Below are 72089 nucleotides of genomic sequence, written 5' to 3' on the forward strand. Positions count from 1 at the left end.
GCAACTAACAAAAGATAAGTCGGGAATAGACCAATTTGCAGAAAAGGTCAGAGAAATTGCTTACGCGTTAATAAGCATTGACATTGATAAAAAACAATTCTATGAAAAAATGGCTTTAAATGTGTTTTAGATCAATTAGATCCTTTGATATCTCTCAGTGTTCGTGTTAGGGGAGCAGAACAACTAGAGGCTGCCATAGCCATAGCTAAACAAGAGGAACTAAAACTAAAATCAGGAAATTGTCAGAGAATAGGATGAGGCAGATGATGCCTCCTAGGCCAAATGTAAGCCCAAATAATTATTACAGGTATCCAGTGCCTCCGGCAAATTATCAGGCGCAACGTGGCATACCACCACAGGTCGGTCAGAAATATATTCGGCCTCAGGGTGCTGCTCAACCGCGCTTTGCGCAGCAAAACTCAAACATCCCTCCGAACATTAAACCGGCGCAGCATAGGTTAAATTTCCAATCAAATGAACCAGAAACTGAAACAATAGAATTTGAGCCGGAATCTCAATTATTTTATCCACAGGAAAAAAAGAAGAAAATTAGTATACGTAAACATAAATAACAACATACGTTTGCCTTACATATATATTAGCGAATTAGGTGGTAGGTTTTTATTAGACACAGGCGCATCACAATCACTTATTGCCCCGGACGTAATAGAAAACCTAGCAATAAAACCAGACATTAGACAAGAGACTCATTACATTAAGACTCCGCATGGTGTGACAAAACACGATAACGTAGCATATATCAAGTTGCCACAGTTATTTAACTGCGACCATACTCATAAATTTCTCATGTTCAATTTTGATAACGACTTTAAAGGCTTAATAGGTGTAGACTTACTCGGGTTATTAGGTTCTCAAATAGATATGAAGAATATAATGCTGAGAACCGAGTTATTCCCATACAGGATGACATTAAAACTTATGTTATGATTCATCCGAACTGTGAACAAGTAGTTAGCTTATCATGCAATTATAGCGAAGGTGAGTATGAGTTATTGCAACAACAAAGTGAAATAGGTTTAGTTTTTCCAGAAGCTCTAGTTACAGTTAAACATGGTTGCTTATTTACTACGGTAATTAATACAACGGAAAACAAAATTAAATTAAAGAAAAGTTACCCCGTGAAACTTAAACTAATTTCAAATTTAGAACAAGATAGATCGGAACAAAATATAACTAATGTAAATTCAATGCGTTCCACTAGATACATCAATTGCTCAAAGAAAATTTAAATCGACTTCGAACTGAACACATGAAAAACGAGAAATCCAAAAACTTTGTTACAATTATCGAGTTTTATTTTACTGCGAAAATATCCCTTTGACTTTTACACATGATATCAAACATAAACTTAGACTTACAGACAATACCCCAATTTTCGTCAGAAGTTACAGACAAGCCCCTCAACAAAAATTAGAAATACAAAAGCAAGTTAACGAACTTTTAAATCAAAATATCATAAAAGAAAGTATTTCCCCGTCGGCGTGCCCCGTGCATATAGTGCCAAAGAAAGAAGATGCTTCAGGTGAAAAAAAAAGGAGGTTAGTAATAGACTAAAGACGCCTTAACGAGAAAACAATAGAAGACAAATACCGATTGCCTAATATTAACGATATCTTAGACAAATTAGGACGTGCACATTACTTTACAACGTTAGATTTAGCATCGGGTTATCATCAAGTCGAAATGGATTCAGCAGATGTAGAGAAAACAGCGTTCAGTACGGAAAGAGGTCATTACAATTTTTTAAGTTTGCCGTTTGGTATAAAAAACGTACCTAGCACTTTCCAAAGGTTAATGGATTCGGTTCTTCCAGGACTAGATAACGTACTTACATACTTAGATGATGTAATTATATACTCTACTTCATTAGAACAGCACCTAGATACATGTAGGCAAGTTTTCGAGAGATTTAGAGTTCATAATTTAAACATACAGTTGAATAAGTCGGAATTTTTGCAGAAACAAGTCAAATTTTTAGGTCATACTCTTACGATGAAGGTCTTAAACCTAATTCAGATAAAATAGCAGCTGTACAAAAATTTCCACTACCTAAAACGCAGAAGGAAATCAAAGCCTTCCTTTGGCTTCCTTTGGATTGGTAGGGTACTACAGGAAATTTATTAAAGATTTCGCTAAACTCACAAAGCCAATGACGAAATGTCTGAAAAAAAACGCTAAGGTAGAAGCATCCGCAAAATTTGTAGATTGTTTTGAAAAATGCAAGCAAATCCTAACAAATGCACCAATTTTACAATATCCGGATTTTGAAAAAGTATTTATTCTGACAACTGATGCATCGGATGTAGCCATCGGTTCAGTGTTATCACAAGGGAAGGTAGGTGACGATAAACCAGTAGCATTCGCCTCGCGTACACTTTCAGACACGGAACAAAGGTATTCAACGATAGAAAAGGAACTATTGAGTATAGTATGGTCAATAAAATATTTTCGTCCTTATTTATATGGTAGAAAATTTATTATTTACACTGACCACCGTCCTCTCACATGGATCATGTCACTTAAAGATCCTAATTCAAAATTAACGAGATGGCGTTTGAAGCTAGCGGAATACGACTTTGAGGTAGTGTATAAGAAAGGCAAAATAAATACAAATGCAGACGCTCCGTCCCGTGTTCAGATTGTTTACCATAATGAGGTTGAGAAAGGAGTACTGCACGATAGTGAAATTGTAGATTTAATTTTAGAAAGGGAACAAGAACTTGAAAATACGACTAATGTCCAGCCAAGACCATCACAAGTTTTAGATACAAATTGGGAAAACATAGATATCGAATCACTATTAGATACATCGGTTATTCCAACAGATAATTCGCTAGAGACAATATTATAGAAGACCTATTTAGTCCGAGTCAAACCCCGACTCCACAAGAAAATGACGAAACAATTTATAAAATTCCTGAAATACCTGACGCAATAGATAGGCAATTAAAACAATTTTTAATAAAAAGATCATCAGGAAATGAATATAGGGTAGAGGATAGATCTAAAGGAAAAATAGTGATAAAAGATGTATTTATACCAATAAATGATACGGAACCACAAATAATTAAATTTCTTAAAGAACATACAATTGCAGATCGTACATTTCATTATTACTTTCATGACGAAGTACTGTACCCAGTTTTTAGTAAAGTATATAAAACAATATTTGGAAATCGTGGCCCAAAACTAGTGTGTTGTAAATCTAGAGTTACATTCGTAGAAAATAGAAATGATCAAGTACATTTAATTAAAAAATATCATGAAGGCAAAGCTATCCATAGAGGTATACAAGAAACTTACAAACAACTACATCGGAACTATCATTGGCCAAACATGTTATTATCGGTGCAAAAATTTATAAACCAACTAGTGGTGCGCGCGGCTTCGCCCGCATTTTAAAGATATAATATGACATACATAAAACAGAAAATTCGTACATTATTGGAATGACAGTGGTGCCATCTGTCGAAAATTGGTCTTACCAACTCCCAAACCTTCGTGGGCGCTTGGAAAACAACTTTGCAAAAGATCATCACTTGATCAAATGCATAGTTTCCGATTCTATAAAATGTATATGGACAAATATTCATTTTCATATAAATAGATAGATGATCGATTAACATGGATAAGTAAAGTAACTGTAAGTAAATTATAAAGTCAAAATTCGATCTTCTGGGTTGAAAGATCGATTCACTGAATCGATCCGTTACTGGAGATCGATTAAAATAATCGACTTTTTGGTCCAAAAGATCGATTCTCCGATTAATCGATCTTAGATCGCCATCCCTATTTCCCGTGGGATTTCCGGGATAAAAACTATCCTATGTCCATTCTCGGGTCTCAGGCTATCTTTGTACGAAATTTCATTAAAATCGGTTCAGTGGTTTAGGCGTGAAGAAAAAACAACCAGACAGGCAGACATACAGACAGAGTTACTAAGTTAAGATTAAAACTACTTCGCAACAATCCGCTACAAATATGTATGATGGTATATATTTTAAACCATGCAGTATGTACCACCCTCCCTCCCTTAAAGGATGCCTGCAGATGCAAAAATTAAAAATATACACCACCATACATACCACCACCAACACGTGTTTCGCTCCAAAACGGAGCATCATCAGGGTAAGTTGACTCTACGACGGTTAATCGCTAAGTGACGCTGTCAACCTTATGCATGCCTTTTATAATGGTATCCAACCCTCCCCTCCACAATGAAATGTAAACAACTGATGACAGTTGTGTGATAATAACAGTGGCGTAGCTATCGTAGGGCCCGGTGGTGCAGTGCACCAGGGCCCCGGTCCTCGGGGGTCCCTTTGCCCATAAACCTAAGCTTTGAAAAAAGCGGGTCAGCGAACTCGCCAGCTCCTGAAGCTAGGAAACCTCGACCCTGCTCACAAGATTTTTTTTTTTAATTTAATGATTTTAGGTGAACATAACATCGACAATAAGAGAACTCCCGATTTAAGACTTTCAACACATTCGCCGAACTTTCTCGATAAGCATGTGCTGTTTAATATTGTTATTTAGTAATTTAACAGAGTTTAACTGAGTAGTGAGTACGCCACTACGCACATATTGCATCAGCGATAAGCTCACGTGCTTGACGGTCGTGAGATCAATTCGAAAATTTGGCCCGTAAACTATTTATTGAAGTTTTTATTCGCTCTACTAATATCTGCTCTCATTTATATTATTCATTGAGATATTTTCAACTTTCTGGGATGCACTACAATAGTTGACGCTACGATAGGTGTGTCTCTGTTGTAATTCTCAATTCTCTACTACCAGCCTTATTTAATCGAGTATTACCGACATTCCTATTATTTCTATTCCGTACAATCATACATCTAGCATTATGGCACTATATGTTGCTAAAACTCATTATCGCTAAAAAAAAATTCCGATGATGAAACATGTGTACAAATGATACAGGCTGCAGCACAACAGCAACGGTATAATATATACTATTATACCATCTACTATCTCACAACTTGATCGAAAACGAAAAATAGAGAATGTTTTTGTAAACTCAAGTTTAAATTGACGAATGAAGACCTACGCTGTTCTGTCATTCTGTGGTTTTTTTTTTGTTGAACTTGCTGCATAATCATTACTACTTGACTCTACATTGACAAGCGCTGTACGAGTAGGACAATTTCGGTAAGTATTCCGGATTTCTAAATTCGCGATAGTTGTAAATTGGGAATTATGTAAAGAAAAAAGGAGCGAAGATGAGCTTCAAAGCGGAAACAACGCCAGGAAAGAGAAGCAAGTAAAAAAAATTGCCCAAGTTAGACGGCTTTTTTACGAAAGCACTTCCTGCTACAGTTCCTTCAGTGAATGTGTCAGTGAATAACGCGACTCGAGAAGATCAGGAATATCAGGATTCAACAACTCTCAGTCTCATCAATGCCACTGCTGAAAATGACGATGTCGACGCTTCCGTGCAACCTACAGTAGAAGAATCAGCTATTTCTACATCTTCGGAAGTTCTTGAAATTTCAAATGACTTGGGAAAGTTGCTAAACAAGAAATTGAACGATACCGAAAAACGGCTGATTCTTGACAAGGGACCATTGAAACCTCCGGGACCTTTTCCGAAGGACCCTCTCCAAGACAACAGGAGCTTTTCAGAAACGTATTACGTTTCCACGTCAAAATACGGTTCAGTTGATCGTTTTTGGATATGTTATTCAAAAATGCTGGATGCTGCCTACTGCCAACCCTGTTGGTTATTTGCTTCGCAAATAAATGCATGGTGCACGGGCATTCGGGACTGGAGGCATTTATCAGATCGAGTTAAACAACATGGTTTCTCGAAAGCACACACGGAGGCGTGTGCTGTATATGAAGCGTGGAAAAAATGTGCTACCATTGACAAAGAACTTGAAGATGACATTCGAAAAGAAGCATAATTTTGGAGACAAGTTCTCCGTAGATTGTTCGACATAATAATCACTCTTGCAAAGAGTTCTTTGGCTTTGAGAGGACATCGAGAGGATCTGAGTGAGAAAGGAAACCACGGAAATTTTCTCTCAATTGTCGAACTCGTTGCTAGATATGATCACATCTTGCGTCAAGTTTTGGATATGCCTAAAGGTAAAAAATAATTTCGTTCACTGACTGAGTTTATAATTTATGTTATCATAACCCAATGTTTTCTAATGTCCCTTATGTTTTTAGGATCAACAAGGTACCTGAGCGCAACGATTCAAAATGAAATGATCGAGTGTTTGGGCACCAAACTTGAAAATCATCTATTGGATCAGATTAGGACGTCACCGTTTTTCACCATCATTATGGATACCACGCAGGACATAACGAAAGTGGATCAACTAAGTATCGTCGTAAGATATGCAGCAATATCCAGATCGGAAAATGGACAAGCAATCGATATTGAGGTAAGAGAGGTGTTTCTCGGTTTCCACGCAGTCACTAAACACAGCGCTGCGGATTTGGTAAATCAAGTAACCACGCTGTTCTCCGAAAAAAGTCTTGATTTTAAAAAGTGTGTCGGGCAAGGTTATGATGGGGCCAGTGTAATGAGTGGTGCGTATAATGGCGTACAAAAACGAATCAAAGATATTCAGCCAAACGCAGAGTACGTACATTGCGCCAGTCATAATTTAAATTTGGTTATAAACGACGCCGTTCGAGGTTCTATCGAAATTCAGAAGTTTTTCGCAATAATGCAAGACTTGTTTAACTTCTTCGGAAACAGCATCAAGCGCTGGGACCTCTTATCGAAATTCACCGGCGAATCAGAAATAACTCTGAAAAAATTGAATCCGACAAGATGGTCCAGCAGGATTAACTCAATAACTGCAGTCAAACTTCGTTTTTTCGATATCATTAAAGCATTGTCCGAAATAACGCTGAAGAGTTCAAGTAAAGACGAACGTAGTGAAGCAGAGGTTATAAAATCAAAAATGCTGAATTTTGAGTTTGTATTCCTTTGCGAATTCATGCATAGCGTGTTAAACAGAATTAATTATGTTTCCAAAATCTTGCAAAAACGTGATATCGTTTTGGACGAGGCGAGTAAAGCTTTGGAGGAAACAACAGATAAACTAAAAAAGTACAGAAATGATTTCGAGTCATTTAATTCCAAGGCCACCGAAACCGCGAAAAAATACGATATCGATCCGACTTTTTCAGAAAAGCGACGAAGAAAAACGAAAAAGCATTTCGATGAATTGGCTTCTGATCACCGATTCCAAAACCAGGAAGAAATTTTCAGAGTAACTATTTTCAATTGTGTACTCGACATAATAATCAATCAGTTAGATGCGCGTTTTTCCGGTATGAGTGCACTTTGCAAAACGTTCGACTTTTTGATCCCAAAAAATTTGCTTAACATGAACGAAGCGATTTTACTAACGAAATGTGATCAGTTCCAGATGAAATATTCCGATATTATTGGACCCAATTTTTCTCTCCAATTTGTTAATTTATACCATCTGGTCCTTCCTCAATTGACGGAGACGTGGTCCATTCGCGAGCTTTGCAAAGAAATGATAACGAAATTTGCCGTGCTTGAATGTGACCTTACGGAAGCAATGCTACTGTTTCATACAATTCCCGTTACTTCCGCGGCAGCAGAAAGATCATTCAGTAACTGAAGATCATAAAAAAATATTTAAGAAACAGCAGTGGACAAGATCGCCTCCGAAATTTAGCGTTAATTGCGATAGAAAATAAGGCGGCATCAAACTTGGATTTGAGTGAAGTTATAGATGAATTCGCAAAAATTAAAGCGCGCAAGAGGTTGTGAACTGGACCGCAAAGTCTGTTGAAAATCGTTTTTTTTTCTTCATTGATTCCATTTGTGTAATAAATATTTTATACTGTCATGTGCGTCGTTGCTCATTAATTCCTATTTTCTTTTATCAAACACAGCGATTTTACCCGTTAGAGATGACGTATGGATTTGGCCTACTAATGATAAGTTCAATCCACTGTATCCTGTATCCCATTATTATTCCTATCTATAATTTTGAAGGGCAATAAAAGTTCAAGCTACGTGAAAAAGGGGATGGGGGCCCGATTCCTTCTCTATGCACCGGGGCCCTTGCCCACTTAGCTACGCCACTGGATAATAAGGTTATAGATTAATTATTCGCATTAAATCTGCGAATAATCATCTGTTTACTGATTGTTGGTAAAAATATTAAGTAAAGGAGAGCTGGATACATTGATTTGTTCATTCAGCAGTGTAATCCTACTGTTGTTATTGTGCTTAATAATCTCCCGTTGTTCTAATATATTAAGTCTACAGCCCTTGTCACCCGTGTGTAAAATTTCATACGTATGGTTACTTGGCACATTATGGCCCGCGTCTATTAGATGTTTAGCGAAATTTGACTTGTCTGCGTGACAACTTGTATACGCGGCTAGATGTTCGCGATAACGAATATTAAAATTTCTCCCAGTTTAACCGACGTAAACGCCATTGCAATCAGAACAAACAATTTTGTAGAAGCCTGATTGTTCATGTCTACCTCTTTTTTCAAACAATAACAACAACAACACATCAACAATCAGGCGATTATCAGTTTATTGCGCTCTTCTCTCGTAGATTTGTCATAGAAACGTACATTATTATTTTCGATCAAGAATACCTATAGATGTCGGGTCAGCGAACAAACATCGTCTATCAAAATAAGAGCTCACCTTTCACTGACTTTATACTGTCAAGTTTTTATTGATACTTTAAAAGCAGACATGAAAGCCAATTTGATTAAGGTAGCGATAGAAAAATGTGAAGAAAATGGGGTTCAGATTCGTTCTATAACTTTTGATCGTTGTAAAAATAATATTGCCACCATGAAAAACTTAGGCTATGAGATAGATAATACAGAAAATATTACAATAAACTTTCCACATCCTTGCTCAGATTATAATGTTGTGTTTCTAGATGCCTGTCATATGATAAAATTAATGAGAAACAGAGTTGAATCAAAAAAAGTATTGCACACTGTAAATATGGTCGTGCGAAATGAAATATATACTTGTCTTCTATAATCACTGTTTATTTTAACAAACTGCTTACAAATACACTGTTTATTTGAGTTATTACAGCTAATATATTTCACAAACAATGCTATCGAATCTGCCATCGAAGGAAGAAGAAAAGTCATAAACCCGGATGTCACTAATAAGACGCTTGACAAGTGTTGCCAATATAATTGTATTATACTAACACACCTCCTTACATTTCTCCCGTCGCAATTACAAAAGGCACAACTAACATTTTGCAAATGTTGAGAAAATCGAGATTAACATATTCTTTGAATTTTGTTAAAAAAACACGTTTAAAGTGTTTTTTTTTTCTGAATTGTGTAAAAGTTAAAAGTTGCGTTTATTAAGTATGCATACAACGAAAGTTATATAATATTTTCAATTTTAATGGATATACTTAATAATTAGCATATCTACTTTTAACTTAAAATAAAAATTAACATTAAAAGATCAATATTACTTTTAAGAGGCACATATAACAAAATATGCCTTTTAATTGTAAAAATTTGGGTAAAAATTTAAAATGTTACGATGAAAAGGCACTTAATCGATTGTGCCTTTTCACTTTAAGTAATTAGAATAAATACACATAGTAAATATTAGAATTAGTACGTAATATTTATATTTTATACTTTTTGATGTGTATTTTATTATGTCCCCGCAGTGGTATTGTATAATGTTATAAATTCGGCTCGAAGACCAAAAATGATAAACATACATCCGGCACGATGGCCAAAATGTTAGATTCGGCTCCGAGGCCGAAAATATTAAGATTTCCGCGGCCGTTAGAACAAATAAGGAACCGAATGTTCCTCTCTTCGATGGACAAGATGATTGTGTCCCGAAGAAGGTTAAGTGGACTGTATATACGAAAATAAGATGCAAAGTGCTATAGGGTCACGCACTCACCTGCTGCTGATGGGCGCAGCCCAAAGAGCAACACGGAGGGGAGTAGCCATACGTACGCGTTCCCCTCTGTCAAAGTACAAGTCCAAATGGTCCTATGCGTACAATAAAACTAGTTGCAACTACACCGTTCACTAGACTAAATCTAGTTGCGTGAGTGAATCGACGACATCGTAAAAAATGCCGAATTGTTCTGTTTTTTGTTGCAAAAAGAGATCTGCCACTTCAAATTTACAAAAAGATGGCGTTACCTTTGGTACCATATGTAAGTAATTTTTAATCACATTATTGCTATTTACTTATTTTAAACTAAAAATCTACAATATTATCAATCGTCTTGTTTCGGATTTATTTACCAACTAAGTCCGTGCGTCCTCATACAAAACGCGGATCGGTCGAGCGACAGATCCGAGTGTTTTTCCTAGAATTCGCTGTCACCGAGCGTCTGTGCCTTTTCACACGTACCGGTTGCCGGGTGGCCGGCGCCGGTTACCCGGTGGTGAAGTGTATGGGCATGGTACATAGCTTTCACATGTACCGGCGTAATTTATCCGGCAGGCGGTTGCCGGGTGCGCGCCGGAACCACCACTGTGCGTCCGGTCGCCGGGCATCGGTTAGCCGGCGGCCGAACTGACAGTGGTGTATGGAACACAGTGTTGCCAACTCTACGTCTTTTTACGTAGATCTACGTATTTTAAGCCTTCCACGCAAACCTACGAACTTTAGTCCCAGAATCTACGTATTTTCTATCAAAATTATTCAATTGCAAAATAACATATCCCGTTGTTAGACTGAATGGGCATTATTTTTGTTACTTTCGTAAAAAAAAGTTAATAAACGTTCCGTTTTATACTAGCGCATACTCGCCTCGCCTCGCCACTCAACTTATTATTACGCCATTCATTTTAAAAACAGTGTCAGTCATCAGTCAATTCAAAAGAACTGAGACTCATGTGACTGTGTAAAACGAAACGTCTTGGCGTCTTGTCTGCGGTGTCTGCCGTAAATAAAACGGTAAAAGTGAATCTTAACCTAAAAATATTTCGAACTAAGATATCGAAGGTGTTTTTTAGTTTAATTTCAATATTTTTCAGCTTCCTGCTCAATTTAACTGAATTAAGACTGTGTAAAACTTGGCGTCTTGCTGTAAATAAAACGGTAAAAGTAAATCTTAACCTAAAAATATTTCGAACTAAGATATCGAAGGTGTTGTTTAGTTTAATTTCAATATTTTTCAGCTTCCTGCTCAATTTAATTGAATTCTGTTATGGAAAGAAGCAGTGACAGTGAGGAAGAGCGCAATGTTACTCCCACTAAAAAAAGAAAGCTGCATTATGAACAAAAATATTCACACTTGTGGGAAAAGGACCAAAAGTATTCAGGTTGGATTAAAAAAAGCAACAAAGGAGATTACTATTTTTATTGTAATTCATGTAAGTGTGACTTGAGATGTGGTGGAGGTAAAAGAGTTTTGGAGAAGCATGCAGAATCTTTTAAACATAAGAATAATGTTAAAGGTTGGTGTGGTCTACTGGTGTGTTTTTTTATGTTTTAAATTATTTACTTACTTTTCCAATAAAGTGTAAGAAAGAACTAGGTTCTAAGTTCAGAATAATGTTAATATTCCTTTACTTTATTATTGTCATTAGTGAATGTAAGTTTATTTAATTATCAGATGTGAAGGATTATGGTTTCAGTTTCAGTATTCAGGATATTTTTTTCTACAGCTAGAGCCAGCCTGCATGATAAAAATAAGCGCAGTCCTGTTAATGCGTTTATTTTTACTTTCAGGTGCAATACTTCAACCTACTATTATTTCAATGTTGCCTGAGTCTGCATCAAAGTCATTCACAGATAAAATTAAGTCTGGAGAAATAAAGATGGCATGTTTCCTAGCAGAGCACAATCTACCATTTAGTTTAGCAGACAGTCTAAAGGATCTTGTACAATCAATTGCCCAAGATTCAAAGCTTGCATCAGAATTAACTTTTGGAAGAACAAAGGCACATGCTATTGTTACAAATGTTACTGGTAAAGTAGCTGAAAACAAATTAATTGAAATGTTACAAAAAAATAAGTTTTCACTGATAGTTCATGAGAGCACAGACAGATCATCAACTAAACATTTGGCACTTATTGTAAGGACTGCAGTTGATTTTCATGTTGAAGATAGTTTTCTATGTCTAATACCAGTTGTTGACGGTACAGCTACAGTCTTACATAATGCATGTACAAAATATTTTGAAGAAAAGAATATTCCATTCAAAGAAAATATGATTGGATTTGCAGCTGACGGAACTAATTCCATGTTTGGACAACATCATTCTTTGTCTACATTGTTTGCAAAAGATATTCCGAATCTGTTTCTAATGAAATGCATATGTCACTCTTTTCACCTTTGTGCCTCATATGCTTGCAAAAAGTTACCACGAGGTGTGGAGGACTTTGCTCGTGATGTTTACAACTATATACAAAATAGTCCAAAACGCATTGGAGACTACAAAGAGTTTCAATGTTTTGTAAATGTTAAACCATTCAAACTATTACACCCTGCCCAAACAAGGTGGCTGTCCTTGTTACAAGTTGTAAAAAAGGCTTCTAGAACAACTACCAGCATTGAAATTATATTTTCAAAGTGCTGTGTTAACTGACAGATTGCTTGCAGCTCAGTCAATCCTTGATAAATGTATGGAACCAACCACAGAAATATATTTAGAATTTTTAAATTTTGTGTTGCCATACTTCAATGATTTGAACAAAGAAATGCAATCTGAAAGCCCAAAACTCTACTTGCTATATGAAAAAATTTTTATAACCTACAAGACCATAATGGAATGTTTTTTAAAACCAGAATATTTGGAATTAACTGAACAGGAAAAAACAAGCATTCATGTCCATGACAAAGTTGCAGCATTGGAAACAAAAATATTGAATATTGATTTTGAAAAAATTGAAAACCATTTACCCCTGGAAGACATCTACTTAGGAGGCAATGTTACTGCTTTAATTTCAATGAACAAAAACAATATGCATCCAGATCAAATAAGACAGTTAAGACAAAAATGTCTTGAGTTTTACATTGAAAGTCTTATTCAAATAAAAAATTGCTTCCCTTTTGAAGATGAGCACAGACAAAGGTTGAAAAATTTAAGGTTTTTAAACCCTGACACATTGCTGGACTCAAATTTAAGACGTTCTGTACCGTCTATAGCTCATTTAGGGCAAATGTTTCCAGGTAATAATCATTAACTTCAAATATTTTATTTAAAAGTTGAGTCTGTGTCTTATTTAGTTTTCAATTAATAATTTATTTTCAGGATTATGTCCAACAAATTTGACAGAATTAGACCGGGAATGGAGAACGCTAAGAAATACTAATCTTCCATTTCAAGAGGATCAGCTAATCAAAGCAGATGAGTTTTGGCGTCATATTTCAAAAATAAGAAAAGGCGACTCGTCTCAAATGTTTCCTTTACTGGCCCAATTTGCGCAAAATTTATTAGTATTGCCACATAGCAGTGCAAATGTCGAGCGTCTGTTTTCTGCGATCAATTTGATGAAAACTAGCATAAGAAACAGACTTTCCACAGAAACGCTAACAGGCTTACTTTTCACGAAAAGTGGCTTAAAAATAAACCGCGAGCCTTCGCAGGAACACATTAAACATTTTAATAAATATATGTATAAATTTAATTTGTCTGAAAATGATAATAAAAATTGAATAATTTAAATAAATCGATGACCCTGAAAGTAGCGAACTTTTTTAAATTATCTGTAAGTGGTGGTTTCACATGTAGAATGTAGATATTGTAAAAACTAACCGGCTACTGGAATATTTATTTATTTATTATTATTTTTGTTCACGGAGATATCTCTCTAACCAGTTTTATCTATCTGCTGTCTGTCTGCAACTTTTAGGGTCTTATGAATTGTCGTTTTATTCACTTTTACCTACCCTACTGTCTTAATTTCAATCAAAAAAAAAAGTACGTAGATCTACGTATTTCTCATATGGAAATTTTACTATTTCTACGTAATTTTCTAATCTGGCCTACGCCTTTTTCAAAATCCAAGTTGGCAACACTGATGGAACACGCAACTAGCTTTCAGACGCGCCGGCCGGTCAGTCGCCCAGGTACAGTCTGCGAGAGCACGCGCGTGCGTAGTTCTGTCGCACGCTCGACGACGCTCGTAAATTACATTGCATACCTTCTTCTAAACTATAAAATGGAGATAGATATCGAACTGTTGATAACATTGGTGGAAGCGAAGCCAGTTTTATGGGACAAAACTTGCGCTGAGTACAAGGACAAAAATGAAACAAAAAAAGCTTGGCGGGAAGTTTGCGCAATACTTAAGCCCGACTTCGAAGAAATTACTGACGGTGAAAAAAACTCATTTGGTAAGTTTGCAAATCATTTAATATTACACAACTGATAGTAATTACACTTTTTTATATTTTAGATAACTGCCAACTGACTTGTCCAGGTTCGGTCATAAAATAGTCCGCTAAAATATTTCTAACATTATTTGCTGCTAACCCTCCACGTCTTACTTGTTCTCCACTTAAATCTTCTAATCCAAATATGGTCATTGTATCCTCTGGTTGATATCCATCTCTGACACGGACAAAATTGTGCAGGATTACACAAGCCTTTACAATATCAACTGCGAAGTCGGGTTCCAAATTAATGGCACGATGTAATATTCTCCACTTATTAGTGAGAATTCCAAATGTGCACTCCACATACCTCCGAGCTCTGCATAAACGATAATTATAAATTCGTTGTTTCATGGTTAAATTCGACCCACCATATGGCCGAAGCAGATGTTTGTGTATAGCGAATGCTTCGTCACCAACAAAGAAATAAGGCATATTAGGGCTCGTTGTTCCCGTGAGACAATTTTCCTTCGGTAGCTCGAGCTCACTATTTAAAATTGATGACCACAATGAACATTTCTTGAAAATGTGAGAGTCACAGTCTTTTCCGTAGCTACCAATATCAACATATGTAAAGCAGTACTCCGAATCTGCTACAGCCATTAATACTACTGAAGCATAGCCTTTATAATTGTGGTACATCGACCCTAGAGGATTGATAATTCGAATGTGCTTCCCGTCAACTGCACCTAAGCAGTGTGGAAAGTTGGCCCTTTGTTCAAATTTTAACGATTCCCACATTTCTTTTCCAGGTATAAGCATACATTCAAATTTCATAATAGACCACATAGCTTGGCACACTTCTTTTACTATAACGCTTATAGTTGAGATGCCAAGTCTGTACTCGAAGCTCATATCTGTAAAAGTATGACCACTTGCTAGGTATCTGAAACAATATAGGTAATTAAAATTATTTTAATTATTTTTATTATTACAGGTAAAGAAGTGATAAAACGTTGGGGAAACGTTCGTGATTCATTTAAAAAGTCTTGTAAAAAACAAAAGGACGTTACCAAATCAGGTGCTGGTGCTTCAAAAGTAAAAAAATATGTTTTCAATGATCAGCTACAATTTCTCAACAAAGTTTTTAAGGAACGTCCCACTACTGATAGTTTGACACAGGAAACAGAAGATCCTCAAACAATGGAAGGAAATACACCAGAGATTGATAAGAAAAAAGAACAATTGGAAAAAATTAAAAAACCTAATAAAGAACTAGGATCTCGAAAACGGCACGCAAAGATGGATCCAATAGAATTGAAAATGTTGAAAAAAATGGAAGAAGAACCAGATAGACATTTGTGTTTTTTCAAAGGAATAATTCCATCCCTAAACACTTTTACGGACGATGAAGTTATACAATTCCAGTTGGGAGTAATGGAATTAATAACGAAAATTAAAAAGCAGAGATGCTCGGTACAGTACCACAGAATAAACCACCCTGATACGACTCATTCGCAAACAATACATCAAACATTTCGCCCCCAGTTGCCTGTTTCATTTCAAAATATACCTCCACAATCTCAGTTTTCACACCAAACTTTTGTTCCACCATCAACACTACCGTACCAAACTGTACCACTAAATGTACCATCACCAATACAATCAACTGTACCATCACCACAATTGCCTCCTACTTCTCCAACGACTTCTACTGCCCAGTTTTATCGTGTTTACGGCGAAGAATTATCAAATACTCCATCTCCATATTCAATAAATTCTTCTACAATGGATTCCATTGATTTTGCGGATGAAAATATGTTGTAACAATTTAATTATTTTTTCAATAAACATAAAAAATTAATTGATTTTTATTTTACTTACCGAATTGTAACAGCTAGCATCTCGACAGGCTGAATGCAGTTTCTCATTTTTGTATCCTGACGTTGCAAAGAGTTTTTCAAACGGTTATGTAATTCATCAAAAGAAGTTATAGACATTCTAAAGTACTTGAAAAACCTGTCTTCATGTGCTCGTAGATCTGGGAATAATGTATAGAATGCACCTAATGCTTCTCTTTTCATATTAATTGGATGAACCCAATAATTTCTTGATTTTTCTTTCCGGCGTAGATATTTTCGTCTTCGATATAAAAGCCACATTGCAATTATTTGTTCACGGTCCATCTTTGAAACTATAGAACGAGACTGTACTCTTGTCGGCTCTCTAGCCGATACTGCTGGCATCAACCGGCACATGTGAAAGCTTATTTGACACCGGGTATCCGGCGCCGGCTGCCCGGCAACCGGTACGTGTGAAAAGGCACTTAGTGTTGCTGCCGGTTTGTTTGTAGATAGTTATCGATGAAAATGTCAAATCAGAGAAATTTGAGATTAGGTTTTCTGATTTAAATAAAAATTACTGAGTGTGAACGTCAACTATAATGTGTTTTTATTTATTTTTGCAGGTTTCCTTAAGATCCAAATTTAAGAGATATATGGAAGACATTTTCTAATAACAGACCAACCTGGATTCCCACAAGAAATAGTGTCATTTGCTCAAATCATTTTAAGACCTCTGACTTTCAAGTGTTGGCGAACAATAGAAGGAGATTAATCGATGGCGCCAAACCAACTGTAACGCAGAACTGTATTTGTTCCGTAAGTTTGTTTTGTTTTTTTTTTTATTCATGGGCAAGGTAAACAAACGTACATTCCACATGATGTTACCTCGTTGACTTTAGTCATAGTGATGAAATGAAGCGTAAATTTTTAAACTTGTAAAATTAAAGATATTTAATGTAATTTTCCAGAATCATCAACAATCATTCAATATACCAGATGAGAGACTATCATCTTATGATTCCATTAATGACACTCGCACTATTCCTAATTCGTTGACATCACCGTGTAGATCATTAACTCCTCAAAATGTGAGTTGTTTTTAAATCGTTTATTGTAGAATCGCATATTGATAAAATAGTCATTTCTTCTATTTTACTGTTGAGGTTAAGTAAATTATGTAAAAATATGATAAGAGATAATTATTTATTTCTTTTCAGGCTCAGTCAAAGGATACATCTGAAAAATCTGCTTCGATTCCTACTACTGCACTTACACCAAGAAAAAGAAAAATGCAGCAACAATTAGATAATCAGAAAAAAAAATAAAAGACTACAAGCTAAAAAAAAGTTGCTGGGCTAGCAGAAATTCTTCAGAGTCTGGATGAAAAAGCTTTGATAGATAAAGAGGAAAGGATGGTCCTGGAAAAAATTGGCATTGAAGAAGCAGAGCTTATAAAGCGTCAACTAAAGAAGAGTAAAAGTGGGAAGCTCTCACGAGCTAAGTATTCACCAGAACTGAAATGTTTTGCTCTAACTCTCAACTTTTATTCCCCCAAAGCTTACAAATATGTTCGTAAAACGTTTGGGACGTGTTTACCTGCTCCACGTACTTTAACAAAATGGTATAGTAATATTGATGGACGGCCCGGTTTTACCAAAGAAGCCTTGGCGGCTTTAAAATATAAAGCCGATGCCAATCCACATAGTAAAATTTACTGTACTTTGGTTTTCGATGAAATGAAAATAAAGACAGAATCACATGACAATCCAAGTGGTGACAGACGATTCGGGTATATTGATTATGGTTTCGATTTAATAACTGATAATACAGATGAAGCTACAGATGTCCTAGTATTTCTATTAGTAGGCATTAATACTCCATGGAAAGTCCCAATCGGATATTTTTTAGTGAAAGGTACAAGTGCTAAGTTAAAAGCTCAGCTTGTAACTAAAGCTTTTGAATTAGTACATGAAACTGGAATAGAAATAAAAGCGTTAACGTGTGACGGCGCGAAGGCAAATTTAGCGATGGCTACGAAACTGGGTTGCTGCTTACTTGCAAATAAATTGCAAACTACCATATTAGATCCTACAACGGGGCAACGAGTTTACTTTTTTTTAGATGCAAGTCACATGTTAAAATTAATTCGAAACACTTTTTGTGACTACAAATGTTTTTACGATGATAATGAAAATAAAATTCAATGGTTATTTGTGGAAGCATTACATAAAATACAGAAAGAAGAATTATTTTACATGGCTAACAAGTTAAAAGCAAATCACATTTATTATAAAACCAAGATAATGAATGTTCGCCTTGCAGCACAATTGTTCAGCGCAAGTGTTGCTGATGCACTTTTGTTTTGTGAAAAAGAATTAGATTTGTCGGAATTTAATGGATCAACTGCAACTACGAAATTTATTTCACTGATAAACGACGTTTTTGATATATTGGATTCCCGGTCACGTCAAATTGGTTATAAAAGAGCATTAAACTATGAAAACTTTGAGAAAGCTTTTCGAAAAATGGATGAAGCTCAAAAGCTTTTGTTGAGCTTATCAGCCTATGTAAAAAACGCAACGGGGAGTCACATAAAATTAAATTAGTAGATTCTCCTCGATACACGGGTTTCTTGGGATTTTTGATCTGCATTGAGAGTACCAAATCTATCTTTCAAGATTTAATACAAAACCAACAAAATGGCCTCAAATATATGCCACTACATAGGATAAGCCAAGATCACATCGAACTATTTTTTTCCATAGTAAGGAGTCATGGTGGTTATCGCGATAATCCCTCAAGCTCCCAGTTTGAAGCAATTTATAAAAAAAATCTTGTTAATACAGAATTAACACAAACGGGAAACGGAACGAACTGCATTCCATTGGAAAAAATTACGATACTGAATTGCACATCTGCATTAGAAAAAATTAATGCTTCAACCGTACGACAATACAATAGCAATGACGCCACTGAGGAAGTCAATTTTAACAATTTTACTGACGATTTGATTGATGAGATTGAAGCTCTGACTTTTTTATCCCCTTTTGCGGAAAAAGTTGTGGAGTATATAGCGGGATATGTTATTTTCTCAACAAAAAAAAAAAATCAAATGCAATACGTGCATCAAAGGTTTGCTTGGGCCAATTGATGAAAAAAGTTTAATTCAACAGAAAAGCAAAGGAAAGTTACTGTATGCCTCAAAAGAGGTAATACTTTTATGCCGGATTTGTGAGAAAGAAATAAGAAGACATTTAAGTGACGACAATAAACCTACACGATCTTGTACCACACATCGCACGCTTAGTATTACAGTGACTTAACTCAAAATTTACCTAAAATGAGTTAAATGCACTGGCATGTCTATACCAACGCCATCTATGAAATGACTCTAAGAAACTCTTTATTAAGTAGTGTTTTCCCGCTCTTACAACATTGTTGTCTCTTTCATATTCGTGAGACTTAGGACGTTGATTGGTATAATACAGACTCATTCAGTGTTCGTTCGACCGTTACAGTAAGAACAGTTTTTGTGTTAAGTGAAAAAGAGACCTATTAGTGTTTAAGACCTTTTTATACTGAAATGAAGGTAAGTTTAATGCACATTTTTTGTATTATTTTGACACTTTACGCAATGAGGCTTTTTAATACTAAAACTTCGTAATATTTAACCGGCCTTTTAAGTGTTAGGTCTATTTAAAACTAAAAAAAGGTAACAGTTCATGAACACATTAATGTTTATGTCAGCTTAATAGTAAAAATGTTGTCAATATTATTTATACAACGGTCATAGTTTAATGTTAAGTCTGTTTAATACTAATACTGATAACCTGCTCATGATCACATTAAGTAATGGGTCTGTGCATTATTAAAAATAATGCATATTTTTGCACTCAAAATTTACAATGTGGTCGTATTTAGTAATATGTCTTATTAAAATTAAAATAGTAGAGAAAAACTCTTTTACTTTTGGACTTATTTTCATCCTTTAATTTTAGAATAGCTTCTTCGCGATCAAGAAAGATTCTTAATTTAATTAATAATGAAGATAATGGCGGTTCTCCTCATGAAGAACACAACCAGGTAAAGACGTAATCATTAAATTGAAGGTACTTTATCTGTAGTTTCCTGGCGTTTTTACTTACTTGTTACTTTTTGTTTGCAGGCTAGTACTATATATGATGAACTGGAACAACCTCACGAATTAATTTCAGCTCAAAGTATTGATGTTCAGGTAACTATATTATCATAACATAGGTATTTTTGCATTTATTTTATTATTGACTGTAATTTTAATGCATTTATTTTTGTGTTTACCTACTTGCAGATGTTACATAGTGTTAGAAATAAACTAGAAAATTGTCAATATTTAGATGCACTAGAGTATTTTAAAGATACTGAAAACAATGATGATAGTCCTCTTCTAAAACCGGATGACCAGGTATTGTAATCATTAAATTGAAAGTATTTAATCTGCAGTTTCCTGTTAATTATATTATAATGTTGTTAGATTATTAGGCATCTCTATTTGCTTGGTCTTAAACTTAATGATAATGGTCTTTTATGTTATGTTTTAGGTAAAGATTTCGCTTGAAGTTGAAAAAGGACCAGAAAATGCTAAAGATCGCGTAAGAATACCTAAAAATTATTGCATTTCGCCCATCAATCCTGAAGAAAGTGATGCAGATTTAAGTGATGGTGATCCAACTTTTATTGTACAAGAAGATAAAAGGGTTAATAATATGGTATTTTCACCAAGCCGCCGTTCTAGTTCTAGTAGTAGTAGCTCTTCTTCAACTTCTAGGTCAAGTTCTTCGTCATCTGATAGTTCTAGTGATGAATCTGTGTTAGAAAATAATGATAATAATAAAGAAAATGCAACACCTGATTCATCAAGAACTCCTCAACAAGAACAGGAATCGACTTCAGCAGCGGTAACGGTTTCTGATGGAATGGTTATTGTAGTAAGAGGTAGGAAGCGTACTAGACAACCGGAAAATTGGAAACAGATTAAAGCTAAAAAGTTAAGAAATTTGGGAAAAACTTATATTAATAGTAAAAATGCAATAATTGCAGCACGTCATCTTAAACCACCATGTAACGATAAGTGCAGATTGCAGTGTCCTACTAAAATTGATTCTGTACAAAGGCAAAGTATTTTTGATACATATAGGGAAATTGGAAACATACATAATCAACGATCTTTTATTTTGTCATGCTTAACCAATATTACACCTAAATATAAATATACTAATGCTTTGGCTCCTAGACGTTGTAACAAAGCTTTTAATTTTATTGTTGATGGTAGGCCAATTCGAGTTTGTAAAACTTTTTTTCTTAATACCTTGGATATTTCTGATCGTATGATTCGTACAATTAAAAGTAAGACCGATGAACATGGGATTTTGAAGGCTGATTTTAGAGGTATGACTGCTAGCCATGTCTCTGATGAAGCATTAATTTCTGACATCAAAGAATTTATCAATTCTATTCCAAGAACAGACTCTCACTACACACGTGAAACATCGGCCCGTGAATTCATAGATGGTGGTAAAACAATAGTCGAACTCTTTAAAGATTTTGAAGACATACAAAAACAAAAAAAATAAACCTGCTGGTAGATATTGCACATTTTATAAAGTTTTCACAACAAACTTTAATATTTCATTCTTTCGTCCACGTAAAGATCTGTGTGATCTATGTTTACAATTCCAAAATTCATCAGCTCAAGAAAAACTTGTAATTAAGGAAAAATATGATATGCATTTAACAGAAAAGACCCTCAGCCGACAAGAAAAATACAATGATCGATGTAAAATTGACGAAAATAACAAAGTAATTCTATTTGATCTTGAAGCAGTTCTTCAAACACCTAGAGCCCCTAGAGGGGACACCTCTGCTTTTTATTATAAAAGTAAACTCAATAGCTATAACTTCACTATTGCTTCTTTGAACAAAAAAGTAGAAGGTAAAATTCAGGATTCGTACAACAACGTGCAGTGTTATTTTTGGAACGAAACAGACGCTAAAAGAGGGGCCAATGAAATAGGATCCTGCTTATTAAATTATTTTGAAAAAGTTTGTTGTGAATCCAGAGCTACTACAGAAGAAGGTATTGATCTAATATTGTATTCGGATAATTGTGGAGGACAAAATAAAAACAAATTCATAGTTACGGTATATCTATATGCAGTGACACATTTAAATATAAATTCAATTACTCATAAATATTTAATCAAAGGCCATACACAAAATGAAGCCGACAATATACATAGCTTAATAGAGAAAGAAATTAAAAAGAATTTAAGATCAGGACCAATATATTCTCCACATCAATACATTTCTATAATAAAATATTCACGAAAATCAGGTTGCAAATTTGTAGTTAATGAATGTACTTTTAGTGATTTTTATGATTTTAAAAATTTACAAGAAGGTTGGGGATATAATTTTAATAAAACCAAAGATGGAAATAATGTTGTATGGAATGATATAAAAATGATTAAAGTAACAAAGAATAACCCATTTTCTTTTTTTATTAAACAATCATACAACCAGCAGGATTTTTCTGAAGTATGTGTTCGAAATAGACGAACTAAATGTTACCTTTAGAGCAATTAACATTAGTTAAGGCTTATACAGGCAAACAAATGCTTAGCGAAAACAAAAAAAAGATTTGCGCGAGTTAATTGCAAAACAATTAATACCAAATTTTTATTCTGATTTTTATAATTCTATACTATAATTAGATGTTAAATAATGGTGTTTGATGGCTAGTGGGGTACCTTTACAAACTAATTATGTATAGTTAAGATAGAGGTGCTACTTTTAGATACTTTTTGCTACTTGTTTACTAAGATTATGATAAGAACACAATGACTGATTAATAATTTCTTTAGAAGTTCTATTTTTTGTTGTCATTCATATTTTATACTAGTTACTTTGATAAACCTCTAGTTCCCATACTTTAGAAATTTTCTTTATTTTTGAGTTCCTCTTAATTATTAAATATTATACTAAGTATGCTATGATTAAGATTGGTTGAGGTGCAAATTTTGTAACCTGTCTTGTACCTGTCTATTAATATTTCATAAGAAATACGGCTCATTGATAATTTCATTAAGAAGTTTATTTTTATTTTGTTATTTTATACTTTCATAAACTTTTAGTTACCATAAAACTTTCTCTATGATAACTATAGGTTCATGATACCTTATTGTTTCATTTTTAATTTGTTTTAATAAATGTGTTATTACTTAATTAAGAATATTGTGAGACTGTGTGAGAAAAAATACAATAGAACATTATTGTACCCGCCTAGTTTGTTTAGATTATTACAAATTTTGTTCCTAAATGTTGATTTTACTTTTCATTAAAAAGACTTAACTCAAAAATATATTTTTTATTTCATTATAAATGGACATAAATCTGAAATGTACAGCCTAATAGTATTGTGTTTATAGTATTAGAGTGACTTAGAATCATTAAAAAAAGACCGAACTCAAAAACATCATAATCATTTTAGTGGTAAATAGACGTAAACCTAAGATGTACATACAGTCTAGTCGTATATATTTTTACTATTAGAAAGACTAAAAATAAAATAGGTCTATGTACTTTTTGGACAACTCATCATTACTTAATATTAAAAAGACCTAAAACTACAAAACTAAATTTAACAACCTGTAATATTCAAAATATATAACATATAAAGAAAAAAATTACTTCACCTAAAACTTTGATGCTTAAACTATCACAAAAATTAAACTTAAATCGTACAATTAAGATAATGTGACATTTATAGCAAATTAAACAGTGAAAGTCGTAATTGCAAACAGTTTTATGCGATTTGCCAAAAAAGTGGTTTTTTGAATTAAGTCACTGTAATACTAAGCGTGCGACATGAAGTTGTGACACGTTCCTTAAAACAATTTATTGGCAAAGACTTGTTTCCCTCAATCAGTTACCATTCACACGAAAACGATTTTACAAATCATAACTTGGAATTAGCAAGACTAATAATGCAAAAATATGCTGATACAAGAATTTCTTTCTTAATGAAAAAAACAAACCCCCAAAAATGTATTCGTCATATTTATAGAAAATTAATCCATTTTAAAAACCAGTGATAGTTCCGTATCAGTATCTTATCACTGATTATTAACAAGGATTAGTTTTAAAATATAAATAATAACGGGCACTACATGGTCCCGATGTAGACTTTTTAGCGTCCGGATCCTGGTTCTGGTGGTCCAGGACTATTGTTGCCAATAAGCCTGACATAGTGGTGATAGATCGATCGGAGCGTCACGCTATAATTGTTGATATAACGGTCCCGCATGACGAGAACCTCGTGAAAGCAGAAAAAGATAAACAGTTCAAGTATCTTGATCTGGCTCGCGAGGTTGTTGACATGTGGGACGTGAATACAGCAGTTGTTGTGCCGATAGTCGTGTCCGCCAATGGCTTAATTGCCAAGAGCCTCGACCAACACCTGAGGAGGCGCTCGCTAGGCAGCTGGATCAAGCGCCTGATTCAGAAGGCAGTACTTCTGGACACGGCGCGTATTGTTAGGAGGTTCCTCTCTCAAGAACCCTGACCACCGGTAGCCCGGACCCTGTTCCCGATGCTGGTGGACTGCTATTTTTTAGATTTTTAAATGTTTTTTTTATGTTTTTGTAAAAATATTTAAAAATGTATAAAATAAGTGTAAAAATGAATAAAGGATAAAAAATAATAATATCTCACCTTCTTGCTAAATGTTAAGCTTATATGTTATTTGATTATTGTAGTACATAATAAATAAAGTCAATAATAATATCTGCCTTTTTTTTTAGCCTAGTGAAATCATCAAATGTGTCCTCTCACCCAGGGCAGGGGCAAGAGGAACTGTCAGACTTGTACTGACTAAAATCCAGGGTGTCCTTCAATAGCCCTTTACGTTCCGAGGTCACGGTATCTCGTTAATCCCGCGACCTCGGCAGGCTTTGGCCCTCTTAGGGGGGCCCCGCCAGTTTGCTGACAGCTCTTTGAGGGACATCCGTTGCCGTGGGCGTCTACCACTGCGGCTGGGTTGCGAGGTTGAGGCTCTTGTCCTCTCCCTCGCGCCTCCCGCCTCCTCCTTCGCTAGCATCACTGCTTCGCAGAAGGAGGCGACCGCTTCCCATTCCGTCTCGCCCCGCAGCATGGCCTCGACCAATGCCGGGCGTGAGAGATCGCCGCCTGTTGCCTGCGTGAGGACACGGCGGTGCTCTGCCCAAGCGGGGCAGACCTGCACCATATGCTCCGCCATGTCCTCCGGACGATCCTCGAAGTATAATATCTGCCTTTGAATAACTTTTTAAAGCTAATTTCCCTAACCGAGTTCTTGAATTTTATCGATAATGCGTATCGACAGTTGTTACAACTATGGGTGTAAGGACTTGTTAGTGTAGTTGCGTCATATTATTATACTATTATGACACGGATTGTTTAAATGTTTGTGTGAAATTGTTAGTGTATTTTTTAATTGTCATAGTGTGAGTTTCGTAGTGACATAGAATGTTTTAGTGTGAGAATTTGAGAATGTGTGATTTCCCCCCGCAAAAAATGACAGACAGTTTTGTATCGTTAAAAAACGCAATGGCTACTCCCCTCCGGTCCGCCGGTGGCCTGTTTTGCTCTATGGCGCAGCCTCTTGTACTAGGTATAAGGCACCTTCAACTCAACCTAAGCTCGAGCTAGCTAGTCTTACCTCGGAATGGTCTACCGGTTACCTCTACCTTCTTCCTCTTCTCACGTGGCGTCGATCTACGAATAGTGGCTTCTACTTCGGAGTATAACTAAAACGACAAATATGCGCGAGCGCGACCGACGACTCCGAAGCTTCTCGAACAAGTTAATCCCGGTGGTGGCATACACCACCGCGAACGACACGACGACAACGCTTATGCTTTTAATCCTACAGATTAAAATTAATACCAACGACAGATAATTAATCCGTAGAACCATAGACAAAACTGAACTTATAATATATAATATGCTGATAATGTATAATCGTTAAAAATAAATAATAGGGGTAAATAGCAAGGGCATAACTGCCAGTTGTGACTTTTCTTTCTAAATTAATTACTTAAGTGTTGGTAGAAAAAAATAAGCACAATTGCCACATAAGCCGGTTATGCCTGTTCAATTAAATATATTAAAAATGAAAAGGCGAAATAAGTCATATCTCACTATATGCCCTTTTATTGTAATAAAACTTAAAAAATAGTGCAGTTGTGCCCTTTAAGCTTATGCTATCTGCGTAAATTTTGTAGCTAAAAATCCACAAAACTTCCGAATATAAATATAACTCAATTTACCAAAAAATGTAAGTTGTTCCTTTTTTTGGCAACACGGCAGTATATTTGAAACATGACATGACTGTTTAAATATCCGTTATTTATTTTGCATTATTCCACAAAACAGGGCAAATCAGTTCTTTTTACAAAACTTTTTCAATACAGGGATAAAATCAAGGAAGCGAAATATGCGATAAACAACTTTTATTCATTCTCGGTCACTCGTCAGTTCATTTATCAAATTATCATTAGCCGTGCTTCGCGGTACTTCCCTTTGAAGTTACTTACTATTCACTTGCTTGTGAGCGACGGTGCAACGAAAGAGGCCGAGAAATCGACATGTAAGTATTAATAAATGTTTTGAAGTAAACAATCGCTTTAAATATTTGTTTACCACATTTTACTTATTTGGAAAAGCTTGTTTTTAGGAACGAATTAGCAAATTGGTTTCGTTGTGTCCGCGACTTTTTCAGCGAATGCTGCGGTGATGCCAATGGCGTCATGGAAGAGCCGTAAGTAATAAACTTTATGTAACACCATATTTATTAATCTGTGGTAACACTCACAACTTAACAAAGGTCCTTAGAAAGCTTAGTCTATTTTTTTAATAATTTGACGGCGCATCCCTAGCGCCATCTATTAAGCTGTGACGAAACAAGATTGTCAGCTGGCAGTCTAGCGGAGCGTCTTGTCGATGGAGCGCCGCCACTATTTTTTTAGAAGAGTAAAAAAAAGGCGGGATAAGGGAACGCGCCATGTCTTAGACGAATCGCTATTGTTTCGCTTAATTTTTCAATTATCTTTGTTTTCTAATACAATTGTTTGTGTGTGTGTGTGTGTGTGTGATGTGTGATATTTTCAATAATTGGGAACTGATCTTGCTAATTTAACGTGCATAACCTTATTGGAATAAAATTAACTTTTGGTTTTGTGATCTGGCTTGCAAATCATTTTAATCTCCCAAACACCCACGTGAGACGCTATGGCCAATCCTGATGTAGGCGGGCAACCGTCTATATCAGAAGTGGGATACCAAGGGCATCAACAAAAGAATGAACTACCGTCAAATGAAAATAGAGTACTCGAGTGTTGGCTGCGTCCCCATCCGTGATACGAAGTACAGGCTCTCAGTCTAATGCTTTTCAATTGATAACCTACAATCCAGATGACCCAGCCGCGGACATAAAAGATTACCTGTTAAATGTCATGTCGCGGTTACCTGGAAAATGTAATTGGTGTGGAATATCGGAACATCGGCAAGCTGAGTGCTGGATGAGACGAGAAGATCCAATGGCGAAGATAACACCACAAGATCCTTCAAGTTCCACGCGTACACCTGAAAGGATTGTGACCTGCTATACATGTGGCAAATCAGGTTACTTTTCACCAAATTGTCCAGAGAAAAGACCGGTGGGATAGCTGCCGCTAATAAGGAGGTAAATATGTGTATGCAACGAATGTCGAGAGGTACGCTGAAGACGTCATCCGGTGAGTTAGTCCCCTTTTTATTTGATAGCGGCTCGTCTTGTTCTTTAATAAAAGAAAGTTATTTTGGAAAATTCCCGGGTATTGAGAGTAAGAATATCGTGTATCTTGCTGGCATTGGTCAGGCCGAAATAGAGTGTAATTCTCAAAGGAGAATGCCCATTCTTGGTATTGATTTTTCTCATGCGTCAAAATGAAAGTAATATTAAAATTAACTTTTGATTTTTTTAACATAATTTGTCGATCAGAATAGTTTCTTTGAACAGGGGATTCCATTTAAAATAAAATGAGACGAAATGTTGATTGTTGTTCTTAAAAATTAAAATGGCGGAATTTTATACTCGGAATTCAATAAGATCTATTAGTGTTTTGACTAATGATTTTTCTCGTGCATCAAAATGAAAGTAATATTAAAATTATTTTTTGATTTTTTTACATTGTTTGTTGATCAGATTAGTTTCTTTGAACAAGGGGGTTCCATTTAAGATAAAATAAGATGAAATGTTGATTGTTGTTCTTAAAAATTAAAATGGCGATATTTTATACTCGGAATTCATTATTTTAGGTTTTTAGGATTATTTTAGGTTTTTTTACCTACTACCTTTAAAAGTAAATGGATATATGTTAATCGAACTACATTATAGGTACCTACTATCAGTTAAAACCGACCATCAATCTATCGTCGGATATTTTCGATTTTGAGGTTATGTAACATTTCGGTAAATAACTTCAGAACCCGGGTGCTGATCTAAAATATAAGTATTGGTAGTAGTATTTGCTTAATTATACATCGTCCACAACAAGTTTCAATTTGATGCAACTCTGGACGGCGGTCCATACTTTCATGGGCATTGTCCTTTATAGCAAAATAAGCATTGGCGAAATTTCACAAACCCTAACATTTCATGAAGTTCCTAACTCTTGTCTTAGCGATCCTGTTATTATAGGGAGGGATGTTTTAGAAAATGGTGTTAGCGTTCAAATTAATAACGACAACCTTGTGTTTTCACTTAAATAACAAATGAATTTTTGTGAATCGCATATCAGTAAGCCCGATTTATCTCAAATAGACATTTAAAGTCTCGTTTAACTTCCGGGGGTTAGTTACATTTGAACTGGTCGAAGGGACAGTGTCGTCCGGGCCATGTTCTTGTGGTTGGTCGAAAGGACACATCCGTCCGGTCCAGTCTTATGACTTATGGTGTCCACTGGTCGAAGAGACAGCGTCGTCCGGTCCATGTTCTTGTGGTTGGTCGAAAAAACACACCTGTCCGGTCCAGGCTTATGAGTTATGGAGTTACACTGGTCGAAGGGACAGTGTGTGTGTGTGATGTGTGATATTTTCAATAATTGGGAACTGATCTTGCTAATTTAACGTGCATAACCTTATTGGAATAAAATTAACTTTTGGTTTTGTGATCTGGCTTGCAAATCATTTTAATCTCCCAAACACCCACGTGAGACGCTATGGCCAATCCTGATGTAGGCGGGCAACCGTCTATAAATTATAATAAAAATATACTGAAGGTGGTAGTATGTAAGGTGGGTAAGGGAGATATACGAATTATTTCAACTTAGCTTTCAGGGTTAGCATTAAATCTTTAGTCCACCTCGGGTAAGAATTTAATTTGATTTAGGGGTGATCGTAGGTGTCTATAGGTAGTACCATAGACTTAGAATTTTTGCGCTACTCTAAAGACCAACAAAGCATGAGACAGACATATGTCAACTCATATAGACAATCTACTAAAGAGAAAGAGATGCCTACAAAAGTGACAGTGTGTCAATTTCTCTTCGAACAAGCGGCCTTAAGCTCTCCCGGCTACGAGACGTTTTAATGTTTTAGTGAAAATCAAACTACTATTAATGTATTTCTGATTTTTTGTTACAATGGTGTCTTGCTGTATTGTTAAGTGTATTGTTATAAGGAAAAATAATCCACAAAAGTATACGTTTCACAGGTAAATACGATTTTTCTATCCCAGGGTTTTAAGCAATATTTCGTCAAATTTCATATTAGTTGGTTTTATACATAGTTTATACAATTTCATATTAATTTTTCTTGCTATAAATACATATATTTCATAGCTAGATGTAAAGTTACCAAAATACATACGAGAACTAAATTATTAATCCACGCTAGGGCTTGACAATATGGTGACGTCATATTGTATCGATAATGTGTCGATAATAATTATTGTAAAAATAAATATCATTTCATGCATCCCAAAAATGGTATAAAGGCGATAGTGTTTGTTTCCTATATAAACAGAACATAAACTTGGTTGACGGATAGTAACGAAATATACATATTCTGAATTTTTATGTCAAATACCCTGTTATTATAACTCTAATATTTTTTTTATCACCTATATCTTTTCAAGGATACTGAATCGATCAAGCGAGGTTCGTGACAAATGGATAAAAATAATAAATCGGCCAGACTGGACTCCAAATAAATTGGCAGTTATATGTAGCAAACATTTCGAAGATGACATTTCTATGAGTTATGTATCGTTTAATTTAATTTTTTATATTTCGTTTTATGCTGTTTTATGTTTTATAATATTAATAAATAATCATCTATAAAAATATAGTATTTCATTATTTTTTGTAATAATTTGAACACAAAAGTTGCTTTGCCAACTTAATACTGGATGTTAATCGATAAAAAATATGAAGGTAACAACACTATTACGCACACATACACATATCAGTTTTGGTAACGCGTTTAATCTGACATTGTGTATCTTTGACATCCTATATCTATGGGTAGTACCCACTTGCCATCAGGTGGACTGCTCGTTTGCCACTTCTATATTATAAAAAAAGTCTCCTAAATTGTGCTCTCACTTAATTAAAAAATATTTTGTACAAGTGACAGTGCACCTGAAAGTCATACATGACGATATATATATATTGCGTCGTCAGCAGCAGGGTGCCGTGGGGTATGTGGAGATGAGGTATTGAATCACCATTATTTTTTCATCCTCTTCTACTTCCACATGTTTATGTTTTAATAGCCCCAAGCAATACTGCTGTAGTCTGATCCGAAAGGTATGGTAAGTGTAGTATATAAGATCTGATCATATCCATCAGTACGCTCTGCTAGAGGGACTGCATGCTCATATGCTAGCACGGCTATGAGTGCTCTTACCATCAGTCAGACTGCATGTTTATTTGTTTGCCTTGACAACGTTTGCGTGTACAACCTACAAAATGAAAACAAAATGATCAAAAAAGAATTTATTGAACATATTATAGAGAGGTTCTCAAATGTATCACTGAGAAAGAAACCATGGTTCCGAAAATGGATTTAACATCAAGTTTACCAACATCTACAGTTGGAACAGTTCATAACTTAACTATGAGTAACAAAAAACGGAATTGTTCAGGATGTTACGATAAGTTACGGCAATAAAGTTAAAAAGGTTAAAACAATGTGTAATGCATGTAAAAAGACTTTATGTCGAGAATGCTATAATGAAAATCATGCGTCTAATACTATCTCATAATTATTTATGCAATCTTTATATTTGAAAAATATATAGTTTTATCAATATTGATGTTTTTTTTTTATTTTGCTCAACACTAAAATATATTGACACTTTTACTTACCAGTGCAGATAACGGGCCGTATAGATCCGCTTGGCAATCCCTTCATTTATAAAGAAACTATTCAGTGCATTCACCTATGATTTCAGCCTTTTATTGATTGTTAATTTATCTACATATTGCTATATATCTAAACATATCATACCTATAAAGATAAATCCTTCTAAACCGAAATAAGTCAAACAGGTCTCTTCGACCCATCAACGCACCGGAGGCGAGTTGTCTTTCGGGTCTAATAGACCCCATGACGCACCCACTGAAAGTCATCAAATTTGACTAACGCAGTGAACGTGTTCAGCATTTGATAGATAAACAAACAACTAAATTTCGTGTAACTATACCTGTCATCCGATTAGCAGTTACTTTACGATATTTAGCTACAGGAGATACAGAAGCTTACATTACTTGTTCAAGATGTCTCACCAAGTGATTTCCAATATTGTAAGGGAATGTTGTGTTGCTCTCATATCTGTATTGAAGAACATGATCAAGTTACCCAAGAATGAAATCGAATGGTTACAAAAGGAATCTGATTTTAAAGATACATTTCCACATTGCTTGGGAGCAATCGATGGTAAATATGTTGTCATGATGTCACCGATTCACAGTGGGTCTGAATATTTTAATTATAAACATTCGTTGTTTAGTATTCTTTTAATGACCTTAGTGGATCGCAATTTTTGTTTTATGTTTTGTGATGTAGGCAACAAGGGTGGAAACAGTGACGGTGGTGTATTAATAGATTGTGTTTTATTCGAAAAGCTTCAGAGAAATTCCTTAAATTTACCACAACCTGAACCAATTTCTGGCGATGTAAATATGCCTTACGTTTTTATGCTGACAATGCATTTCCATTGCACCCCAACATAATGAAACCTATTCCCGAAGCTCACCCACAAGGAAATATGCAACGAAACTTCAATCGTAAACTTTTTTCTGTTCGTATCGTTGTGGAAGACGCATTTGGTGTTATTTCAGCACGGTTTCGAGTTCTTAGAAAACCTATAGCTCTATACAACCAAACGAAGCTTCAAGAGTCGTAATGGCATGTGGTTTCTTACATAACTTTTTAAAGAAAAGTTGCGGTCAATTTACACCCCATCGGGCTACATTGACACAATTGTCAAAGGAGAATTAATAAAATCCGGAATTTGGAGAAAAGACATTGGAAAAGATGAAGACGCTTTCAGATCAATAAAGAGTACTGCACGACGTTTAGCTTTAACAACAATCCAGGTTAGGAATAAATTTCAGAACATTTCAGGACCGTGAATAATTTATAAGGTGTCGACAATATAATGACTGACTAACATGATTATTTACTACTAATCTTCTATCTACTATCATATACTCCTCGTAGGAAATTGTCCATCGTTTCGAATGCCAACCAATTAGTTGTGTACACGTCATCTTCGCCAGGTCCAGACTTCAAAGACTTTTCCATTCTGTTCAAATGAATTCTATAATATCCCATTAAGCTTTATTTGCATTTCGGTTAACGTAACTTATTTCGTCGTGACGTGATTTAACTTTTGATGTTAAGTATTTTGACGTTTGAACATTCAATCGCGAGTGAGTTGTGTTTTGACAGTTTTTGTACGTAAACTTACCTTTTGTGTTAAGTACATATTTCATTCACTTGCATTTTATATAGTGAAACCAAGAGTTACGTATTTTAAGTTAAATTTGGTTTTTGTTTATTTTGTTTAAAATGAGTTTTTTGCTGTCGGATTCGTTATTACGGGATAGAGCGACCAGGAGTTTTTTAGCCTGGAGGATGATATCCGTTGCTCAAGTGCAAGATCAATGAAATTATATGCGTATGCAAAGAGCGTCTTTGCGAGCGTCTATTAACGTCCTAGAAGATCTTAGTGATATAGAATTTAGAAATAGATATAGGTTGACGAACGAAGCTTTCTTATCTTTATGCGAAGACCTACAAAATTTGACAAACTTGAAGTCTACACAACGTGTCAGTGTAGACACAAAGGTAAATGTTTTTTGCAGTAGAAAGATTTAAAAAACAATGGTTTCAAATACTACTACTAGAATTCCTAGATTGCCTGGTCTTATCAGAGACCGGTAGGGGTGACCAAGGGTTTGTCGCAGAAAATGTACAGTGTGTACATACACCAAGTGACTCAAGCAATGTTACGGAAACATATAAATTTCCCTACCACCCCAGCTGCAAGACGAGTTGTTATTGATAAGTAAGTAGAAGTCAATATTTCCTACACAAAAATCTTCATAATTTCTCCTATTTTTGTTTTAAGGTTGATTATATTATTTGTTTCAGATTCTATGCCAAGTTTGGTTTACCTGGCATTGTTGGTTGTATTGATGACAGTCACTTTAGAATATTTTCACCACCAACAGAAGAAGAGCAACTTTATTATTGCAGGAAACATTATCATTCGATCAATGTACAAATGGTAGGTATATGTATGTAAAGAATTATATATTTATCGTTCTAGATTCGCTTTTCAGGAAACAACCGAATTATTGAATCGTAAGAGCCCTAACCAATGCTCTTGCATTTAGCATCTTGTGCGATAGAAATAGGAGTCAATATCAATCGATAACAAGTTCGAACGGTCGGCGGCGGTCGACGGGCGCCGCCGGTGAGTTGAAGGTCAGTCAGTTGTCCTTAAGTATTGGAAGTGACCGCACGTCTTCTTTTTATGTGGAAATATATAGAGCTGATATAAGTCACCCTTCTTGGTTTTGTTTTCAGAGGTAAGTTTAAACATACATACATACAGGGTACATATAATATATTTTTAACTCGTCATTTTAATAAAATTCAAATAGAATACACATAAAAAATAAAACACATAAAAAGCTTACATAAATTTGATAGAACTCCGCCCATTTCATCTTCTTTCAGATCGAATCCTTCCAGAATGGATAAATTTAAACGTGGGAAGCCGCTTAACTCACAAGCACGGCAAATTGTATTTAATGTGTACCTTTATTTCTTAAATGAAGCTAATGTATTCAAAAACGACCATGACGGTTATTTTAAAAAAGTTCAGGAGCGTGTGACAAATTCTACAGGAATTTCACGCCGAACTTTGACTAATATATTGAACGAAAAAAGGCAAAATGAATCAATGAAATTTTCCACACCGAAAAAAGGAAAACCTAAAAGTAGGTTTCGGATGGGAATTGATGATTTCGACCAGGGTTGTTGCTGATGCAGGTTTTTACTAGATCAGCAGATGCTGATGCTGATGCTGATTTTTTCAGATTAATATCAGCTGATGCTGATATTTAGAAATACTAAATATAAATATATTTTATACTGAGGTAATTGTACGTCCCTTACGAGAATAGTCTGTTTTAACCGACTTCACAAAATGAGGCGGTTCATCAATTCGACCGTATATATGTTATTTTTTGTTTGTTCGCGGATAACTTCGTAGTTTATGAACCGAACTGGATGATTTTTGTTTTGTTGGAAAAAAAGATATTTCCAAAGTGTCACATTGTCACATTATAGTGGTTCCATTGGTTATCGTAGGGGCGACTAGTGCGTTTGTAAGATTTTTAGTATGTCATCACTAAAAAAGGTGAAAAAAATAAATTAAAAAATACAGTCGACTTCCATGTCACTACAAAGCAAATATCAACTGAAAAAAATGTTGGCTCAGCACATATCTCTGAAGCCGGCGCTCAGAAGTCGGCATTTGTTTGTTATTTTATTTTTACAAATACTACACTGTGCCGTATCTTTGTTCAATAACGAAATATTTGGTCATATTGCACTTTTCACTGGATGTGGCATTATGAATTGAATACATAATTCTGTTATTGATTGATTGAACTATGATCCAAATTCATTGATGTCTGACTCAGTCTGATCAAATTACGTTGTCAATACAATCGAATGATTGTTTGATGAGGGAACAAGTGACAACTTTTGTTTATAAACCGTCTGTGATTGGCTAAAACTCCACGTGATTTAAGCTCGGTCCCGCCTTCAACGAACACGTTACAACTTCAATATCAGCATTAAAAATCAGCGTCTCATGTTGCGGATGCGGATGCTGATATTTAAAAGAAAGCTGATAATCAGCGGATGCTGATGCTGATGCTGATATTCGCAACAGCCCTAATTTCGACTATTGTGTAATTCGAAATATGATATACAATTTTCAGTTGACACTCAAAGAACTCCCAACTATAAATAATTTGAGAAAAAAGTTAATCGAAGCTATTAATTTCAAAGGCTGTGTAGAGACTTTAAGGCTCATCTTGAAAGACATGGGGTTTAGGTTTCTGAAAACTGATACCAACCGACGGTTACTTATGGAAAAGCCAGATATACGTTTAAAAAGGATCAAGAGAGAAATACAACAGAGAAATACAACAGCTGAGAAATGCTGGTAGAAACATAGTATTTATGGACGAGTCATACGTGCATACATCGCATACTAAAGGTAAAACTTGGCAAGACAGCAGCAAAAAAGGTATTAAACAACCCATTTCTAAAGAATTATTATTGTACATGCAGGCAATGAAAAAGGCTTCGTCTCAGGGGCTTTAATGTTACATAAATGTGTCGACTCAGAAGGTGACTATCATAAAGAAATAAACGCCGAACGTTATCAAACTTGGCTACGCAATCAGTTGATTCCCAACTTGCCTCCTAATAGTGTGTTGGTAATTGATAACGCCCCATATCATAATAAGCTGTCTGTAAAACCACCAAACTCAAATACACCCAAACCACAAATGATTGCGTGGTTACAACAACACAATGTTCCTCATGACCCAAATAAACTCAAACCTGAATTGTACGAAATTATAAAAAGACACAAAGAACAATACACAGAATTTGCCATTGACCGTATAATGGAGGAGCATGGGCATAAAATTGTACGATTGCCACCATATCATCCAGATTTCAACCCCATCGAAAACATTTGGGCGCAAATAAAACAACACGTTGCCAAAAGAAATATTGCAATGAACGTTACGTCAGTTAAAGAAGCTATTTTAGAAAAAATCAACAATATAGGTTCGGAAGAATGGAAAAAAGTTCGTGATCATGCCCTTAAATGCGAAGATGAGTATAGGAAATATGAGTCAAGAATCGATAGTTATTCAGATGAAATGATTATTTACACAGGAGATAGCAGTGATATAAGTGAAATTGGAGACCTTGATGAAAATTCCGATGACTCTATGATGTCAGGAATAGAGAATCTCCCTGATTCTGATTAAATATTAACCTATGATCTGTTATACGATTCTGATTAAATAAAACTTTTTTTTCCTAATACTTATACCTAAATCTTCTTTTCATTTAAACCTTCTTTTTTCCATCGTTAAATCGTCGTCGTCGCTTTCCTATGTGGGTCATGCGTGAAATCTCGTTACTGATAAATCAATATTAATTTATCCCTTTTACCACAAAAAAAATATAAACTACTCAAAACAAAATAGGGCCCACCCCACGATCATCTACAAATTTGTTTACAAATATTTTGCACGGTTATCGTAACTTGACTCAAGTACTTAAACGTATAGTTGACATGTTTATGAATCTGTGCCAGCGTTTCTACCGATAACTTTAACATTATTCTTAAGTAGGTAGTCAAATAAAATGTAGGGTTAAAGAAAGTGATTAAATGCGTATTTTTGTCGCTCGCGTTCTCAGTCGTATTCTAAACGTTACTGTTGAAGCTTATTTGGTAAATCATTTCCTTTGATTACGGCGTTAGTTCTAATCAATATGCCTGGTCCTCGTCGTCATATGAACATGGAAACTGCAGCAAGAGCAGTTGCTATGCTTCAGGAAGGGCACTCCCAAAGATTTGTTGCAATAAGCATCGGTGTGTCCCGACGAGCTATCCGAAACCTGTGGGAACGTTATCAAGAGACCGGAAGTATTGATAGGAGATCTGGATCAGGGCGAGCGAGAGCCACAACGGCTCAGGAAGACAGATATATCAGATTAACTGCCCGTCGGGACCGTACAATCACCGCCCGAGCCTTACAAAATCAGTTACGGCAGTCTACTGGAAGACAAGTGAGCGATCAAACTATTCGAAATCGTCTCCACGAAGATGGCCAACGTTCCAGATTGCGTGTTGTCCGGCTCAAACTGACAAGAGCTCATCGTGCAGCACGCTTAAGGTTTGCGCGTGAACATTTGGATTGGACAATGGATAACTGGAGATCCGTACTCTTTACGGACGAAAGTAAAGTCAAGTTTTATAGTGACGACAGACGAGTACGTGTGTGGAGAAGGGAAGGAGAACGTTTCTCAGAACCATGCATCCATGAAACTGACCGTTTTGGGGGTCCAAGTGTTATGGTTTGGGGTGGAATAAGCTTGCTCGGTAAAACAGAGCTGGTAATTCTGGATGGAGGTACCGTAACCGCCGCTAGTTACGTCGAACGAGTAGTCCGTCCTCATATTGTTCCATTTTCACAAAGAATTGGCGCTAACTTTGTTTTAATGCAAGACAATGCTCGCGCTCACACGGCGCGTATCACACAGACTGCACTTTCTGATGCCAATATTTCAGTTTTACCTTGGCCAGCCATGAGTCCTGACCTCAACCCCATCGAACATTTATGGGATCAATTGAAAAGAAGCCTCAAAGAAAACTATAGCAGCGTGAACAGTCAAGAAGAGCTAATAAACGCACTAAAATTGTGTTGGGAGCAAATACCAGAACAAAACATAGTGCATCTTATCGAAAGTGTTCCAAATAGACTCAGGGAGTGCGTACGGAGCAGAGGAGGACCCACACGCTACTAAACTTAGGACTTGTGAACATATGGTCCCAATACAGTGATAAAATTTCAATTTCATTAATCCCATTATTTTACCAAAATATCGCCAAAAACTGTTCTTTGTGTTTAAATTTAAAAAAATAAACAAATTATGTAATTTGTTAAGCTCACATAATTTATGAATCCCTACTTCAACCATATCTAATTAGAAAAACTGAATAATTGTAAGCATTTTAAAATTAATGCAAAAAAACGTTGTGGGCCCTATTTTGTTTTGAGTAGTTTATATATTAAATTATGCATGAAGTAAATGTACTTTCCACTCTATATAGATATCATCTCCCAACGCTTCGGAAATACGACCGATGCCGAACAATGGCGAAGATCGAAATGCGCATTATCACTTTGGTTCTACTGTAAAATTTGTGACACAGATTTCGAGATTAAAGAACATTAAAAAAGGGAATTTGGAATTCAAATAATACACTTTAATCGTCGTTTCTTTGTTTTTACAGGTAAGATATAAATTTGTCACTGGTAAATAAGTGTAAATATTATGTTTTGTGCTAAAATAAAACTTTGTTTTTACAGAGCAACACGTGGTTATTATTTAGCCAATATTCCCAACAAACGTATTATATGTATTTCTGGTAAAAAAATATAAGTTTATTATTATCCCACAGGGTCAGTGAATCATATAAAACTCATTTATTTTCCAGATTTGTGATAGTGATTGCCGTATTACAAATGTTAACGCTAAGTTTGGAGGTGCCAACCATGACTCATTTGTATGGGAAAATAGTGGGTTAAATAAATACATGCAATCGCTGCATTAAGGTGGTGAAATATGTTGGTTTTTAGGTAATTATTTTCATTGTTTTTTATTGTACATTACTCTCTTATTTGCTTTAAACTGTTAGTGAAATGAATGCATTTCAATTAAACAACTTTATAGTTAAATGTTAAGCCAAGAATGTATTGACATAATGCTATTTTGAATATTACAGGAGATTCTGGATATCAGCTTCGCCCATGGCTGATGACCCCATTTGTAAATGTACAGCCTATTACACCCCAGGCACTCTATAATCAAAAACATGGCACAGCCCGAGTGTGTATTGAAAATACATTTGGAAGGCTAAAAAATCGTTGGCGGTGCTTGTGCAAAGACAGTTTAGCACTATAAGCCTAAAAAATGTGCCCAAATCATTGGCATTGCCATATTATGGAGCACACAGCACGCTATGCCATCTATTGAGATTTTAATGTACCTCAACCGGATAATATTAGTAAATACATTTATTTTATAATAAACCTCTATTTAGTTAACCTCTATTTAGTTGTATACCTTATCAGTATATCCTTAGAATTGAACTGAAGATGAACCAGTTAAAGTACTAGAAGATACAGGTGGAAGGTATGCAACGGATTTAATAAGAGGAAGAGCCTACAGAGATCAGATTAGTATTAAGTTTTAAAGACTGAAGCTAATTCAAAGAAAAAATGATAAGTATTTTGGCCATGAAACAAAAAAAAATATTAAAAACTATTACAGAGTCTTCCCAAGAAGTTTATAATAGAACTATTAATAACTTCATGCTTTTTATTCATAAGGCTAATTCATATTTAGAAAAATGGTTCGATTTCAACCAGACTAATTGGCTTTCTTTAATTAGCTGTTTGTCATTGAAGTCTTCGGTCACATTCGATCATTTTGAGAAAATTATAGATAGTCTAAATTTGTATAGACTCAATATTGGTATGGATGATTTATATTCAAAATGAATAAATTTCAAAGTAATTTATGAAAAAATATCAGAAGACAAAGATTTTCTTGAAATGAGTACTGGCCAAAAGTGGAGCCATTTATTAGTAAACACTTCAGAAGAATTTAAAAACATACGAGGGTGCGTTTTTAAGTCCGCGGAATGGCGGGGTTGGAGGGGGGATAGCGGGCTCGTTAAGGGTGGTACGTGTTAAGTGACTCATAAATAGTATAAATATAAATTTTTATCACAATTGCATCATTAGTTTTAAAACTATCGACAATTAAACAACTCAATCCGGAAGAAAATTTGAAGTATGGAGAAAATCGAGCATCGCGCCGTTGTCAAGTTCCTTACCGAGCAAGGAAAGTATGTGCAAATCATAATGGAAGAGATGTCATCGGTTTACGGGGACTCTTGCCCTGGAAAACGATGATTTACAAGTGGAACAACCTTTTTAAGCAAGGCAGGGATTCACTTGAAGACGACCCACGATCATGACGGTCTGTTGAGGTGACCACTCCGGAAACGGTGGCGAAAGTCGAAAAAATAGTACTGGAAGATGCTCGGCTAAAGGAGAAACAGCTTGCAGCAGCTAAGTGGCGGGAGGATAGAAATAAAGCATCTATTAATTTAATAAAAAATGAGCTCCTCATTTATTTCAATTTGAATTTTGATTGTGGTGAGGCGTTTGAAGTTTTTAAAAAAGATAGTAAATTAATAAGTTGTGCGAAAAGCTCAAAAAATGTATTAAACCCTTAAAGTGACTTTGTATAGAATAGTATACGTCTAACTTTAAAAAAAAATTGTCCAATTTAATTTAATTTTATCTGTAATATTTCACCATAAATCACATTTCTGAACGTTTTTTTCTAAGTCAATATGACTAAACTTTTTTAAACTGTGGTAAATTCAAATCAGTTGTGAAAAATAACGAACGAGTCGCAGCCAGAAATTATTATCAAGGTGAGTTTTGGTTATTTTAGTGTTTTTATTACTAATTATAGATTTCCAATGCATAAAATGTAAAGGTGAACAATTATTCTAATAATTTTGCTAGATGAATAACTTGGAAAATGTGGTGTTTGTATTATTTTGACTAGTTTATAAACATGTATAGTATACTATACAATACTACAGTTGCTTACATTTACCACTATTTTTATTTGTATAGTATACTATACAACGCCACAATTGCTACTATGTGATGAAACTAATTTTTTTTTGATATTTTGATATGATACGAGTTCTATACAGTGCATAAATAACGTCTTGGCTTTTATTTGGGTGGTGGTTGACTTGCATGTTTGCTTTATGTTGTTTTAGACCACAATGAACGGAAGAGGTAGACGAATATTGGCTTTGGTTCCAGCACTAAATGCTAATTCTGATGCTAGTGATGAATCGAGCAGTGGTGATGAAGCGAGAACAGCTGAGAGTTCACCAGCACCGTCACTAGAATCGTCATTTGAAAGGCTCGACATTCTAGGCAGCCCAGTTTCGCCAGCTAACCCTTCAGAGGGCGAGGTAGAATCAAACGTAGAAGCCCTTTCTGATGTTGAACAAGAAAATGCTCAAGTTCCCCTCACACCAATTCTGAACGCTGTATTTCCGAGCCCTACGCAATGCAACTATGATGCAATCCCTTCAATTTCTTCTATTGGTTCTTTGGCGTCCGGTCAACCTTCTACTGCCATGGCAACTAACACACCTTTGAGGACACGTGGACAAAGAAAACGTACTGGGCCTTCTATTGCCATTAATAGAGTCAAAAGACGCTGTATCAAAAAACTAAACTTACGTTTTCGTTGGAAGAAAGTGTCATTTCAATACACGGCTGACATATCTAATCCTACTTTTGAAGATGCAGTACCTACTGATTGGTCACCCTTAGACTATTTTTATCGGTTTTTTCCCAGAGTAATGGTGAGTGATATAATGACGAATACCAATTTGTACAGCGTTCAAGAAACTGGCAAATCAATCAAAGTTACAGAAGAGGAAATATTAGATTTTTTGGCCATCAACATTCTTATGGGTATAGTAGTTTTACCTTCTTACAAAGACTACTGGAAATCGTCGTTTAGATATCCAAAAATTGCAGATGTCATGTCCTTGAAGCGTTTTCAGCAACTAAGAAGATATTTACATTTCACTGACAACACCCAAGCTAATGTTTCTGACAGGTATTATAAACTGCGACCCCTAATTGAATGTATTCGGTTTCAATGTTTATCCCTCGAAGAAGAAAATACTTTCAGTATAGATGAGATGGTTATACCATATAAGGGTAAAAAAGCAGGCAGTCGTCGTCAATATAACCCAAACAAGCCAAGCAAGTGAGGCTTTAAAAATTTGGTTCGAGCTGGTGTTTCTGGAATCATCTACGATTTTATACTCTACGCTGGCGATGATACGTTTAGAGGTGTGGAATTTACCGATGAAGAAGAATCCTTGGGTGTTGGAGGAAAAATAGTTTTAGCGTTATGCAAAACTATAAGAAATCAAGCATATAGTGTCGTTTACTTTGACAACTATTTTACGTCTTAGAGCTAATATATATATTACGAGAAAACTATTGTATATTTAGTTTAGGGACTGTTAGGAAAAATAGATTGAAGGATGCAGAGAGCAAAATGATTGACGATAAATTGCTACAGAAGAAAGGAAGAGGAGCTTTTACTCAGGTGGTTTGCAATGAAAACAAACTAAGTGTGGTCAAGTGGTTTGACAATAAGCATGTGAGGTTAGTAAGCTCTTATGTTGACGCTTTTCCCCTTGAGAATATCAAACGTTTTAGCAAAGAGTCTAAAAGTCGCATCGATATACAATGTCCACAAATTGTGAAGCATTATAATCGCCACATGGGAGGTGTGGATTTGGCGGATATGCTAATAGCATTATACCGCACAGGTATAAAATCTCACAGATGGTACATGAATATTTTTTCCCAGCTTTTGGACATATGTGAAATAATGCTTGGCTGTTACGTCGTAGATATGACAGACAAAAAAATAACAAGAGGAAGCAAGATCGTTTGAAAGACTTTCGATACGAAATCTACGCTGGACTTCTGAAGCGTGATAGAACCGTTCCTGTAAAGGACGTTGAATCTGTACCTGAGAGGCAAAAGATAAAGAAACCATTGGCCGAGAGGCCTTTTGATGATGTGAGGTATGATAAATACGATCATTGGCCTCAGTTAACCGGGTATCTATTATTAGAGATGTAAATATTGTAAAGGAGGTCAAGCAAGTACAATGTGCACTAAATGCAAAATACATTTATGTTATGTCAAAGGCAGAAACTGTTTTTTGGCTTACCACACGAAGCACTAAAATAGCGCAACGTATAGTATACTATACATTGCTGATTTCTTATTGTTTCGAGCAAAAGTGGCACTGTATAGTATACTATACATAGGTTTTTCCAAAAAATATCAGCTCAAGATTTTTTTTTGTATTTTTTGTAACTTTTTTATATGTCTAATAAACCATTAAAATTAATTTTACTTGTTTTCATTAACAAAAATCATCATGCGACTTTAAGGGTTAAAAATAAATATACTGTTAATTTTTCTAAAATACTGTTTAATATTCTTCATAGACCCTGAATATACTTTATTTCTTGTAAAAAAATTGGCAACCCTATATGGAGTGCCATGTCCCGTATATAAATTATTTCGTGACGTTTTCGCATCCGAGGAATGGAACCTACCGACGTGTTTATTGTGAAGATACAAGCCGTACTAGCAAAGTTACCATACGAACTGCCAGAAGAAGCACAATTGGATGTAGTCTACGGCTTACTGCAAAAGAGAGTACGTAAGCGATTACCAAGAGATCTTGTAGGTACGATCGATGCATTAATAGAGAGAGCTCGATCCGTTGAAGAGGCCCTACAAGAATCGGGGAAAGGAAGTTGGCATGTACCATCGCCACTGCGACTGTACAGTGAGCCGCCGTTGCGGCCGCCGCCGCCGCGTCTTCGCAAAGCGTTACCGCCGCGCCTTTGCAACTCTCCGCCGCCGCCTCGCCTTTGTGGCGCGCCGCCGCCTCGCCTTTGTAGTGGGCCGCCGTCGCCGAAGCAGCTTCGCTCCGCCTCGAGTTCGAGTTCGACGCGTTCGTTTGTGAATGCCGCCCCCGTTTGTAGTAGTGACAACAATAGTGTGAAAAGTGTTAAATTATTTTGCATATACTATATATATATATATATATATATTTTGTAAAAGTAAAGATCATGTTCGAGACTCTTGTAGTAAACTAAGTAAAAAGAAAGTAACGGGTGGTACTTATTGTTATGGATGTGGGAAAAAGGGACATCTTTATCTGTAAACGCTCAACGGTTATGCTCGAATTACGTTGACACTACCGAACAGGGTCGTCCGATAGTCCGAGTGGGTATTTATGGGTATTTCGGTACCGCAATATTAGACACCGCGGCTCGTCATAGTATTGCGGGTAGTACGCTTTACGCACTTTTACAACGTTTAGATATGAAATTCAGAGCAGAAGTAATGTCGATTAAGCTTACAGATGGTTATGTTAGGAATCGTAGGGTTTTACTAACACGGGTCAATGTTAAGCTCGTTTCTTTAGTTATACCTACTGAATTCATTGTTATCCCGGATGCTGTTAGTAATGAAACGTTGTTAGGTATCGATTTTATTAGAAAAGCGAAGTCATCGATTTTTCTAACATGACGTGGTTCACAGCTGATCGGCCCCGCACATTGCACCCCTCTCGTACGAAAATGGTGACCTCCTGTTAAATCGATAATGTGTCGATAATATAACAATATAAATCATTTTATGCATTACAAAAAAAGTATAAAAGTGAACTTTGTTGGCGTAATGTAACGGAATTTATATATTCTGATTTTTTATGTTATTATAACTCAACTAACAGATACAGATATCAATTTTGGTAATGCGTTTAATGACATTGTGTATCTTTGACATTGTATATCTAAGGCCGCGACAAGCTTATTGCTATGCGCATTTGCTTTTTATAATTACGCTTATATTAAAGAAGATAAACAACAAATTAGAAAGAAGTGGAGAAAAATATTAAATTAGAGAAAAGATGGTGGATGACAAGTATTCATCGAAACAGAACATGGTAAGTACTTTTTTTATAATATAGGAGTAGCAGATAAGCATGCAATCCACCTGATGATAAGTGGTTACTGCCGCCCATGGACATTTGTAATCAACCCCAGATAAGTATGTCTCCCTCATAACACCCTTTAAACCAGAATAAAGCAGCGCTTATCACTACTGTTATGAACAGAAGTAGGTGTGGCGGTGGTGCCGCCGGAGTCGAACCACAAAGGATTCTACCACATTCAAAAACTTGTATATAGTATGTGATTATCTTATCACTTATTTTAGGTCCGATGAATAATTTAAAAATTATATAAAAATACATAAATTTATAAAGTATATTGAGTACCTAATTAAAAATAATATTTTACAAATATAGGCTCATGTAGCTAAGGTAAATGTTATTTTAACACTCCCCACTGTTACAGCCTAACTATAGAGAAGCAGTGGAATGAATTAGTGGCCGAATCATCAAATGAATTTAAAAAGTTTACTCAAATGTCTTCAGTGGATTTTGAATATTTATTGAACGAAGTGTCAATACAGATTTCTAAGAAAAATACCTAATTCCGAGAAGCAATTCCAGCGCATATACGTCTTGCAGTGACTCTGAGGTACTTGGCCACAGGAGATGACTTCGAAAGCCTCCATTTTTTATTTAGAGTATCCCCACAACTGATTTCTCACATAAGTAATACCAGAAGTTTGTCAAGCCCTAAATCAAGTGTTGAAGGAAGAAATAAAGGTTAGTAAATACATACATCAGACATATTATGAACTTTTATTTTAAAAAACATCTGTAGTCACGTGGAGATTAAACAATATTAAGTAATTATAAACGGAAGTGATTCTAGTTCAAATGATGAAATTGCCATACCAATTGCGGAATCTGTCCCTCGTGAAAGACAACGTGGCAAAAAGCGAGGAAGAGGTCGAGGAAGAGAGCGAGGAAGGGAACGAAGTGGAAGAAACTCGAATCGACGAGGACGAACTAGCGTGTCTAGTGGAGATGATAACCTTTCTTCTACTAGTGAAAAGGCCATGCTTACGCTGTCAGATAATCTGGTTGCTGGCTATGTGTTATATTTTGATAGATATTGTACACCGGAAAAGTTATTGGACGAACTCGACAAAAGAGGAATCAAAGCTACCGGGACTGTTATGAAACATAGGATTCCTGTCGATGTGCGCCAATTATTGATTGATGACAAAGAATTAAAAAACCAAGGAAGAGGAAGCAGTCAGGTGCTGGTTCGGAATGATGATCTATTAGCTTTTACAAAGTAGTATGATAATAAACCGGTTTTATTTTGATCATCTGTGGAAGCAAAGCTGATACTTGTCGATGCTGGTGTAAGAAAAACAAAGTTTATGTGACCGTTTCACGACCGAGAGTAGTCAGGGAATACAACCAGAAAATGGGCGGGTTGATTTGGCAGATCGACTTATAGCTGTTTGTTCATATAGATACAGAACCAGAAAGTGGACCCAAAGATTCCTCTCTGCTATGATTGATTTGACAGTAAGCAATGCCTGGCTTGAATATAAAAAAGATTAGCTGAAATCTCTGGTACCTGTAAAAAAATACAACAGCTGCGAGCTTTTAAATTGGAGCTGGGGGAGAATTTTATCGAATCTCACGCTGATACTGAAACTGATGCTTCAACAGATATGGAAGAGAATCAACCACCAAGAAAACGGAAGAGAGGAAAGATGCCATTTGTTCCAAATCCAAGCCCACAATTCCGTAGAACCGGGGCCAAGCACTTACTTACCTTATGTTTCAGAGAAGGTAGGCAGATGCCGATACTGTCATTATAACAGAACATTGTTCAAATGTCGCGCATGTGATATCAATTATTAGACAATAATGTAAGATGACAAGTTAAATATGACTGTCAGATAAAAGACTTATATTTTTTGTACTAAATAACTATAATAAATAGTTCCTGTTGATTGATCTCACTTAAATTATAACTAGATTAGAAATACACATTTAAAAAAAAACACTATAATTGTGGTTTTATACCGCCGTTTATTCAATAAAAACACCTTATTATACATACTTTTTAAATTTTATTCTGGTTGTTTACATGCCCAATGTACATGTAAATGAACAAAAGATATGAGGATAAAAATCATTGAATTCTATTCCTTAACATACCCATAAAAAGTAAAAAAATCCTGGTTGAAGTTTTCTCGAAAAAAAAAGCTGTTTTATGCGTGGGCTGGAACTGTGATAGTAGATATTGTATATATACATTATGTTGTACATTGGGGGTTCAGTTAATCCAATAAAAAAATAGCGAGGTTAAAATTAATTTGTGCTTGACAGTCTTAGTTCACTTTTATCAAGATCTCATCATCAAGATGAGACAACTTCTAATCCTTCCATTGAAGTGAATTATGAATTTAATGATACAATTTACAATTCTAATAAAATATATGAACAAGATCATGGTCAAAAATATTATGCATGTGGTTGGGTCCTGAGTAAATGTTTTCAATATGTATCAAAATATAAGTAATGCCTTTATTAAAGCTAAAGAATATTCTATTAATAATCAATGGCATTGTTATCCTTCTGATGAATTAGTAAAGTACTTCCATGAATTGCAAAATATTATAGGTTTTCTAAAACAAAATGTATCCAAAACTAATTTAAATGATAAAATAATAGCTTTTACAGATTTACTTGCAACAAATCCTTTTAATGAATGTGGTTTGCATGAAAGAAAGTTAAAATATTTTTTTGATGATAAAACAATTAACATAATAGTTTACAGTTGGTGTAGATCAATTAATAGAATCATGTCAGGCAAATTGGCCTACAGTTAATGATAGTACAAAAATGAAGGCTCAATTCAGGAGGTAATTTTCAAAAGTGATCAAATCCAAATTCATACACTATGAAGTAAATACAGATATACATTTTAGACAAAATTCTTTATGGTTTAATAAGAACCATAACTAGCCAAATCCGTCCTAAAACTCTTAAAAATATATCAAATGTCAACCTTCGTTTCAAAATTAGCCTATTCCAGACCATCTTACTTTCAAACATAGTCAGTTCCGTTTGAGCCAATCACGTCGCTTCATATCTCATCCGCCATGTTATTTTCTCCATACATTCACCCGAAATGCAAGTGTCGAACGTGTCTTGTTTTGTGTCGTGAAAATTCATGATTTTCGACCAGATAAACCTATTAAATAAACCCATTAAAATGGAGAGATGTGTGGAGGAAGTGCCTAGCCATCAAGTCAAGAAACGAAAATTTGCCGCCGGACCAAATAGCCGCTTAGAAAAGAAAAAGAAAAGGTCGGTAATTTCTCGAATGTTTTGATTGCTAACTGGTGTTAGGTTGGTAATCTCTATTGATTAGTGTTAGTCCCATGTCTCTACGAATTCCTACTTTTGATGTCGCGTAGGAACTCCGTATCAACGGGTATTTTTCTTGTTTTCGGTGACTAAGCGACAACATTTTGACACTTTTTAAAACATTATATGTTTTAAAAAGTGATATCTACTTGTTTTTTTTATATTAGTTGGTAATTATAGCCTATGCAAGATTTTAACTCATACTAAACTCTTCTAATCACTCTTCGAATCAAATAGGTAGTTGGGAAGTTTCACCTGAAATACATTATTTATTTATGGTATTTCTGACTCTTTTACAAATCCTTTAGATATTTTTTCTGTCGATAAGTAATTTTTAACAAATCTTAATACCAACGATTCGATATAGTAACTTTTAATCGCCGAAAATAAGATAATAGGGGTCGCTTGGTATCTTTTTGCCTGCCGTTTTATTTATAAATAGTGTTACTTAGTATCCAATAACTGAAATAATTATGTAATTTTAATGTGGTTAGCCCAAAGAAGCGCTTGATGCGTTGTCGCTTGTCCCCGCTGTGAATCAAACCTAGTATGGCGGATGGTAACGGTTTTATCGATCAGTAGGACTACCATGAGTTTACAAAAGTATTACTCGCTAGCGACTGCGTAAAATAAATGTATGAAAAATTGTACAGCGCCTCTGGTGGTTACTCGTAGAACTAAAATCCGTAGTGACGTAACTCGATACGTAAAAAACCTATCGAAATCAAATCGCTAGCGAATGTCATTATGATCTATTGCCATACAAATTCGGTCCCATGAGTCATTAATTTGACAGACGTTGTCAAGAAATACCGTAACGATAGTAGTTATGTTATTCACTAGCAAAATGACAATAGTTTTCTATTTACCATTTCTATAGTGGCGTTTCTATGCCAACTCATGGTAATGCTACAGTCGTAGTTTCACTGTCGCTAAGGTGACCCGCGTGCGTGCTCTCGCGCATTTGTTTACGACTGTTTTGAATGAAACGACACTCGGTATGTATTGAAACTATTATTTTCAAGCTAATTTGTGGTTTTGTTTGTTTGAGTAAAAAATATATTTAATTTTTTTTGTTAAACATGAATTGCAGTCGGCGATTGGATGACATAATTGGCCGGGCTTTATTAATTTCGGGTGTGGAAAGTAACAATTCGGCATCGGTAAGTTCCTGTATTAATATTAAATAAACTGGCCTAATTTGGATATATCAAAATATGCAGGTATGCTGTGACGTGTTATGTTTTACATTTTAGCACAAGAAAATCCCAGAAGAAAAGGACGGACATAAAAAACGATTGAATAAAGTACGCAAAAGATTGTCTTTTGCTGAGCCAGAGCCGGTAAAGTCCTTTTTGTTTTATGTTACTTTTTCGCGTATATGTTATTTGTATATGTTACTATTTCACGCAAATACTACTGAAGGGATTTTGATGAAACTTAACACTTAGATTATATATCACAATAACAAAAAAGCTACTTTTTATCCCGACATTCTCACGAGATCGGGAGTAACACAAGTAAAGTCGCGTGGCCTAGTTAGTCATCGGATAAAACTTACTTGCCTATCTTACTCATTTTTATGAATGGACTTAGTAAATGAAGTAGGTACCTAGAACGCAAAATGTCAAAATATATTGTTACCGTGCTATTCTATATTACCTCCCTACTTCATTAATACAAAAAAGGATATATCAAAAAATTATATTATTTTCAGAACGATGAGGTTTTGGAAGAAATGTCAACAGTGCAAACGGCTGCTGTTTCAGATAAACATGCACCTGGTCCTGTTAACGAGTCTGAAGTATGCTATCCAAATTATGTCACTGAACAACGGAACCCGCAAAATATTTTTGTATTACTGGGACGAGAGCAATGGAAATAGAGGTGCGAATGAAATTGCTAGCATTTTACATAAATACATTAAATCAGTCGATACAAGAGGAAATATCAAAAACTTACTCCATTATTGCGACTGTTGCCCAGGTCAAAACAGGAATAAGTTGGTTATGGCTATGTTACATTCAACTCTACAAGACTGTGAGAATCTAGACACCTTACAAATAATTGTGATGGTTGTGGTGGCCAAACCAAAAATTCGCATATAGTCCACTGTCTTATGTTTTGGCTCGTTAATGAATCCCCAGAAAATATGGAAGAAATATATTTGACATTTCCCGTTCGTGGTCATAGTTTTTTACATGCCGATCGTGTTTTCGGCAGAGTAGAAAAGAAGATTAAAACCGTTCCGATAATTACGCAAAAGGAAGAATATCAAACGATATATAAGAGGCATGGGGATGTTTTATTATTGGAAGAAGATTGGGGCTTGAAGGATGTCAAATCTTTGGAAACATATTATAAAAAGCTCGAAGAAATGAGGGAATTATTCATTTGAAAAAATATAATATTATTCAAGTAAGAGGAACTAGGTTACAAACTAAAACTCTATATGAGAACCTTCAGAAATTTTGTAAATGAGTCTGACAAAGAAAAAAAAGGTATAACATCGTGAAATCAACAAAAATCATCCTCAGTCAATTGCACCACTTACTATTAATAAAATTCTAAGTGCTCTAATAAAATTCTAAGGACAAGCCTAGGTATTGCTATGAGTCAAGTGCACAAAAGCCTCCATGAACATTTAGCAGTCAGGAAGCTTTGTGCCCGCTGGATACTTTATCATTTAACCGAGGCCCAAAAACTCCGCCGTGTTGTTTGGTGCCTAGAAATGATTAAAAAAATTAACGGAGGGGACTCAAATGCTGTGTTCGACATAGTAACGGGTGATGAAACCTGGATTTATTGCTATGATCCGGAAACCAAAAGGCAGTCTGCGCAGTGGGTGTTTCCTTCCGAGTTCAGTTCCCAACTAAAGTGAAGAGAGTTCTAAGTGTTGGAAAGAAGATGGCGGCCTCGTTTTTCGGAAGGACAGGTCATTGCGCGATAATTGTCTTGGAGGATCATAAAACGATTAATGCAGAGTGGTACACTAATAATTGTCTGCTACTTGTCTTGGAAAAAGTTCGCTAGAAACGACCTCGCAGCAGGATCCTCCTTCACCACAACAATGTTTCGTCGCACACCGCTAGGAAAACGATCAACTATTTAGCGACCTCAGACATGGAATTACAGAGTCACCCAATAGCCCCGACCTCACACCCTGCGATTTTTATTTATTCCCGAAAATAAAAGAAAATTTTCGAGGAAAACGTTTTACGTTCTCGTAAGTCAAGATGAGACAACTTCTTATCCTCCCATTGAAGTGAATTATGAATTAAATGATACAATTTTAAATTCTAATAAAATATATGAACAAGATCATGGTCAAAGAAATTATGTATGTGGTTGGGTCCTAAGTAAATGTTTTCAATATGTATCAAAATAAAAGTAATGCCTTTATTAAAGCTAAAGAATATTCTATTAATAATCAATGGCATTGTTATCCTTTTGATGAATTAGTAAAGTACTTCTATGAATTGCAAAATATTATAGAAGGTTTTCTAAAACAAAATGTATGCAAAACTAATTTAAAAGACAAAATAATAATAGCTTTTACAGATTTACTTGCAACAAATCCTTTTAATGAATGTGATTTGCATGAAAGAAAGTTAAAATATTTTTTTGATGATAAAACAATTAACATAATAGTTTACAGTTGGCGTAGATCGATTAATAGAATCCTTTCAGGCAAATTGACCTACAGTGCTAATGGTAGTACAAAATTAAAATCTCAATTCACGAGGTAATTTTCAAATGTGATCAAATTCATAGACTATGAAGTAAATACAGATATAAATTGTAAAAAAATAAATGGCCTCAACAGACCGAGTTTCAAATCGGACAACATAATGTAAAAAAATAAACTAATTGTAGAGCCGGATCGTGTTTAAATGCCACCACTGCATATAAAATTAAGTCTCATGAAGCAGTTCGTAAAGGCACTTCGTCAAGACTCTTAGCCTTCCAATATTTAAAATCATTTTTTCCAAAAATGTCAGAGGTTAAAATTAAGGCTGGCATTTTCGTCGGTCCACAAATAAAGAAAATAATGGCAAGTGACAATTTTATACAGCTCCTGAATACTCATAAAAACAAGCATGGCTCAGCTCATTCTGATGCAATGAAGTAATGCTACATATACTAAATGAGCATCGGTGTTACTTCATTCGGAACTGTACGCAAGAACAAGAGCCAACTTTCTGCATATTTCACAATTTCACAATTTCATATGATTACCTCAAGCTGATCTTCAAGGTGACCTCAAGATCCAACTCTCAAGAGTTGAGTGCCTTTTACAATGTTTCACGCAATAGTAAGCGATGGTGCATGACTTTATTCTAGGGTTCTTTGAACATGGCAGCTATTAATGCTTGCATTATTTATCTAGCAAATAAAATAAATTACAATAAAGAGAACAGAACAGCGCTACTTTACACATTATAAGAGATTAATGGTCACTGAATTATCTTCTTGTGCAGAATCTGGAGGTGATAATATATGGGGAGAGATACTACACGGGAGATTTATGGACATCACGCGCAAACGAGTTTAATTTGGCAGTAACGGCGCACTATGTTAATAACAGATGAGTGGAAAATAATAGTACATTACGATACGCGTGGCCTAAGTTGCATATTATTGCACTAGGAAGAAGGGGGAAATTTGCCGATTTCGTGGCTATCCAGTACATTGTGGACGGAATTGTCGACTATGAACCCAATAAAGCCATTTTGTACGGCGTGTCTACGTATCCGACGCTTAAGGACAAGCTAGCTATCTTTGAGAGTATAAAATAAAAAAAACCCTCAATATTCCACTGACAGGACGAGGTTTTTTCTTATAAATGTAAAGAATTTAGGAAATAGTCTAGTCTAATATGATTGGGTACACACCACCACTGGTAAATAGTGCTTAATTTATTTTTTGTTGTGTCATTTTGGTATCATTTTACAGGAATTGCTAAGTGGTCCCATATAAAAGATTTCCATGAAATAGATGGTGAAAATCCAGTATTTATGTGTATGTGCCTAGCTTAACAAGGGATCACCTCAATCCAAACACTAAAGAAAAAATGAAAGTGAAGCTCGCCACACAAGTGTTTAGTCATTCTGTTGCCGCTCGCATGTATGCTAAGATATCGGAAGGTAAATAATAATTTAATTTAAGAAACATGCAAAGCCCTGTGGTAGATTTAAATCTTGTATGACATACAGGCAGCTTCAGGATTTGATTATTCAAGGCAATATTTCATGCCAGCTTGAGAACCCCTGAAGCAAGGAAACATTGTATCTGTAACCTAGTTGTAGTAGTAATCTTGAATATATGATTCAAAAACTTTCAAATAAAGGTATAGACATTATGTAACTCTAATCTTATCTAACAATTTAGTTACACTTTTCCTTTTTCCTAAAACTGTTATACTTATACTTCTTTTCACTTTTACCTTCCTTCTCATTTTATTGTATGTTCTATGCTATCATCAACTTACTCCTTAACTTATCTTTATTGTTATTTAAAACTGCACTCTTATTTGCACCCTTTTTTTTTTTTTTTTTGTTGACGTGGGGGAAACCTTCAAAAGGTACCCTATGCCGTGGGAGCGGCACGCGGTTATGTGGGATTCTTATTTGCACCCTACCTACTTTTTAACTCATCCTTCCTTTTACTCCTTACCTTAAGGTTGCCTGGAATAAATCGCTGATTAGCGATAAGGCCGCCTATTGTTTTGTTTTATATTTGTATGTTTCTTTGTATTTCATGTTGTGGGTACAATTATATTATTATTAAGTAACAACAACAAGTATATTATTATTATTATTATTCCAAATAAACTTCAAATGTAAAACAGATTTGTAGAGTTACGGGAATATTCGGATTTGAAAAAATCATTGTATTATGCATTCAAAAATATGGTGATCTGTGTTGAGCGCTGCGCCGCAAGGACAAACAATTTATTAAAGGAAAAAGGAGAATGAATATACTTTAAACATATAATTACTAACCAAATAAAATCAGAAATCGACTTCAATTTCTTGAACAATTGTATTATACATAAAGAAATAAATGTTAATAAAATTATTAATAGTGTATTCATAAAATGCGTTAATACATTTTGTTTTAAAAAATAGAACATTAGCGGAAGAAGCAACGGCAGCAGCGCTGAAGCGTAAAATTAATATTTTAAAGAACAAATAAAAGAAAAGGATCTACTCGATTACACTCGTAAAAAGTGCACTCACACCGGATGAAGGGTTCTTGCCTTATTTTTATTGTTTTTCATCTAAAATCGTTATACCAATGAATCTTATGTCCCTTGCCCTTATAGTCAGGGAGTTATAAGAGCGACAACTATACAAGAGAAAAGCAAGAAGAAATGGTAAGTACGAGCGAATGTATCGGAACCGTTGTCCCAAAACTAACACTCGCGTTTTTCTTGTTAGAGTAATGTGGGGTAACCGTACGCAGCGTATAAGTGTACGCAGTGAACATCGTGCTTATAGTGATGGCGACAACTGGTCGCGACCTGTCAAATTTAGTTCGCCTTTGACCGCCGAGGAAGAATACTACGTCACAGTTTCGCCGCGCAAGTCTTTGCATACATAGGCAACATTATTGTTTTCGCACAGTTTTATTATTTATTTTCTTGAAATTCATCTGCGTAGTAAAGGCATTACGATTAGTTTTAATTAAATAAATAAAGTGGCTGGGAACAGGAGAAACTAATAAATATTTTGCTTGAATATACGGATTATATCTGGAGTAAGTCATATTTGTATTTTTAATTACATTTATTTACGGGATGGTGTATACGCGTGAAAGTATCCGCAGTATTGTAATGCGTATACTTACCCCATCGAAGTATGTTAACATTTATTAAGTACTTTCTTAATTTATAGATAGAAAATGCCTCGCAAGTATGTAAGAAAATGTCCTGACCGTCAAGTCTGTACAGAAGAGCAGATTAAAAACGCCAAAAAGTTAATTGAAGAGGGAAAATCGAAACGAAAAGCAGCAGATATTGTTGGAATCGATGAGAGTACTTTAAGGAAACGTTTAAAACTCAATTCAACTGCGACATCGATGGTGTGTGTATTCATCGGTGACGTGTATTCCTCCAGTTTTCAAGAAACATCGTGAAGTAAATACATCTCTATTTGGATTTCAAAAGAATATAACGATTTTATCCTTTTTATTTTCTTTTTGAGGAGGAAACCTTCCAAAGGTACCCGACGACGTGGGAGCGACGCCGGGTTTTTACCGCACTAAACCCCCTCCCATTGGCCGTCCTCAGCGCTTGTTGGAGAACTCCGGGATCTCTGACGGAACACAACCGGAGTCCTCCAAGCGCGATGCCCTGATCGGGCCCTGCCCTGGGGAAGCGTTCGCTTCTCCCACAACATCTGGTGATTACGACAGTATGCGGTAGGCAGGGGATACCGTAGCCCTATTCTAGTCCCGGAATTACAGGGACAAACGATTATATCCTACGTACCAAAGCCACGTAAGGTGGTATATCTGATGTCTTCACTGTACCACGACCGAGAAATAGATTCGCAAACCGGAAGTCAACATATACCTGCAGTGATAACGTTTTTTTGGCAATCAGAATCCCTTGCATTACTTCTGAATGGCGACATCTAATCGACAGGTCTACAAGAAGCTTAAAAACAGTATTTTTCCATAATGGAAATAAATCCCATCACTTCCTCTGGCTCATTCTGTAACGCTCAAAGAAAAATACGAGAGCGTTAAGATGTTTCTCCAACGTTTAAAATATGAACAGTATGGCTGGCCCGTGATAGGGGATTTCAAAATGGTTGGTTTTCTGATAGGACTGCAAGGAGGATACACTAAATATCCGTGTTACTTTTGCTTATAGGGTAGTAGAGCCGATGCACTTTACTACCAGCAGCATTCATGGCCTCAACGGAGCGAGTTTCAAATCGGACAACATAATGTCAAAAATAGACCTATTGTAGAGCGGACCGTGTTTTAATGCCTCCACTGCATATAAAATTAGGTCTCATGAAGCAGTTCGTTAAGGCACTTCGTCAAGACTCTTAGCCTTCCAATATTTAAAATCATTTTGTCCAAAAATTTCAGAGGTTAAAATCAAGGCTGGCATTTTCGTCAGTCCAAATAAAGAAAATAATGGTAAGTGAAAATTTTCTACAGCTCCTGAATACTCATAAATACAAGCATGGCTCAGCTCATTCTGATGCAACCACTTGTCAACAAACTTCGACGTTCGACAACTGGTTCAGCGGCAATGAAGTAATGCTGCATTTACTAAATGAACATCGGTGTTACTTCATTCGGAACTGTACGCAAGAACAAGAGCCAACTTTCTGAATATTTCACAAGGACTGGGTCAACCTAACAGTTTATTTTTTGGATATCAAAAAGACATTACTCTTGTTTCATATGTACCAAACAAGAAAAGGGTGGTTTTTGTTATGTCTGCCATGCACTATGACAATCAATACATGAAGCTAATGGGAAAAAACGTACACCTGAAATGATTACCTCAAGCTGATCTTCAAGGTGACCTCAAGATCAACTCTCAATAGTTGAGTGCCTTTTACAATGTTTCACGCAATAGTAAGCGATGACGCATGACTTTATTCTAGAGTTTTTTGAACATGGCAGCTATTAATGCTTGCATTATTTATCTAGCAAATAAAGTAAATTACAATAAAGAGAACAGAACAGCGCTACTATACACTAGGAATGTGAAAAAAAAATCGATTATGAAAATAATCGATTAAAAATCGATTGTTTTGAAGTAAACATCGATTTTATTTCGTGATTTTTTTTTATTAATAATCGATTAATAATCGATTTTTTATAATCATGCAATCAATGCACCCCGACATTACGTTTAGTCTTCTGGGCTCTGGCTTGGTGCCCGGAACGCGATCCCGCGAACTCCCAAAGAATACTATCATATTTCCATAATATTACATTAACGCCATCTGTGCATCTATGATGGTATTCTTTCTGTGCTTTAAAACAGTTTAGATGATTCATTTAATCAAACATTCACTAGATGGAGTTAGTCGATGAACTGTGCTACTTTACTGACATTCGGTTGATATGTCATTCATTATTCGTTGCTAAAACTTCATTTTTCAAACAAACGACAATTCAAAAGGTTTTCCGGACAAAAAGCTTTTATTGTGTTATTAAAAGTCTCGATTTTAACAATGTCTACGACTAAAAGAACGACAAGTAGGAAACAATCAATCATCCTGTCAAGTCAGGAAACAATTCGCAGGAAGAATCAATTGCAGACTTGATTTTAAAGCCATCGACATCTACATGTTCTGAAGACTCTGTGAATATGATACTGACTACTTCCGCATCTCAAATTGAAGATTCTGTAGAGTCTTCAACTCCTAAACGACAAAAAAAAGGCATAGAAGCGTCATTCTCAAAAATATTAGAATTTGGATCAGGGGGTTCAAAAAACAAACAGATTACAGACGCTATAGCAGAACTGATATACCGCGATAACCTTCCCTTCAGCGTGGTTGAAGGAGAAGGGTTTGGAAAATTGATTAAATTACTTGCACCATTATATAAAATCCCATGTCGCAAAACTATAACCAGCATCATTGATGGAAAATACGAGGAAAAAAAAGCTGTTATAATCAAAAAGTTACAATCCGTTACCAATATATGTTTAACGATTGACGAATGGAAGGATTTACAAATGAAGAGCTATCTGGGAGTAACTATTCATTTTATCAAAAATTTTAAGATTGTTTCTTTCAATATAGCTTGTGAGCCGCTTTCGGAGAGTCATACCGCCGAATATTTATCAATCACCATTAAACATATTTGTGAAAAATGGGAAATTCCTGATGAAAAAATTGTGGCCGTCACTACAGACAATGGTGCAAATATAGTAAAAGCCATTGAATTAACATTTGGAAGAGCAAAGCATATTCGTTGTATAGCCCACACATTAAACCTTGTTGTGCAAAATTCAGTCATGGTAAATGAAATAAAAATATTTATCGATAAAGTTCGCAGAATCGTACAATGGTTCCATCAGAGCGGAGTTGCTGCAGACCAATTGAGAAATTCTCAAAAGGCTGAAAATGTACCGGAAGGAAAAATTAAACACCTGATAGGAGATGTTTCAACGCGGTGGAATTCTCAATTACATATGCTTGAAAGGTTTATAGCTATGAGTGGGACGGTTGGCGGTATTTTATTGAACTACCCTAATGCTCCTCCTATGATTCAAGCTAGTGAAATTGCTGTACTGAAAGAGGTCGTAAAAATTCTCAAACCGTTTGAGAAAGTAAGCGAGGAGATGTGCACTGAAAAATATGTTAGCGCAAGTAAAGCTATTCCTATTATAATGTGCTTGAAACAGTTTTTGGAAAAAACATATCCATCGCATGATTTGGCCATTCAATTAAAAAATTCAATAATAAATGAATTTAAGAAAAGATTTGAGCACATACAAAAAGTTCATTTATTTAATACTGCAACATTTCTAGATCCTCGTTTTAAAAAATTACACCTTGATGACGGAGCATCTTTGGCAAGAACTATGAACTACATTAAAAAATCCATTGAAGAAAACCGAGAACCTGAGGATTGCCCTCTGTCAATAACTTCGGCCGCTGATGATGTGGATAATGATGATATTTGGGAAACCCACAACAAATTGTTGTTGGAGACTATGAGAACAAGTCGAAGTCAAATTCAGACATCTGAATTAAGCTTGTACATAGCTGCGCCTCTAATAGGATTAAAAGAAGACGCTTTAGAATCCTGGAAAAGCTATGAGGGAGCTTATCCCAAACTCACACATTTGGCGTGTAAGCACCTATTGGTACCGGCTTCTTCGGCTCCAGCAGAGAGATTATTCTCGAAAGCTGGCGCCATATTAACAAAGACCAGGAGCCGAATATTATCCAAACGCTTACCTAAGCTATTATTTCTGAACTCATTGCCTACGGATTTCTAGTTTTTTTTTTATTTAAATAATTTATTTTGTTGATTTATTTTAATTTGAACCTTTTGTAATTTGATTATTCTAAAATTTTAATTTCCGTTGATTTTATAAGAACTTACTATTTCAGTAGGAATATCTAGTTTTTTTATTTGAATAATTTAATTTTGTTGATTTATGTGAAAAAAAAAATTTAATTCTTTTAAAACTTTAATTTGTGTTGATTATATAAGAACTTACTGTTTCTGTTGTTTATTTTTAATTAATAAATATATTGATATATTGAATATGGCGTTTATTTTGAAATCAACTGAAAAATTAAGAAAAAATCGATTTATACAACAAAATCGATTATTTTCTTAACACGTATTCTGCCATAGTAGATTTGCTAAGTAGTCCAAATTTAAAATTTTGTGTACTAATATAAAATTGTTCTATACGACATAATTATTGATTAAAACATTTTTTTGGGTTTATTTTTTCATAAATCAGTTAAAAAATACAACTGTCAGTCGCCGGTGCCTGACGCGGCCCAAATGATATAAAACACCTAAAAGTCATTTCACAGCGCCATGTCAAGCATGTTGTCAGGCACGATGTAAAATTACGTCTCGTAATTTGGCGGCAACGGCTCATTTCCTGCGCAAACGCACACGGCTATTGCTCACGGCTGCTGCCGGATGTCTAATGTCATATGTCAAACGACGTGTTGTCGCGCGGGTGCGCGCACACCCACCCGCACCCCTCTATACCCCTCTCATGTCTACCGATGCGTGTTTTAGTTGCACAATAGTTTCGGGAGCGTGCACGCATAAATATTATCGGATTACTATACTATGCAATTTATAGCTAATTTTGCTAGCCATGGATGATTTTGACGTATCTTTACTGGATTTGCAACAAATTGATGAGTTAGAGCGGCAGTTAACTCAAAGTAACTGTCAGTTATTTTTAAATTTTCCAAGTGAGGGTGAATCTAGTGACGAAGAGGAAGAAGTTTTGCAAATATGCACCAACAGGAAGAGGAGACGTGCGATTGAAAGCGGAGATGAAGAAGAGATTATAGAACAGCAGGTAAGATCACCAACCACTCAACAAAAATCTGATTTATGGTCTGAGCCGTCACGTAAGCGAAGACAGATTATACCTTTTACAGAGTGCCCTGGCTTGAAGCCGTACAACCTGAGAAGTTCAATGTCTCATTCAAAGCCAGAAGAGTTTTATAGTTTACTAGTCCCAGATATGATTTTTGAATCTATAGCTATTGAAACAAACCGTTATGCCAAACAAACGATCGCAAAGTTGAAATCTAAGAACCAAATGAAAAAAAATTCTAGGCTACTTAACTGGATTGAGACGAACACGGATGAAATAAAAAGATTTTTTGGTTTGATTTTATTTATGGGAATCGTAAAACTACCTAAAATAGCCGATTATTGGTCGACTGATCCCATGATAATGCAAAATTTTCCCCGGACAGTTATGCCACGCAACCGATTTGAGATTTTATTACGAATGGTGCACTTTTCCAACAATGAAAATCAACCTTCTAATGACCGATTGTACAAACTGCGTAGTTTAATTGAAACTTTAAATATAAACTTTGCTGCTCATTACAACCCCCAAGAAAATTTATGCATTGATGAATCCTTGGTCCCATTCCGAGGCCGAATCCTTTTCCGCCAATACATAAAATTGAAAAGGCACAAATATGGCATTAAGCTGTTTAAATTATGTACCAATCCAGGATATACAGTCAAACTTCAAGTTTACTGCGGAAAAAAAGACGAGACTGAATATACAACGCCCAATAATGTTGTGATGTCTCTTATGAATGGCTATCTGCAAAAAGGACACACGCTTTATACTGATAACTGGTACACCAGTGTAAATTTGGGAAAGAAACTGTTGGAAGAAGATACGCACTTAGTAGGAACCATTCGAAAAAATAGAAAAAACTTGCCAAAAGATGTTATGACAGGAAGCTTGAAGAAAGGAGAATTTAGAGCAAAGGAGAATGAAGACGGAATTATATGCATGAAATGGAAAGATAAGCGAGATGTTTATTTGCTTTCAACAAAACATTATGCTACATTTTCAAGAACGGTCAAACGAGGCAAAGAGATCATTAAACCGAAAATTGTGATCGATTACAATAGTGCCAAATCTGCTGTCGATCTTTCGGATCAAATGATCGCGTATTCGACACCGCTTCGAAAAACGGTCAAATGGCACAGGAAACTGGCAGTGGAATTGTTGTTGAATACAGCTTTGCTCAATTCCTACATAATCTACAAAGAAACGACGAAATCGAAAATAGGAATAGTAGATTATAGAAAGATATTGTGTAAATACTTTACACAATCTGGAAAAGAAAACTTGGAACCGGACGTGTCATTCAATCGGAACAAAAGGCAAAAGCATGAGTTGGCTAAAAAAGAAGGTCCAGTGAAAAAAGCGCGAAAGTACTGTGCAAGATGCTATAAAATAAATGCAGATACTGTGGACAGAGTTTATGCCAGAAAAAAGACAAAACAAGTCGCAACATACTGCCGCCAATGCCCAAATGAACCTCATTTCTGTCTAGATTGTTTTAATTTTGAACATAAATAATATTCTTAATATTTTTATAATTAGATAGTATAACAATACTAAAAAATCTGTTGTAGTTTTATTCTTGAAATAATGTTTCTATTCTTAGTAATGGTCCTCAAATAAAATAAACTTAAAATTAATTGTATTTTTCATTCCACTATGTAAAAAAATATGTTCCTATACAAAAAATAGCAAGCCATGCCGAAAATGCTGTGTTGGGGGCCGCGTCAGTCATTTCCAATAGCAAATATATATAAAAACGTGCCAGGCGGCCCACAGCACTCATTCAAATGTAACTCTATAGTGTCAGGCACCAATGACTGACATGGCTCAAACGGGGTATGTACCTGTCAGTCCCCGGTGACTGACATGGCAGAATACGTGTTAAGAAAAGTCGATTATTTATTAATCGATTTTACATACTTAAAAAAAAAATCGATTAATTAAAAATCGATTTTTAATCAACAATGTCACATCCCTACTATACACATTATAAGAGATTAATGGTCACTGAATTATCTTCTTGTGCAGAATCTGGAGGTGATAATATATGGGGAGATATACTTCACGGGAGATTTATGGACATCACGCGCAAATGAGTTTTATTTGGCAGTAACGGCGCACTATGGTAATAAAAGGTTAGTGGAAAATAAAAAAATATTATTAATTTTGCGGTGACAGACAACGCGCCCAACGTTAGCGGAGCGATACGTGATATTTGGTAGAATCATTATGGGTGCTATGTACATAGTACATTAAATTTTATTCTACAAAATAGTTTAAATTATTTACAGTCCGGAGAAAACATAATCTAATAAAAAGAAAATAAAAATGTGCGACGCTTTAAAATTAGCTCAACGGCGCAATCTAAACTTTTAAAATCGCAAACAAATGAGGAGAGGGAAGAACGTCACGGCCAAAAAAAGTAAATCATCAAAGGATGTTTCAGCTAAAAATAGTAAATCGTCCAAGAAAGTTACTACTAAAAATAGTAAAATCCATAAGAAGCCCAGGCTGTAATATATTGGCCTTAATCACCATAGTTAGGAATTCGCCTTATACAAAATTATGAAGAAGACATCCGATCCTGCACCGCCGCCGTGCCGTGGGAACGCTGACTCCGCAGCACCGCTCCGTTTCCACCGTATAGTCCCGAACGTGGGAATTCACTCTGGGCGCTAACATTGCCCCAGCAAGTCACCACTTAGGATAGTTAGTTTTAATTTAGGTTAGATTTAATCCAAAACATGTAATATTCTGTTTTGATTAAATAAATACATATATATAAGTAATTCGGTCTTTCTGTATCCTGGCTGCTGCATCCCGACGCATTATATAACTAGGCCATCAACTTCCAGACAAGAAGATGGCGTTTGTTTTTATTGTAACGATATAAACTACACTTACCTGAAATCTGCCTAAAATTGGATAAAATGTCAACTCTGGGCGATGGGCTCATACTGCATGTGCAGGGGTGGATGATGAAGACTTAGCAGAAGTACTCATATACACGTTCTGTGAAGATGAATGAGAATCCCATCTTACCCCTTAACCCCATCATGCCCCATTTATCATTCCCCATATTACCCCACATATGGGGCAAGACGGTTTTTTATGTTTGTTAAAAAAATATTATTATAAGAAATTTGTGTTAACATTTTTATCCGAAGAGTATGCCAATTTGTAGTTGATTAAGAAACAAAAGTGCCATAAATAAATGAAAACATTATGTTAATTTTTACTGTAGTATGTAATAATTTTCTCTTAGCGTCCCCATCATAGTTCCCCCATCATAGTCCCCAGCATCATCCCCAGTATAACAAGTCCCTACAATATAAAAAGTGACGCCAAAAGTCCCTCATCAATTTATAGACGTGCTGCTAATACATCTGGTCACTGTATATTTGTAAATTGTTTCGAACCTGACCGATTCCTTATACCATCTTCTATAAGGGAACTAAATAACAATAAGTTCTCTCTTCCAGCTGGTGCACATATCGGCCGGCACAACCTGTTATAGATTAGATTAGAGCAAACAGTTATAGATTAGATTTTTCTAATATTTCAACTATGCCAACTCTTTTATGCAACTATTGCTGGGTATGAACTCAGATTAGTTTTATGAATTATTAAACTGTATGCCAAATACAACAGAAGAAGTACCATAATCTATTATAGCTTTATGTTTTTATCAGGTCAAACTGAGAACTGGTGACAGCAATGACATATTGGCCACTCTTTTTTAAATCCCTCGGTCTACATTGAAACGATCGATGATAAAGGTCAAACATTGTGTAATAAATGATTTTGTCCCCTTGTATTTGGGATTAAATTATGGCTGTAGAAGATGTTATTTTTAGAAATAGGATTTTTCTTGAAAGATTACATTAATTTCCTGAAAGGTAGTCCTGATATGCCGCCACATATTAAACTCGCAATAGTAATTCGTGATGCTACTTAGATATATTACACTCGCAATAGTAATAGTTACATATATATATTTCTTCAAATAAGTTTTAATTATTTATTTCAAAAATAAACATATCGTCTGCAAAAACTAGTTAAATTTGGTGAAACCATTTATGATAGTGTGTTGAGATGGTCACATTGTGGAATGTCTGGGGCCACACAAAGCCATAATAATGTTGCTATAATAACTAGTTCAAATTTAAGAAATGAGGAATCTTGTTTAAGATCATTTTCTTAGAAGAGGTGATGTTTTTGTTCTCGATAAATGTTTTCGAGATGTCATAAATGAACTCCAAGAAAATGGTTTTGTCACTTAGGCGCAAAGAATCTGACATGTTTAAAGCATTTTTGGCCGTGATCAACGTGTTCAAAAGTTCAGAGCGGATAAGCGACGAGGACGCATTAGTCGGAATTCCTCTTGTCCTTAAGAATGAAGCAAGCGTATGGTGGCAAGGAATGAAGTCCCACCTTAGAAAATCATTTACCCCGATAGACCAGGGTAGAAGCCTTTAGAATAGTAATAGTAATAGTAGAGCCAGGGTAGAAAACATACCAACTTTTTGAAAAAAGCTGATATTTTGACGGGTGAGTTTTCGATTGAAAATTAGGGTGTTTTTTCGGTATTAATTCAAAATAGGGTGAAAAAATAAATATTTTTAATCAAATAAATTACAGCGTATTTGGGACATAAAAAGGTAAGTTTTCGCCAAATTTCGTTAAAAAAAAAAAAAATTGTAAAAGATAAAAATAAAAAACCAAAAACTTGTTTTTTTGAATTTTCACATATATTTTGAGGTTATGTGAAAAAAGTGTAAATACAAAAGTTTTAGATCTTTTTATTACCTACAACTTTGCCCTTTGATTTTTTTCGATAGGACTTTTAGTTTTGCCGGAAATCGAGAAAAACCGTTTTTTACCCTTAAAGACTCACCCCCATCCCCTCCCCGACCTCAGATCGCCCGTAAATTATTTTTCCCTTCTTTTTTATAATATTCCCCTCCTTTTCTAATGGGTTTCATCCTACTACGATTTTAATTGGTTTTAAAAATTATCGACCCTGGTCTACGAAGAGATCTGCATACCTCATTTATCAGGAAACGATGTCCTCACTTCAGGAACCAGGCGTTACAACTGAGTCGCTCATAGCTCAGAAGCGTTTGCTCTTCTCTTTATTGCCAAGCCCAGAGAAATTGTGCTAACAGGTCGATAAGCTTTTTGGTTTTCTGTGTCTGGAGATCTCGAAACTCCTTTAATTCATACGATGGGTTACTCGAAGCCGCCGAAGGGGTCGAACAACTTCTGCGTAGCAAACAGGATGTACCTGCTGCGAAACCAACTGTTCATGCGGAACTCTCTTCAAAAATCTAAATCTAAATATAGATAGGGTAAGTCTAGGAGTGATGGCCGTGTCGACGCAATCCTGCCGAACTTCAGGGCTTGGCTGAGAAGCAAAGGCCGTGTGACCTACCGCCTGACTCAGATGCTCACCGGACATGGCTGTTTCGGTGAGTATCTGAATAGGATAAGGAGGGAGCAGACGGCCCAGTGCCATCATTGTGGGTGCGATGAGGATTCTGCACAGCACACGCTGCAGCACTGTCCAGCGTGGGAGTCTCAGCGGCGGATCCTCGTCGAAAAATTGGGACCGGATCTCTCTCCATCGGGGCGATGGTTCAGCGTAGCGAAGCCTGGGACGGCATGATCACCCTCTGCAATGACGTAATGTCTGCAAAGGAAGACGCCGAACGAGCTAGGGAGCGCGCTGAACCCGCTCGGAGGAGAAGGAGGAGTCGCCGCGGGCGTACGTAACGCCCCAGGCGCGGTGTCCCTGTAGTTCCGGGACCAGAATAGGGCTACGGTATCCCCTGCCTGTCGTAAGAGGCGACTAAAAGGGGCTTTCGGGGTTACGGGCGGCAAGAGTGGGAGCTCGAACCGCCCGGCTAGCGACCCCGGGAAGGACGACGGTATGTGTGGTCGCATTCCGTCGTATACACTAGACGGTGTGGTGACACAATGGCGGTCACCTGGGCGGAGCCCGACGGGGCAGTGCGCTGAGAGGACTCCGGTCGCGTTCCTTTGGAGATCCCGGAGTCCTCTACGCAGCGCCGAGGACGGCCACCGGGGGGTTTTTAGTGCGGTAAAAGTCCCACATAACCCCGTGTCGCACCCACGGCACCGGGTACCTTTTGAAGGTTTCCCCCTCGAAAAAAAAAAAAAAAAAAGGAGTGATGGCCGTAGAAGAGATGGCCATCGCAAAAAAATTCAGGAAGGAATTAATAGATGGCGTTACTGCTCGTTTAGTTCGCGGCTCGATTGCGGACGTGTGTCAGCGGTTGATCTCACAAAAAAAAAAACCTAAAAAATAAGTAAAATCATCATATTCGTTTTGGTACACTTAATTATTTTATGACAGTATTAACAATGCATACTGTGAAGTAGTTGTTTTGTAGTGGAAGTGCATTATTTGGTATTTAATGAACAGTATAAGAACAAAACTATATTCTAACCTATAAACTACCGGTGTATGTTATTATTATTTTATACAGCTGATGTGGCCATCTGTCCTTAACAATTAGGAGAGATGGCCATATATTTATTTTTTAACTTATAGATTACTTACTTTATTTTTATATTACTTTTTTTTAGATGCCGAATGTATACCAAAGAAAGGCTCTAAGTCTACGCGGTACTGGGACGGAAGAAGAATTGCGAGCGGCTATGGTTTTGGTGCAAAAAGATGGCGTTTCAATTAATGCTGCGGCTTATCTCCATGGGATACCTAGAAAAACCTTAGAGAGGAGACTGAAAAGCAAGACAATAAAAAGGGCCCATGGGACCATCATGTGCATTTGGTCAAGAAAATGAAAAAAAAAAATCTTCTCTCATAAAATAAATGCAGAAGAGTGGTTTTCCATTGACTATTGATGACTGATGTGTGATGTTATTACTTCTAGATGGCCATTAGACCTATTACAATTCGGTCGCAATGCTAATTTACGCAAAAGAAAATATTATTCTATTGTTGTTACCAAGTCATACATCACACCTCTAACAGCCTTTGGATCGCATAATTTTTAAACCATTGAAAATATATTATTACGAGTTTTGTAGATTATGGATAAAACAAAACCCAGGTCGTCGTATTTCTAGGCTGCAGTTAGGTATGCTATTGAATCAGGCTTGGGGCAAAACCGCCTCCGTAGAGAACCCCTTAGCCGGATTCCGGGCCACCGGTGTTTTCTCCTTTAATCCCGAATGCGTGCCGGATTATGCATTCACTACTGAATATTGTAACAATCTAAAGAACTCTGAGAATATTCTTCGCGTAGCACAGGATATTCAAAATTCTTCAAAACTTATCTGATGAGGTTTTCGAACCACAACCAAGTACTTCATCAGGATGTTGCACTTCAACGACAATTCCAAACATCACCACGACAAGTTGCACAAATTGCGGCCAGTGATAATACATTTGAACCATAGATTAGTAAAGATTACTCACTCCTAACAAGAAAATGTACCACGTTTTGAGAATTGAAATAGTTGCTTAAAAACGTTTTGCCACGTCTCCGTGCTAAAATGTCCCTAAAATATTTGAAATTATTATTATAAATTGTTTATTTATCATGTAAATTACGCAGTATTAGTTATTTATTCGTAAATTTTCTCTAAAAATGTTTTTATTTGTCAAGAATTCAAAAAAAGAACTTACTATAATAAGCCATTTGCGGCTTCATTCAATTTCAAGGCGGCGAAGTATCTTTACTAATCTATGATTTGAACAATAAATTTTCTAGTGTTGCGATTGACCAACGCTTATCAATCGATGAGCAAATGTGCTCAACAAAAGTCGGACATTTTTTAAAGCAATACAGTCGTGGTCAACTAATTAGGGACACTCTTTGGTTAAACCGAATTGTGAATTTATTTTTATTTTCCAACGAGTCTAAACCATATTCCATATCTCTTACATGTAAGTATAATTAGTCATTTATGTGCCCGATTATACAAACAATAACAACTTCTTAAACATTAAACCTCTTTACAGTATAGCTGATAGATTATCGTAGTGCTATTTGTTCAAATAATGCTGGCTGGCCATTTAATTAGGGAGATATTGCGTTCTATTTTCAAAATTTGAATCTCAATACTTTTTTACTTCTTCTCTTATTGTTTCGTGGTAGTTTTGGCGGCAATCCCGATATTTATTTTAAGTTTTGAAAAATATTTTGAAGAAAAATGGGTAAAAATAAAAGTTGCGATCCAACACTGCGAAAAATTATCATGAAGTTTGTTGTCGAGCATGGTTGGCCATACCGAAGGATAGCAGAACATTTAAATTGTTCAAAAACTATGGTATACAATGCAGTGCAACATGTCAGACGCAATAACACAGATTTAAATGTGCCCAGAACAAAGAGATCGAGAAAAACAACTCCGCAAGAAGATAGAATGATAACCAGGTTAGCTAAGAAAGATCCGTTTCTAGGCTCTATTTTAATTAAACACGAAGTGTTTGGGACAGACGAAAGAGCTGGTGTCTCAGCGAGGACCGTTCGACGACGTCTGGTAGAAGCAGGGTTGTTCGGAAGAGTGGCTCGCAAAGTACCGTTGTTTAAGAAAGAACATAGAAATGCTCGTTTGGCGTTTGCACGTAAATATGGACATTGGACCTACGCCCAATGGCAACATGTATTATTCTCTGACGAGACCAAGGTTAATTTGATTTCTTCAGATGGAAGGCAATACGTACGGCGTCCAGTAAAAGCGGAAATTAATCCAAGATTCACAAAAAAGCAGGTGAAACATGGCGGTGGAAACATTAAAATGTGGGGTTCATTTTCTGGGCGTGGAGTGGGACCTGTAAGGATAGTTCAGGGTAACTTAGACCAACATCAATACAAGGCAATATTGGAGGAAACGATGCTTCCCTATGCTGAGGAGCATCTCCCTATTATATGGACGTTTCAGCATGATAACGACCCGAAACATACCGCCCGTTCAGTCAAGTCGTTTCTTACCAGTCAGTCAGTATCGGTGCTAGATTGGCCAGCAAATAGCCCGGACCTTAACCCAATCGAGCACCTTTGGCACGAAATCAAGAAAAAAGTAGCCACTTATCGTACCACAACTTTAGATGAACTTAATGAAGCTTTTTGTGAGGCATGGGCAAACATTCCTGTCGAAACATGCCAGAAACTGATAATGTCTATGCCACATCGGTGTCAAGCGGTAATTACTAACAGAGGTTTTGCTACTGGGTACTGATTTTACACGTAATAAAATAGAGCTGTTAAAGATATTATAATACTGCAGATTATTAGTTTTGTTTAACTCTATTTTTCATTATAGTTTACTGTCCTTAATTAAATGTCCAGCTACAGAATTATACCTTAAAATTGAATACATGTTCAACCTTTGATATTAAATACTTTTTTCTATTTATTTATTATTTTATTTACAGCCATTTAAAGCATAATAATCGGACCAAATTATGCAAATAATAGTTACTGAGAAATCAATAGGGTTTATTATTTGTATGTACATAACCGGTTATTGTTCTTCACTATCTTGAATGTCCCTAATTAGTTGACCACGACTGTATATGCCGAACAAGCCTCACAATTGGGGTTTTAAATTATTTGTCCTCTGTAGCTTATTGGGATATTCATATAATTTTATAATATACGCGGGTAAAGAAAAATATGACGAGAGACTACCAAGTGAAATAGGAGTTGTTGGACAAACTGTCATGAGGTTGATCAGAGTGGTTCCTAGGTAAAGAAATCATATCGTATATTTCGATAATTTTTATACATCTTTGCCCCTAATGTATCATTTGGCCACTGAAGGCATCCATTCTTTAGGAACTATACAGAGAAATCGTTTGGGGAAAAGTTGTAAGTTACCTGATAAAAAAGATGTAAGGTGAAAGCACTAATGCTCGACACTGAACTGAAGGATGACACTTTCGAAAAAAATCTTTTCTAATAAGAAAAATAATCATTTAATTTACATCACTACTGAGGTTAATGATACCTAGCGCCATCTATGATACGTGCTCAAAAACTTGCGTACACTTTCAGAAGCAAATTTAACCCATTACCGCCCTCTGTACCTGCACAGGTACAACTACTTAATCGATAAATTATGTATTTTATCTGTGGTAAGTGTTGAAAGTAGTTAGAAATTACAAATCTAGATGACACTAGTTACCATATAATAAATAAAAATAGGCGGTGGCGCGAAAACAAATGTCACTTATTTTGTAATAAAATACGGAGTCCAGACACGACATACAAGGTAAGATTATTTTGTTGGTTTTTATCAAAAATAGTGAAATATTTCAACTTCTTTTTTTATTTTTATGGAGTCTATTTATTTGTGTTGGTAATAATAACATAAGAATTAAAGTTTATTACAAAACTTGTAAAGTAGGGTTTGTTTCATTTGTTGTACACAGGCGGGTACAGCGGGCAGATCCGTACTAAAATTTCGTTTTGTTTACAGTATTACTTATAAGTTGAAATGGCCAATCGGAACGTATTTACCAGCTATAAGAGACTGGAGGAAGCCTTGGAATCAATTTTGGCTGATGAAAGCAATGATGAAGAGTACGATATGGTATTAGTGCCACCAGATCCGGCTGTGGTGAGTGATGAGGAAGAAGGTAATGAAGATAATTTGGCGGCTTCAAGATTCCCTATGGACGTTCCAGGGACTATTGAGGTAGGTCGGCGTCATTCTGACTACGATGTTTCGGAATTGAGCGACAGTGATGATGAGCCGCTAAGACCTATTCCTGCAAAACGTGCCAAAAAATGTGATGTACATTTACCTGTATGGAGGAAAACTCAGCCAACCTATAGTTCTATTTATGAAATTACCGATATCATACAAAAGAGACAAAAATACGTTGTTGAAAGCTTAGCAGACTGCAATCCCGTAATGTTGTTTGAAAAAATATTTGATCATGACGTAATGGATTTGATAACAACTAACAGTGTCTTGTACGCTAATCAAAATAATAGGCATGGTTTTGAACTTGATAGTGCATGTTTGAAAAAATTTTTTGGTGTACTGATACTGACCGGTTACCATGAATTGCCATCTGAACGTGCTTACTGGAGTTTGGATGAAGACCTTGGTGTTCCATTGATTGCTAATTGTATGTCACGCAATAGGTTTTTGGAGATAAAAAGAAATCTTCATTTTGTGGATAACGGTATAATAGATGGTTCGAAAGATAAAATGATCAAACTCAGATCATTATGCGATTTGATTCAGCGAAACTCTAGTCAGTGGGGTGTATTTCATGAAAGCTTGTCTGTGGACGAGTCCATGATCAAATATTTTGGGCGTCATCCATCAAAACAATTTATACGTGGAAAGCCTGTAAGATTTGGTTATCGCAATTGGGCTGCGACAAGTTCAGATGGTTATTGCT

The 72089-nt window shown here is 35.8% G+C and overlaps 5 protein-coding genes and 3 long non-coding RNA genes across 9 annotated transcripts; 7 read left to right on the top strand and 1 right to left on the bottom strand.

The window, feature by feature from the left end:
* The first annotated feature begins 4354 nt into the window (after nucleotides 1–4354).
* LOC140753040 (zinc finger MYM-type protein 1-like) lies at nucleotides 4355–8962 on the top strand. The gene is made up of 3 exons (XM_073087397.1): nucleotides 4355–6129; nucleotides 6214–7271; nucleotides 8948–8962. Exons 1-3 carry the CDS (start codon nucleotides 6120–6122, stop codon nucleotides 8960–8962), a joined length of 1083 nt encoding a protein of 360 aa, XP_072943498.1. The 5' UTR covers nucleotides 4355–6119.
* A 733-nt stretch (nucleotides 8963–9695) lies between these two features.
* Nucleotides 9696–18567, top strand: LOC140753162 (uncharacterized). Its single transcript, XR_012103544.1, has 3 exons — nucleotides 9696–10222; nucleotides 16806–16998; nucleotides 17151–18567. It is a non-coding gene; the product is annotated as an uncharacterized LOC140753162 (long non-coding RNA).
* Nucleotides 10615–12057, top strand: LOC140753160 (uncharacterized). The gene is made up of 3 exons (XR_012103542.1): nucleotides 10615–11115; nucleotides 11196–11390; nucleotides 11749–12057. It is a non-coding gene; the product is annotated as an uncharacterized LOC140753160 (long non-coding RNA).
* LOC140753161 (uncharacterized) lies at nucleotides 12568–13886 on the top strand. The gene is made up of 2 exons (XR_012103543.1): nucleotides 12568–13192; nucleotides 13275–13886. It is a non-coding gene; the product is annotated as an uncharacterized LOC140753161 (long non-coding RNA).
* Nucleotides 14185–16228, top strand: LOC140753159 (uncharacterized). The gene is made up of 2 exons (XM_073087584.1): nucleotides 14185–14359; nucleotides 15336–16228. Exons 1-2 carry the CDS (start codon nucleotides 14185–14187, stop codon nucleotides 16163–16165), a joined length of 1005 nt encoding a protein of 334 aa, XP_072943685.1. The 3' UTR covers nucleotides 16166–16228.
* On the bottom strand, nucleotides 14335–16596 carry LOC140753157 (uncharacterized). Its single transcript, XM_073087580.1, has 2 exons — nucleotides 16223–16596; nucleotides 14335–15284 (listed from the first exon to the last, which is right to left on the bottom strand). The coding sequence occupies exons 1-2, from the start codon at nucleotides 16594–16596 to the stop codon at nucleotides 14411–14413; spliced, it is 1248 nt and encodes a 415-aa protein (XP_072943681.1). The 3' UTR covers nucleotides 14335–14410.
* Nucleotides 18568–18802: 235 nt separating the features above from the next.
* Nucleotides 18803–21925, top strand: LOC140753158 (uncharacterized). Of its 2 annotated transcripts, XM_073087582.1 has the most exons (5): nucleotides 18803–19771; nucleotides 20181–20265; nucleotides 20348–20416; nucleotides 20510–20623; nucleotides 20760–21925. In XM_073087582.1, the coding sequence occupies exons 4-5, from the start codon at nucleotides 20510–20512 to the stop codon at nucleotides 21789–21791; spliced, it is 1146 nt and encodes a 381-aa protein (XP_072943683.1). In that variant the 5' UTR covers nucleotides 18803–19771; nucleotides 20181–20265; nucleotides 20348–20416; the 3' UTR covers nucleotides 21792–21925. The 2 variants fall into 2 exon arrangements, with proteins under 2 accessions (XP_072943683.1, XP_072943684.1); XM_073087583.1 differs by lacking the exon at nucleotides 18803–19771 and having other exon boundaries at nucleotides 20166–20265.
* Nucleotides 21926–21942: 17 nt separating this feature from the next.
* LOC140753041 (uncharacterized) lies at nucleotides 21943–24781 on the top strand. Its single transcript, XM_073087398.1, has 2 exons — nucleotides 21943–21994; nucleotides 24402–24781. Exons 1-2 carry the CDS (start codon nucleotides 21943–21945, stop codon nucleotides 24779–24781), a joined length of 432 nt encoding a protein of 143 aa, XP_072943499.1.
* Nucleotides 24782–72089: the final 47308 nt, after the last annotated feature.

Source organism: Epargyreus clarus, unplaced genomic scaffold (assembly GCF_041222505.1).
Source record: "Epargyreus clarus isolate Ecla_fem2 unplaced genomic scaffold, WU_Ecla_fem_2.2 ptg000026l, whole genome shotgun sequence".
NCBI classification, from domain to species: Eukaryota; Metazoa; Arthropoda; class Insecta; order Lepidoptera; family Hesperiidae; genus Epargyreus; species Epargyreus clarus.

What these genes read in the sequence shown, in the direction of transcription:
- LOC140753158 (XM_073087582.1), top strand. Translation starts at nt 20,510, where the DNA reads ATGTTACATAGTGTTAGAAATAAACTAGAAAATTGTCAATATTTAGAT. An exon ending in TTCTAAAACCGGATGACCAG is followed by an intron (nt 20,624 to 20,759) that starts GTATTGTAATCA and finishes GTTATGTTTTAG; the next exon opens with GTAAAGATTTCGCTTGAAGT.
- LOC140753159 (XM_073087584.1), top strand. Translation starts at nt 14,185, where the DNA reads ATGGAGATAGATATCGAACTGTTGATAACATTGGTGGAAGCGAAGCCA. An exon ending in CGGTGAAAAAAACTCATTTG is followed by an intron (nt 14,360 to 15,335) that starts GTAAGTTTGCAA and finishes TTATTATTACAG; the next exon opens with GTAAAGAAGTGATAAAACGT.
- LOC140753157 (XM_073087580.1), bottom strand. Translation starts at nt 16,596, where the DNA reads ATGTGCCGGTTGATGCCAGCAGTATCGGCTAGAGAGCCGACAAGAGTA. An exon ending in ATGCTAGCTGTTACAATTCG is followed by an intron (nt 15,285 to 16,222) that starts GTAAGTAAAATA and finishes ATATTGTTTCAG; the next exon opens with ATACCTAGCAAGTGGTCATA.
- LOC140753041 (XM_073087398.1), top strand. Translation starts at nt 21,943, where the DNA reads ATGCATTTAACAGAAAAGACCCTCAGCCGACAAGAAAAATACAATGAT. An exon ending in AGAAAAATACAATGATCGAT is followed by an intron (nt 21,995 to 24,401) that starts GTAAAATTGACG and finishes GTCCCGATGTAG; the next exon opens with ACTTTTTAGCGTCCGGATCC.